Source organism: Monodelphis domestica, chromosome 3, assembly GCF_027887165.1.
Source record: "Monodelphis domestica isolate mMonDom1 chromosome 3, mMonDom1.pri, whole genome shotgun sequence".
Taxonomy (NCBI): Eukaryota; Metazoa; Chordata; class Mammalia; order Didelphimorphia; family Didelphidae; genus Monodelphis; species Monodelphis domestica.
In genome coordinates, this window is record NC_077229.1 from 38,686,776 (window position 1) to 38,758,864 (window position 72,089).

The 72,089-nt window shown below is 39.2% G+C and overlaps 1 protein-coding gene and 1 pseudogene across 1 annotated transcript; one reads left to right on the forward strand and one right to left on the reverse strand.

Moving 5' to 3' along the window:
- The first annotated feature begins 13,398 nt into the window (after nt 1–13,398).
- On the forward strand, nt 13,399–14,361 carry LOC100027547 (mas-related G-protein coupled receptor member X4-like). The gene has a single exon (XM_001377776.1). It carries the CDS (start codon nt 13,399–13,401, stop codon nt 14,359–14,361), a length of 963 nt encoding a protein of 320 aa, XP_001377813.1.
- A 36,033-nt stretch (nt 14,362–50,394) lies between these two features.
- On the reverse strand, nt 50,395–58,205 carry LOC100027623 (cell cycle checkpoint protein RAD17-like; annotated as a pseudogene).
- Nucleotides 58,206–72,089: the final 13,884 nt, after the last annotated feature.

Sequence of the window (72,089 nt, forward strand, 5' to 3'; positions counted from 1 at the left end):
TTTTGGCTTCACTCCTTTTCTGCCAACCAAGAGTTCTAAACCAGTAGCTGGAGACTGGGAAGAGAGGAAACCTAGAGATTTGATCAGGGACACAGATAACAGAGAGAACAAGACAAAGAGACAGACAGACAAAAAGACAAACAAAGAATCATTTTTGTGGAACCACACAAAATTTGTATGGGGCTTGGCACTTGATTGGGGCTCTAGCCCACCTTACCTGGTATCCTTCTAAAAAGACCCAGGGTCCCTTTTACTTGTCCTGTGCCTGAAGCACACAGTGCCCTTTTACTTAATTTATGCCCATAGTGCATCCACTACAGAGCTTCCTAGAATTTAATTCCACCAGGGACTCCAACCATGGGCTTCCCCTTATCTCCCAGGGGGACAGAAGGCCTCCAAACTTCTGAAGTTCCATAGAAGGCATTCAAACTTCTAAAGTTCCATATACCTGTCTCCAAGCTTTCATAGGACTCCCTTCCCACCCATCTAAATGGACTTCCTTCCTGACTTTCCCAACCTGGTCCCTCACGGGAAAAAGAAACTATAAAAGTTGCTGGTCCACACTCACACACAGGTGGAACTAGACTACTTAGCGGAATTGGGCTTAGTGTAGGTCCCCCCATACAAACCCCGAGGCAGAGGGGCTAGCCTGACTACTTATCTATATGCCCTAATTCCATGATCTGTTCCCCATTAGTTACAGTCACACAACCAATTACGCTGCAGAGACACACTGCTCACTTCTGGAGAGTTGCCACAAAAACTGGAAGAGAACTTCCCTTGTCCTGGTGGTCCTCAGGGGGTCAAAGACACATGAAAAACCCACACATTTCAGGCTAAGTTGCCTTCCCTAAATTTTGAATATGTTCTGATTAAGTCAGGAGCAAACATCTAATTGAACGACATTATCAAACAGCAGACAAAATGTAGGCAGACGTTCAAACTAAATTTCAATATGACCTGCAGGAAGCCTTATTTCTTCTTTCCCTCCTTACCTACCAGATATCTTGTTCCAGAGCTAGAGGGATGATGGTGAGTGGGGGGGGTCAGAAAAATAACTTAACCACTATATTCAGTTTACCCCAATGTGAAATGGAGAAGTTGATAGCAGCTACTTCATACATTTATTGAAAGGATATTTAATAGTAGTTAATATTAACTGACATTAATGTGGAGGTTGCTGTGTGCTAGGCATTGTGTTAAGTGCCTTTGCCAATCTTATATTCTTGATCTTCCATTAAAAGTAGATAACACAATTTGGTACTGGCTAAGAGACATAAAAGAGGATCAGTGGAATAGACATGGGGTAAATGACCTCAGCAAGACCGTCTATGATAAATCCAAAGAACCCAGTTTTAGGGACCAAAACCCACGTTTGGGAAAATTGGAAGACAGTATGGGAGCAATTAGGTTTGGATAAGCATTTCACATCCTGCACCAAGATAAACTCAGAATGGGTGAATGACCTGAATATAAAGAAGGAAACTATAAACAAATTAGGCAAACACAGAATAGTATACTTGTCAGATCTTTTGGAAAGGAAAGACTTTAAAACCAAGCAAGAGATAGAAAAATATCAAAATAGCAATAAATTCAATTACATCAAATTAAAAAGGTTTTGTACAAAAAAAAAACTAATGCATCCAAAATTAGAAGGGAAGTAACAAATTGGGAAACAATATTCATTACAAAAACCTCTGACAAAGGTCTAATTACTCATATTTATGAAGAGCTAAACTAGTTGTACAAAAAATCAAGCCATTCTCCAATTGAAAAAATGGGCAAGGAACAGGCAATTTTCAGTTAAAGAAATCAAAACTATTAAGAAGCACATGAAAAAAGTGTTCTAAATCTCTTATAATCAGATAAATGCAAATCAAAACAACTCTGTGGTATCACCTCACACCTAGCAGATTGGCTAACATGACAGCAAAGGAAAATAATGAATGTTGGAGAGGATATGGCAAAGTTGGGACAATTAATTCATTGCTGGTGGAGCTCTGAATTGATCCAACCATTCTGGAGGGCAATTTGGAACTATGCCCAATGGGCAATGAAATTCTGTCTGCCCTTTAATCAAGTCATAGTGTAAACCTTAAAATTTCTCAGACTTATGAATGTTGGAAGTTTCTCCCATTGGGGAATCTTCTACTTGAAAAAAATTCCCTAGCAGATAGTGAGAACTCTACTTGAATGTGAAAACTTCTTGCTATGGGAGTATCCCTACTCCACCCTACTTAGGACTGCTTTAGGGCAGAAAACTCCTTGCTAAACAATGAAAGTACTTTGATCCATGATTATGGAAAGGACAGTAAGTTCTTTGAGTCATGACTGTTTTTAGAATTGATACAATGGGATACTAAGTACCTATAAAGGTGGGGCAACTTGTAAACTACTTAAACCTAAAAGGATGATAACTTATTCAGAGGTTTTTTCTTAATGAAATTTGTCGACACAGCAGCATTTTTTTCTGACTTACTAAAGAGATTAAAACTACTCAGCTGTGAATTCAAAATGGGAGGTCCTTTAGAAACATCTACAGTGATTAGTAGATGTAAGGATTTAGGGGAGGTGACAGAGGAGATTTTGCCCTTAAAAATAAGAGCTTGGATCTCATTCAGGGATCTCGATTTCTGATTCTCATTCTGGAGCATCTCATTCTGAGAGACTCATTTCCTTGAGGACTGATGCTTGAGGGCTCTTTCGTTGGAGATAGATCTCTTTGAGGAGAAGTGCTCTTGGAGGAAATCTCATTCTGAAGGAGAGCTCTTTGAGGAGCTCCTCTGAGGGGGCTCTGTCCCCCTGGAGGCTCTCGAGAGAGGCCCTTGGAAACAATCTCTGGCTGGGAGGCTCTTTGAGGAAGACGCTGGCCTGGTGTTATTAGAATCCTTGCTTAGACAGATTTTGTGGTGAGTTATAAAAAACTGACTGATTTCTCTCTTAAGACTCAAGTCTAGGCCATATTGGCTTAAGGCCCTTCATACTCATTCCTTTTCTCACTCTCTCTCTCTCTTTCAATTGATTAATCATTGTATTATTAAATTTCTCTATAAAACTCAGTTGACTTGGACATATTCATAATTGTTCTATATTTCCCTTGCTCCAACCTATTTAATTCTTACCATAGCACAGCTGGGTTTGTTCCTCAAAGAGATAATAAGGAAAAAGGCATGTACAAAAATATTCATAGCTGTGATCTTTGTGGTGGCAAAAAAATTGGAAAATGTGGGGCTGCCCTTCAATTGGGCAATGGCTGAACAAATTGTGGTATATGTTGGTGATGGAATACTATTGTGCTCAAAGGAATAATAAAGTGGAGGAATTCCATGGGGACTGGAACAACCTCCAGGAAGTGATGCAGAGTGAGAGGAGCAGAACCAGGAGAACATTGTACACAGAGACTGATTCATTGTGGTACAATTGAAGGTAATGGACTTCTCCATTAGTGACAATGCAGTGATCCTGAACAACTTGGAGGAATCTATGAGAAAAACCACTATCCACATCCAGAGGAAACACTGTGGGAATAAAAACACCGAAGAAAAACAGCTACTTGAATATATGGGTCAAAGGGATGTGTTTGGGGATGTAGACTCTAAATGAACATCCTAATATAACCAACAACATGGATATAGGTTCTGATCAAGGACACAAGTAATACCCTGTGGTAGGGACTGGCCAGCAGCCCTCACACAAGAGGAAAGATAGAAGTTTATCTCTTTGGGGGAACAGGATCTGAAGCCGGACAGATGGTAAGAGAGAGAACCAGACACCGAATATATGAATTTCGAGCTCACAGACTTAGCTCCGGCCTTCCATTTCATAGATACATGAGACAGTGAGAAGACCATAACACAACATCATGGGCATCAGAAATAAGCTTAGAGATCAATAGAGACAAGCCACAGTCCTTAAACCCGTGCTTTTAGTACAGACTGTTACGGCTTGATGATAGGGGTTAGAAAAACAAAGGTACTGAGCATGGCCAGAGGCCAGCTCCAAGAGAGAGAAAGAGAGAGAAAGTAGCAAGGAAGAAAGACAAGTGGGTAAAAGCTGGGTTGGGCCTGTGAGCTCTTCTTTTATTGATTTTCACATGCAAAGGTACATAATGCATATTAATTAAGACATAGTGGATTATTGTTGGTAGAAAAGTAAATTATCACAAGATAATGGCATAGCCTTTTCACAGCCTGGTGAGAACAAAGAAACCTGATTTCGTGCCTAAACCTGTGGGAATCAGGGTCAGTGCCTTACTGGCCATGCGCAGGATAGAGAATGTGCTCTCCTAAGACCATCTTTATAGCTTAATTATCTCTCTTGAGTAAATGCAGCTGTGGACTGCTACATCCCCAATGAAATTGAGAGTAGGCTGTGGGAGTAGTTGGTGTAGGGGAGGGAGGGAAATAATGTGATTATTGTAACCAAGGAATAATGCTCTAAATTGACTAAATAAACTTATTCAAATGGAAAAAAATAGTAGACACATATTGCTTACACTAGCAAAAAGTGCATGGAAGAAATAAAGTTAAGTTGTAATTGTAAATAAAAAATTTACAATTTTTTGGAAAAAAAATATTAAAAAATAAAAAAATAATAAAAGTAGATAACATTTGAATAAGACTTGGCTCAGTGCCTGACACATAGTGAGAAGCATGTAAGTATTTATTCTCTTCTATTTCCCTTCCCAAGTACTGCAGGAGGGTGAAGAATCAGGATTTGATAGGTCATTGTTTAAGGAGAATGTATGCCATGGTAGATCACAGAAATGAAAGAATCTTCCATGAGGCCTAAAATGACCACAAAGATGGGCTTTTATACTTCATTCTTCTGAGACAAGCCATTTCATAATAAATTCCAGGCACTGACATGGGAGGAACTCATAGGCAACCTAAAATCTATGCTCTCATGTCATCAGACTGAGCCATGTTCATTACCTGTTGAGAGACATCAAACTCTTACTGGCTGTCAAAGTCACAGTTTGGGAAATTGGAGCTGCAAGGCAACCCCCAGAAATTGTGGCTTCTACTGATCCCCTTCTGGGACTTCTCTCTCTTCAACTTCCCTTACTAATGGACTTGTTATGATTATTGTTCCCTCCCAAATATCAGAGAAATAATATGAGAGCAAAGATTTATAGGGTTAACACACACATACCTCATCTTAATGCCCCCAGATTGTTTCCCTACATGATTACATTCACAGAATTAAAACCTAAAGATCATTACCCACCCTATGCCCTACTTTACCTCTCCACAGAATTATTCATTCCAATTACAAGACGGACAAGGCAAGAACATCAATCACCTTCAAGACACAATCCACTATAGCAAAAAACCAAGTGACATTGCCTGGTTTAAAGTAACACAAGAAAAATAGAACTTGTAAATTGAGGAAAATCCTAAATCTGATTTGTCATTTCATCTCCTAAGTCATTCTGAATGATTGTGAAAGCAGACCAAAAGTAACGATATTTCTCCTAGGTCAGGGGGAACTAACCGCTAGATCACACTGTGTAAGTCATCATGTCATTCATGTTTTGTTGACCATCTCTTTGGTTATTTGTCTGTTGTTAAGTTCCATGGAAACAAAAATGTAGAAAATTGACTGTTTACCAAAGAAGTATATAATAACCAACCTATTGTCCCTGCTACTACACTATATGATAAATAAGCCATCATGTGATTGCAGAATGATGCATGATGCCTATGCATGTAGGACTGAGCCACATAGCACTTTCCATCTCCATTACTTGACTGGATCTTCACACTTAGACGGAGTATGCCCTCACCCTGTGAGAGACTGCTGGACAGATCTCAAAGATTACCCAGAAGAGGATAGAGCCAACTCCCAAATTAGGATTTGGAAAATTGAAGTAAAAAGGAATCTGACTAGGGCCAGCCTCCTTTGTTTCCTTGTCAGAATATAGACCAAGAGGGAAGGAAATAAACAATATTATTAGAGCTGTACTCTAAGGAGTGTTGAACAGTTTAGAATCATGTACACACCAGTGAGACCTGTCTTCCCCATATCAGCTTTCAACGACTCCTCAGGGTTACAAAATCTTCCTTCCATGTCACACTATGTGAGAAACATCTATTATTATTATTATTGTGACATTATTATGGGGTAAAGGATTGCTTTCTGATAATGAGTCTCCTATGGCCCAAGGGGGAACAATGGTGTATCAGGTTCTTGATCTCATTTTATTTTGAATTAGTATAATTCATAAAATGCCAAACTTCCTCAATTCTCACATGAAAGAAAAAATACTTTTAAAGGTAACCTTGGGTGAAGGAGCCAGTGTGAGTGACAAGGATGCATCTGCTTGCCAGGGCCTCTACAATGCCAATAACCATCATCCTTTCTCTTGTTAATGTTATGGATATACTTAGGACACCTGGTGGAATGCCTGAAAGTCTATGAAAGTCCCTATGGAGGAGAGAAGGAAGGGTCATTGTCATCCAGAAATTTTAAAAACATAAATGGGTAAAGAAGAGTCTGGAGGACATCAGTGCTTTATAATCTGCCAATCCTAATGGGAAGGAAGAGAAGGAAAGATGAGCTGAAATCTGGGGTGTCAGGCCAGACATAGAATGTGGTTACCTAGACAAGATGAAGGAACATTGACATTCCAGGAACTAAAACTTGAATGTGTACCTTTAAATTCTCCCCATTCATTTTATTCTCATCCAAGTGGTGGAGATTCCAACTAGCACCTACCATGGGCCACTCTCCCAGGTCAAGTGGGGCACAGGTGGGTGAGTTAATGGTCTTTAGTGCTAGGCAAGCCTGGGTACTTCCCAAATTTTTCTTCAATCCCAATTGGACAAATGAGAAAAAGGAGACTTTTACCAAGGAAGTAATTTGCTCACATTGCTAGAGATAAGAATTATCAGGATGGCATTATACCCTGAATGTAATCCTATGTGAAGACCCCAAAGAGATGAAGATACTTTCCCAGAGTTATTCTGTGACTAATGTCAGGAGATTTGGACAGCTGGGAATTTTCTTCAAATATATACACATGAAACCAATCATATATATATATATATATATATATATATATATATATATATATATATATATATATATATATATATATATATATATATATATGCTAATCCTTCCTCAGTGAAGTCTTACCATGATTCAATAGTGCAGGCTTTCTTTCCTCATTCAGAATAACAGAACCTCAGACCCCACTATGTTGTCCAGGACAGCCTGAAAATGCTTACTTTTATTTCCAGAAATATTGTGTGAGGATCAGGAATCTGGACTTACAGAGAATGGGGCCCACAGACAATGCTCTTGTCTCCTGTCTCAACAGAAGGACTAAGCACTTTCAGAGGAAGACAAGGATTCTGGGAAAGGTAAGTAGAATGAGGATAATGCACCAGTGTGATACTAAGGCTCCCTTCTGATGTCTCTGAACTGAAGCAGGAGTTTCAAGAGAATTAAGTGCAATGCCCACACCCTTTCATTTCCTGGCATCACTTATCTCAAAGTTGAAGTATGTGAAATTAACACTCTTGGGGTATAAAGACAGAAAGTTTCTTCTTTGTTAGCTGTGAGCAAAAGTTAAGCAGTGATGAGCAAGAGCTCTGTTCCTGCCTCTGTGATGGAATGAACAGGTGTTGTAGGAGGGAGGATGGATTGTCATCTGGAGGCATTTTCTGTGACTCATACAGTCATCAGTGGTTTTCACTGAAATCTCTAAGTTTTTTAAGTTTCTTTTATATCCTCTATAAAAATCTGTCCTATATAGTAGGAAGGGGGTTCCTTGGGTCATTAAATGCCTTTTTCCCACTGGAGACTGTGACAAGGAAATCACTTTAAAAGACTGATATATATTAATTTAAGGTCACCAAGGAATCAGCTATGTAATTCCTAAATGAAAACTTAAGTCAGCAGTCAATCTTTTATGGAGATTAATTACAATAGGAGGAAGTAATTAGAGAGAGAGAGAGAGAGAGAGGAAGGGGAGAGAAGGAAATAGGGCTTAAATACCCCTTCTGTTTAGGCTGGGCCAAAAGGCCCAAGCCCTTAGATAGCTGGGGCAAAGAAAAGAGATCAGTCCCTATTACTCACGTGACCAAAATGGAGAAACAGTCTCAGAGGCCCCTACTTTCAGCTTCCTTCAGAGCAAGCTTCTCAGAGCACACACCAACCACACCGACCAACCTCTCAACCACCCCCCCCCACCCCCCGAGTCTTCAGACTCCCCTATCTTTAAGGAAACCATCCAAGTTGCCTTCCCTCAGTCCTCACATCTACCAATCACCTGTCCATCAATTTCCCTGTGCCAATGGAAGCTCTAGCTTAAACCCAGGACCGCCCAGAGGTCTCTGGCTTTTGCACATGTCTGTTGAAGGTCATATTTTCAAATAATTAAATCTTTGATCCTTTGCTACAGCCCTTTCTAAATCCTGTTAACCTGAGTAGGGTAGAGATTGGAATAATTAAATTTTGATCTAGGCTGCAGCCCTTACTCAATCCTGTTAGGACTGAATAGGGTGGAGATTGATTCCAAGTATCTCCATTGTATCAATTCTAAAATCAATCATGACTCAAAGAAATTCCTGTTCTATGCTTAAGCATAAGTCAAAGTCCTTTCCATTGTTCAGCCAAAGGTTTCTGTCCTAAAGTAATCTGAAGAAGGGAAGAGAAGGAACCTCCCATGCCAATGGGGTTCCCATTCCAATAGACTATCAGTAAGAAATTTTCCAAGTATGAAATATCCCAATGGTGAAATTTCCAACATTTATAAGTCTAAGGAATTTTAAGGTTTACAAGACCCTTCTGGGTCTCTCTTGAAAGCGGAATGAGGCTCAACTACACAATAACAAAAACAAAGTATTTGAGGGATCTAAAATGAGGGAGGGGCAAGTTACATAAAGAGTTTCTATGGAACAATTTCAGACACGTCTCACTGGCTCCCTATTGCTGCTCTTTCGCATTTTCTTCCTTTTCTTCTCATCTTGGTGGCAGCCTGCTTTGCCCACAACTTGTATCAAAATTGCAGCAGGAGACCATGTTGCAAGAACATCTCTTTCCCCATTCTCTGTCCCTGGGCAGCCATTCAATGGACTAAGAAGGAAGAGAGAAAAGGTGATGGATTCTTCTAAAGGGAAATAAGGGTAATGAGTAGAAGCAGAGATACTTTCAACTCAAGTGGAAGTTTGCTTTCTAACTGCCATAAGGAAATCTGCTTCCCTTTGGATGCTCCATGGCTGCATATGAATGGCTTTAGCTGCTCCCATTGACTGATGACTACTGAGGAGATAATCTCCTCTGGCATACCAGGATTGAGGCAATGGGTTAACAACTCCAGGATCCCAGTGACCAGCACAGAGATCAAGATATTAAACAGATTCACCAAATAAAATTCTTTCTGTATGATGAATAGTCATTCTATATTATTGACTTATAGAGGACTTTCAGTTCAGTACACATAAATACATGCAAACAGAGCCACATCAACAATATACTATGAAAAGGGATGAAATGATAATTAGGGATCACTATTTTCCAGAAACAGCTGTTGCGATGAAGGCCAGAGCAATCAGATAGGGGAAGGAACCCAAAATAATGAGTGTATGCCAGAATGAGGTTTAGGAAACAAAAGGGGTGTCAGGAATGAGACTCTTGCTACCTGCCATCATCTAGGTTCTTAGTAGCCTCTTCCCTCATCTGATCCAAATCTTCCTTCCAAGGCAGAATCTCACCTGAAGCCGGGGACTCTGAGAGAAATACTCTTCATTACATAGAGCTGGAATTATTTAAACTCTTGTCTGAGAACTTAAGATCTTAGCCTGTGTGGACATATGGATTAGAATTGGGCAGATCACAAAGCATCAGAGGAAGAGCAATATAAGTAGAATCATGAGTTGATGCTGAGATAATTCCCCTAAGAGAATATTTTAATACTTCTGTGCTCTGATTGAGCAGTTCTACAAAACCACAAAGTACAAGGACTTATTTAAGATCTTGATCTCACTTGCTGTACCCTAAATTTCCATTCAGAGCTTCTCACAACCCAGATCCATGCAAAAAACTTCTCCAGGTAAGTCTCCTCAAGGCCCCGTCTTTGCTTGAGAATTAACCTATTCCTTCTGTCCTTGATAAAATGGGGAAGAAGGAAGTAGAAGGAAATTCTTGTCATCTTTGGGGATTGTGGTATGTGACAGAGTTTGGAATCCCAGGTGGACAATTTTGAGGGAATAGTTGAGGAATGAATACTTCTGTTATGTTCTCATTCCCTTATCCCAGCATCCTTTCCTTTTCTATTGCCTTCTTTGTGTCCTCTTCCAGTTGTCCCTTCCTTCTCTTTGTGTGTAATATGACAAGACATATTCATTTTGAATGGAGTGGTGGCAAAAAAAAAAATTACTTTCAAGGGCAGCTGGGTGACTTAGTGGATTGAGAGCCAGGCCCAGAAATGGGAGGTCATAGATTCAAATCTTGTCTCCGACACTTCCTAGCTGTTTGCCTCTGGGCAAGTCACTTCAGCCCATTGCCTAGCACTTACCATTCTTCTGCCTTGGAACCAATACATGGTATTGATTCCAAGATTCTAAGATTGAAGGAAAGGGTTAACAAAAATAATTACTCTCAGCACATACTTAAAGCTGAATAATTTGGTAACCAGGCAGATTTTATTATGTGTAGAAAAAATATGAATCTGATTGCTGTCTCTTTTGCTCATTTCATGAATCAGGTTAACACTAACCACTCCGCCTTCTGAGAATTAAAAAGGCTTTCAGTTAGCAAAGAGTTCAGTAACATTTTCACACAATCAAGAAATCTCTTTTATATCTTACAGATCCTACCAGGATCTCTTTGGCCTCCCTAATTTCATGGTGGGGAAGGGATTAGTCACACATGAGAAGCTAACAATCTCAGGATCATAGAATAGAAATTGGAATGGACCTCAGAGGAGATGAATGATGATCAATACACTTAGACTCCTTCTGTAACAATAATTGTGTATCTTTCAAAGTTGTAAATAGGAATTATATTGTCATAAAGTATTACTTTTGTATTGTAAGACAGTTCTATCCTGCAATATTCAAAAGGCTGTCAATTAGAAGAGGGATTTGTTTTGATCTTCTTGACCCCAGTAGGTAGCTCAAGAGGAATGGCTATAATTTACTAAAGTAAAATTGTGGTTGTCTATCAGGACATACTACTTAATGGAAAGAGAAGACTGACATTTAAATTAAGAGACAGATCGGCAAGCATATGAAGCAGGAAAATCTATTAGTCTAAAGTACCTCACAACTTCCTGAACTAATTGGTCTTCTCTGTAGAGCCCAGGAATCGCCAGTCTGATGAGGTTTACCAAACCGACTTTCAAGAATAGTGGTCACATGAAGAGGCAAAATATCTCAAGCTCTCCTTTAGGAATCAATATAAATTGAATGAGTTTGCAAATGCTGTGTGAATATACAGAGAATTGTATCATTGACAAGAGTGAGCATTGGAAGTCATGCGGGGAGCAGAGAAGCACCTTCACATGATTCAGGGCTTTCTGAATAGATGGAGGACATCAGAGCCTTCAGCCCCCAATTGGGAAATGTTCTTCCTCACAGGTTTTCCAGCCAAGATCCTCTAAATGTCTGCCTCGACTTCCCTCAGATATTGAATGCATTAAGCAGTGAGGCTCACCCAGTTAGAACAGCTAAGTTGAGGGCAAGTAAGAAGGGGCAAGTCAAAAGGGAGAAAAGTAGACAGTAACACATGTATGGGAAGATGTGTGATCCTTGAAGGGGTGGGTGTGAGCACAAGAGGGTTCATTTCTACTATAGCAAATCATTTTAAACTTTCTTTTTAAGATGAAGATTCATATGACTGATAGCCCTGTTACATTATTTCAAACCTTAGATCTCAGACATAAAAAATATCATTATTTATCTTTTGACATCAGCTTTGTAGGAAGTATCCATTGAAGAGCACTTGTGGTGTCTCTTGCCTAGGAACTTTGTTATTTATTTTTAGAGTTTAAAATAAGGCACATTGAGCATGAACAATTCAGGTGAAACAGTGATGGGAAAGGAGGCAACATTCTACTTTTTTTTAAACCCTTACCTTCTGTCTTGGAGTCAATACTGTATATTGACCCTAAGGCAGAAGAGTGGTAAGGGCTAGGCAATGGGGGTCAAGTGACTTGCCCAGGGTCACACAGAGGGGAAGTGTCTGAGGCCAGATTTGAACATAGGACCTCTAGTCTCTTGGTCTGATTCTCAATCCACTGAGCTACCCAGCTGCCCTCAAGAGGCAACATTCTAAAGAGAACAACAGAAACTGGAACCATCTTTGAAGTCTAAAAACTGAAACAAAAGTTGGGAAGATCCAGGCTTCTGTACACTGAACCCTGCAAGAGATTGGCTCAGCTCCTTCTCCTGCTCTCGATAGTAGATGTGGGGGATGAGGTAGGATATTTTCTGTTGTTTTCTACATCATGCACTGATTGTGTTCTAACACATGATCTTCAGATTGGGAAATCAGTAAAAAATGAGCAGGCAGGCAGAAGAATGAGAAGATTCACAAAAAGAGATAACATTTAAGGAGACATTAAAGGGCCTCAGCTTCTGTCCAGGAGAGAATCAAATCTCTCAGTTAACCCTTAACAGTGTTCAAAAAGTAACTCCTTGGGGGCAGTTGAGATGTTCACTTCATTGAGAGCCAGGCCTAGAGATAGGAGGTCCTGGGTTCAAATATGGCCTCAGACACTTCCCAGCTGGGTGACCCTGGGCAAGTCACTTGACCCCCATTGCCTAGCCCTTACCACTCTTCTGCCTTGGAGCCAATACACAGTATTGACTCCAAGACGGAAGGTAAGGGTTTAAAAAAAAAAAGAATCCCTTGGGGAGCTAGGAAGCACAGTGGACAGAGTGCCAGGTCAGGAGGCAGGAATAAAAGCATTCAAATCTGGCCTCAGACAGTTCTAAGCTGTGTGACCCTGGACAAGTCACAACCCCAATGGCTTAGCCATGACTGATTTTCTGCCTTCACAATAATACTTAATATCAATTCTAAGAAAGAAGATGTTTTTCTTTTTTTTAACCTTCACCTTTTGCCTTAGTATCAATACTGTGTATCAATTCCAACATAGAATAGTGGTGAGGGCTAGGCCATAGGGGTTAAGTGACTTGCCTAGGATCACCCAGCTAGAAAGTATCAGAGGCCACATTTGAACCCAGGACCTCCCATCTCTCGGCCTGGCTCTCCATCCACTGAGCCACCCAGCTGCTTCCTCTCTTCCTTTTTAAAAATAGAGAACTATATCTTCCATCTTAGCATTGATAACTCTGGAACAGTCTCTCACCCACTTCCCTGTCTTGGTGTCTCCAGGGCAACTGAGAGGAGCTGAGCTTTCTGAGGCTGGAACCACCTACCATGGCTGAGTCTCCCCCAGCTGAGCAGCTGGAATCTTTTCTGGACACCACAGTGCAGACGAGTACAGCTGAGGCAGCTGGAGAATTTATCTTACGCTACTGGGCAGAGATTCTCTCTCTGGTCATTGCCCTGGTCGGGCTGGTGGGGAACAGCATCGTCCTGTGGCTGCTGGGCTTCCGCACCCGGAGGAGCCCCTTCTCTGTCTACATCCTCAACCTGGCCGCGGCCGACGCCCTCTTCCTTGGTAGCTACTTTGTGTTGTGCATGTGGAGAATTGTTGGAGATTTTGACTTTGTCATCCTGATGCTGCTGTGGCTCTGCCTCCTAGGTCTGTCCTACCGTGTGGGTCTGAGCCTGCTGGCTGCAATCAGCACCGAGCGCTGTCTCTCTGTGCTCTTCCCCCTCTGGTACAGATGTCACCGGCCCAAGCACACGTCTGTGGCTGTGTGCTCCATCCTATGGGCTCTGCAGGGCCTGTTCTGGGGAGTACTTGTGGCTCTTTATTTCCTTAACAAGGACCAATTCTACAATTATTTCTACTCCTTCCTGCCTTTTGTCCAGTTTGTTTGGTTCCTCCTCCTCACCTGTGTGCTGGGCGTGTCCAGCCTGACGCTGGTGCTGAGGGTCCAGTGCAGCTCCCAGCGCAGGCGCCCACCCAGGCTCTACCTCCTGGTGCTGCTCACAGTCCTCGTGTTCCTGCTCTGCGGCCTGCCCTGGGGCATTGTTGATGCAGTTCGGTTTTTATATGGCTTCTATGTAATTCCTTTTGGGCTCACCAGGCTCCTGGCCTGTGTGAACAGCAGCGCAAACCCTTTCATTTACTTCTTCCTGGGCAGCCAATGGTGTAGAAGAGGGAGGGAGCCGCTCAGGGTGGTCCTGCAGAGGGCCCTGGGGGAGGAGCAGGTGGGAGGGGATGGGGGGAGGGGCACGTCCCACCCCAACACTGTGGATAAATTATCCTGAGGATGAGAACAAGATTCTCAGTCAAGGGAGCCCATGCAATGACCTCCCCCTTCCCCCGCCCCTGCAGAGGGCAGGAGCCCCCTCTCACCTTTCTAGGAGAGGAGACAAGATCCCTCCCCATCCCTTATGGTGGTTCTTGGGGTTTGAACTGTAAGGAACAAGCATTTATTAACTGCCTACTATATGCCAGGTGCTTTGCTAAGGGCTGCACAAATATCTCACTGAATCCTCACCATATCCCTGGTAGTGAGATAATCTCATGAACCCCACTTTATGGTTCAGGAAACTGAGTCAGACTGGGGGTTCAGGGATGTGCTCATGGTCCCAAAGCTGATGTCTGAAACTGGATTTGAACTCAGGTCTCCCTGATTCCAGGACCAATGCTGCCTGCATTCAGGCACCCCTATTGGCTGGAGGATCCCGGATTTGCTGGGAGGAGATCCAGGAATCTGGTGTCACAAATCTGCAGGAAAGTTATTCCAACAAATGCCACTGACTCTGTCTGAGAAAGTAGAGGAAGAGGAAATCACCCTCTAAGACCCCATGTCTCCCTGCCCTGCCCTTGTTAATCATTGTGAAAGAGGGCATAGAGTTGGCATCAGATTCCTCCAGGTTCCATGGCTCATGCTCCCCCACTTTGTCTTCCTTCAGGCTTGATCCACAACATTGCCTGGGAGGCCTCCTTCTCTCCTCTTGCCCAAACCAGAGGAGGATTTTCCTCAGCTCTGTCTCCTCTCCTTCCCCTACTCTTGCTCCCTTCTCACCCCCATCACAGAAGCTGAGCTCAATATTTCCCTGTGTCTCCAGGTCAAGGTTGGGGCTCAGGACTCTCCCTGGTTCTCTATCTGCTCCTCTGAGTCTCAGTTTCTCTCCCTGTTTCTGTGTTTCTTTGACTTTGACTGCCTCTATTCCAGTCTTGCCCTCTTCATGACTCAGTTCCTGATGAGGTGCCTAAATGGGGGGGGGTATTGTTGGGGTGTCACATGACAGATTCAATTATAAAACTTATTGAGGCCAAAACAAGGGAAAGGGTGACCCATCTCACACACACATTCTCAACAGCCATATATGAAGAAAGCACAGAAAAACACACATGAACATATCGTACAAGACAACACAAATGATTGCACACACACATATACACCAAATCATAATCTCTTGTGGAACACCCAGAGTGTACAATCCAGTTCACACTGGGATCCTCCAGGGACAGTGACCTCACACTCTTCTCTGGGGTTTCAGGCCCATATTCACCTCATGGAGGCAGGGCAGCCTCAGCTTCCCTAATTGTTGCTTATGTCCAGGCATGTCATGAGCCTTACATGAAGGAAATCTAAGTAAGCAGCCCCTGATTTGTATTAGCTGAAGAATCTCCTTCATGTGATACCTTCAAATGTGTGAATTATAGTCAGAACATGGACCCAGGCAGGAGTCTGTGCATGCAGTGAGATCAAGAGTGAAGTCCCAGACTGGGAGCTGATTAAGAATCATGTGAGTGCCTGTATTATTCCAAAGTGTGTGACTGTGCATTATAATATTCTTTATGTTAAACTGATTCATAGAAGAAGGTCTCTGAGACCGAGAAGTTCTGAAAAGGTCTCAGAGCCCAGAAAAGTCTAGAAAGGTATTGAGGACATCGAGAATGTCTCAGAAATGAGGTTTGGGGCTGTCCTATTAGGACATGTTTGTCTATGGCATATATTAGTACTATGGAAATAGGTTTTGGTCAGTGACACATGTAAAAGCCTGTGGAATTGCTCATCAGCTTCACTTGAAGGGGAGGGAAAGAACATGAATCATGTCACCATGGAAAATATTCTAAATTAACTAAATAAATATTTAAATAGAACAGATATGAAACTATGAAAGAGTGTGAATTTTACAACATGGGATCTGTAGACTTCTGACTTGTTTGCCTCATCCACCAATTAAGTCAGACTTAGCTCAAGGAGGGCTTTCCTCCATTTTTTTCCTTTCAGCATCAAGCGTCATTGAGGAAGGGAGTGGGATGGAGAAATCCTGGCCCCCAACTTTCCTCAGTAATGACACTGTAAAGCTCTACTATTGATTGTCTGTTTCCTTGCCTCCTCCCACAGTAGGTGATGTGATCAACACTTTGACAGATGTAACCAAGCCCTCAAAAAGAGAAACCTACTGGGATGGGGTGAGGGACACTTCCCACCCCAAGGCTCTGGATAAATTATCCTGAGGATAAGAACAAGATGCTCAGACAAGGGAGCCCATGAAATGACCCCCCCCTTCCACCACTGCAGCAGAGGGCAGGAGTCCCCCTCTCACCTTTCTAGGAGAGGAGACAAGATCCTTCCCCATCCCTTATGGTGATTCTTTGGCTTTGAACTATAATGAACAAACATTTATTAACTGCCTACTATATGCCAGGTGCTTTGCTAAGGCTTTTCATATATATCATTGAATCCTCAACATATCCCTGGGAAGTAGGTACTCTCATGGTTCCTAATTTATACTTCAGGAGATGGAGTCAGATTGGGGATTCAGGGATTTCCTCATGGTCCCAAATCTGGTGTCTGAAACTGGATTTGAACTCAGGTCTTCTTGACTCCAGAAACAGTGCTGCCTGCATTCAGGAACCCCTAGTGGCTGGAGGCTGCAGGATTTGCTGGGAGGAGGTCCAGAAATCTGGTGTCACAAATCTACAGGAGACCTATTCCAAAGAATGCCACTGACCCTGTCTGGGAAAGTAGAGGCAGAAGAAAATCATCCTCTGAGGCCCTATGTGTCCCTGCCCTGCCCTTGTTAATCATTGTGAAAGAGATGATAGATTTGGAGATCAGACTCCTCCAGGTTCCATGGGTCCTGCTCCCCCATTTTCTCATCCCTCAGTCTTGATCCACAATTTTGGCTGGGAGGCCTCCTTCTCTACTCTTGCCCAAACCAGAGGAGAATCTTCCTCAGCTATGTCTCCTCTCCTTTCCCTACTCTTAATCCCTTCTCACTCCCATGACAGAAGCTGAGCTCAATATTTCCCTGCCTCTCCAGGTCAATTCAGGACTCTCTCTGGTTCTGTCTGTTTCTCTAGGGCATGTTTCTGTGTTTCTTTGTCTCTGACTGCCTCTATTCCAATCTTTCACTCTTCAAGACTCAATTCCTGATGAGGTCCCTATATGAGGGGTGGCGGATTGTAGGGGTGTCACATGATAGATTGAGTTATATGACTTATTGAGGCCAAAACAAAGGAAAGGGTGACCCATCTCACACACTCATTCTCAACACACATATATGAACACAGCACAGAAAAACACGCGAACATATCAAACAAAATAATACGTATAATAAGCACACACCCACACATGTGCACCAAATCATAATCTCTCCTGGAACATCCAGAGTGTACAAACCATTTCACACTGCAATCCTCCAGGGACAATGACCTCACTCTCTTCTCTGGCGTTTCAGGCCCATATTCACCACATGGAGGCAGGGCAGCCTCAGTTTCTCTCATCATAGCTTATGTCCTGGCATGTCATGAGCATTACATGAAGGGAATCTAATTAAGTCAGCACCTCATTTGTATTAAGAATCCCGTTCATTTGAGACCTCCAAATGGGTGAATTATAGTCAGAACATGGACCCAGGCAGGAGTCTGTGCATGCAGTGAGATTAAGAGTGAAGTACCAGACTAGGAGCTGATTAAGAATCATGTCTGTGATTATATTATTCTGAAATATGTCACTTTGCATTATAATATTTTTATGTTAAAATTATTCATAGAAGGTCTCAGACACCAAGAAGATCAGAAAAGTTTTTAGAGCCCAGAAAGGTCTCGAAAGGTATTGAGAGCATCAAGAATGTCTCAGACATGAGGTTTGGAGCTGTCCTATTAGGACAAATATATCTATGGTAAATAATAGTAATATGGAAATAGGTTTTGATCAATGATGGAGGTAAAACCCAGTGGAACTGCTTGTTGACTTCACAAGGAGGGAAGGGAAAGAACATGAATCATGTCACCATGGGAAAGTATTCTAAATTAATTAAATTTAAAAAGAACAGATATGAAACTATAAAAGAGTGTGTTTTTACAACATGGGATCTGTAGACCTCTGACTTGATTGCCTTGCCCACCAAATAATGTGAAAATTAGCTCAATGAGTGTTTTCCTCCATCTTTCCCTCTCAGCATCAAGAGTCATTGAGGAAGGGAGTGTGATGGAGTAATCCCGGCATACAACTTTCCTCAGTCATGACATTGTAAAGCTCTACTATTGAATTTCTGTTTCTTGGCTCCTCCCATAGTAGGTGACGTGATCAACACTTTGATAAATATAAGAAAATCCTCCACAAGAACAAGCTACATGATAGGAGATCCTTCCCCAAATTGAGGAAGCAAGACATTTATGTAATTCCAACTATTCTGTCTGTATTCAGATGCCATCAAATCTTTTTCTGGAGCCTGAGGGTATTTTTCATCAGGAGACTCTTAAATCACTGTATTGGTAAGAATAGATATTACAGTAATTATCACAGTTGTTCATCATAGGATATAGTGGTTATTGTATATAACATTCTCTTGATTCTGCTCACACCACTTTCTTCCCTCTTATCTTTTATTTCTTCTTCCTTTTGTCAGAAAAGACCATGATGGGTGAAGAAATATTAATTTTTTTTTCATTTGGACCAAAATACATTTAAATAAGAAAGATTGAAAGCAAAAATCCAATTCTCAGATAAGGCTGTAACCAGGAAGTTCCTAGAAGAAGCAAAGATCTCACAAAAGCATCCCAAGGAAATGTTAAAAGGGTACTAAATGGAAACAACCAAAATCAAAGAATCAAATATTGGAGAATCAGTGGTGACATGGATTGCCTACATCCTGATAGGGAGGTAATGAATTCAAAGAGGATCTTTTTTTTTTTGTTTTGCGAGAGTAAATCTGTTACAAGATTTGTTTTTATGTTTTTCTTCTTTCACAGTGGTATCCAGTGGGGACATAGAAGAAGTGGAGAGGGACATTTCCTTAATTGATTTTTTTAATTTAAATATAGATCTATTATGTGTTCCCTAGGGTGACCTGGAATCTAGAAACCCCAAAACATATAGCCTAGTAAAATCTTTGACTCAGCATTTTAGGATTAACTTGTATTCTTCCACCTTATTATTCCTTTTAGCACAATAGTATTCCATTACCAACATATACCACAATTTGTTCAGACATTCTCCAATTGAAGGGCATCCCCTCATTTTCCCATTTTTTTGGCCACCACAAAGAGTGCAGCTATGAATATTCTTGAACAAAGTCTTTTTACTTAGAGTCTCTTTGGGGTACAGACCCAGCAGTGCTTTGGCTGGATCAAAGGGTAGACATTCTTTTGTAGCCCTTTGGGCATAGTTCCAAATTGCCCTCCAGAATGGTTGGATCAGTTCACAACTCCACCAGCAATGAATTAATGTCCCAACTTTGCCACATCCACTCCAATGCTCATTACTTTACTTTGCTGTCATGTTAGCCTACTGCTAGGTGTGAGGTTATACCTCAGAGTTGTTTTGATTTGCATCTCTCTGATTATGAGAGATTTAGAACACTTTTTCATGTGCTTATTAACAGTTTTGATTTCTTTATCTGAAAACTGCCTATTCATGTCCCTTGCCCATTTATCAATTGAAGAATGGCTTGACTTTTTGTACAATTGATTTAGCTCTTTGTAAATTTGAGTAATTAAACTTTGTCAGAGGTTTTTATGAAGATTGTTTCCCAATTTGTTGTTTCCCTTCTGATTTTAGTTACATTGGTTTTGTTTGTACAAAACCTTTTTAATTTGATGTAGCCGAAATTATTTATTTTTCATTTTGTGACTCTTTCTAAGTTTTGTTTGGATTTAAAATCTTTCCCTTTTTACAAGGGAATCACTTTAAAAGACTGATATATATTAATTTAAGGTCGCCAAGGAATCAGCTATGTAATTCCTAAATGAAAAACTCAAGTCAGCCGTCAGCCTTTTTTGGAGTTTAATTACAATAGGAGCAAGAAAGGAATTAGAGATATATATAGAGAGAGAAAGGGGAGAGAAGGGAATAGGGCTTAAATACCCCTTCTGTTTAGGCTGGGCCAAAAGGCCCAAGCCCTTAGATAGCTGGGGCAAAGAAAAGAGATCAGTCCCTATTACTCACGTGTCCAAAATGGAGAAACAGTCTCAGAGGCCCCCACCTTCAGCTTCCTTCAGAGCAAGCTTCCCCAGAGCCCAGGAACCACACCGCTCAAAAACTCCACCCCCTTCTCTTCAGACCCTCCTATCTTTAAGGACACCATCCAAGTTGCCTCCCCTCAGTCCTCACATCTACCAATCACTCTTCATCAATTTCCCTGTCAATGGAGGCTCTCGCAATTCTTCAAGGTCCATATCTGACCATCTTGGGCATTGTGTTTTAAAATAATTTTTAATTACTTTGCAAGAATTGTTTACAAAGATTCTTCTAACTTGTCTTAAACTATTCTCTTTATTTAAGTCCCAATCTAAGTATCTGTCCCCAAACTCGATAATTCTGTCCATAAATCTGGAGGGTGTTTCGTTTTCCTTTTGCTTAATTTTTTCCAGTTCCATCCACTTATCTGTACTGTCCGCACATTCCTTCATGGCCGTGAGGATGGCCTCTCTACAACGGTATAGTTGTAGATAGTCCTCAGGATTATTATAGTCCCATTCGGGATCCTGAGATGGCCAATGTGCTGCATTACGCCCCCGGGTTTTGTTGACATGAGCAATTATTTTATTTTTTTCACGTTCACTTAAAAAAGCCTGTAGTAAGCTCTCAACGTCCTTGTAAGACGGATTATACTGAAAAAATATGTCTCCCATCTTTTTTGTTACTAGAAAAGGATCTTGTTCATATGTGGGGATATTTCGTGTAAATTCATTTATTTCTTGGGGAGTAAAAGGTATCCTATGTCTTAAAGTCACCACATCCCCATTTCGTCCTATTTCAGGTACTTCTCTTAGAGGAAACAGGCCTCTAGTTGAATTTTGCACCTGTGGGTCAGTTTGACAAGGACAGGTTTCTCTAGGAGGACAAGATCTCCCTTGCATTGGAATTTGGTTTTCTGTAGGAGAAGGAACATGAGAAGCTGGGATTGCAGGGGAAGGGTTTTGGGGATTAAATTCAGACAAGATTTGCACTACACGAGAGAAGCAGTCTGTTAACTGGGCTATAGGGAAGGTGTTTTCCATCTCTATTTCAGGGAAGGAAATTTCCTCATTCAAAGGTTCAGAAACAGGTCTGTTTCTGGTAGAGTGGTTTTTTGCCAATTGATCCTGTAAGAAACTTTTTAGATCTTCTAATTGGGCTTGCATTTTATCCTCAATTTTTCCTATTTTATCTTCCATATTTCCCATTTTATCCTCAATATTTCCTATTTTATTCTCAATATTTCCTATTTTATCCTCAAGTTTTTCTATTTTATTCTCAATATTTCCTATTTTATCCTCAATTTTTTCTATTGTATCCTCAATTTTTTCTATTTTATCCTCAATATTTTTTATTTTTTCATCTCTAAATATAGTATTGAGGAGTACAAAAATGACAGTACCTATTAATATAAAAATTTGGAGGTATCCTTCATTCCTCAATGCCCCTACTTCTTCAGCTGCCATATAATTGTCAAAGAATGTAGTACTCATTTTTATATGTATATTTTGTAATTTCACAAAACACGTGGGGAGCAGGGCAAAGCAACACACTTTCCACAGGGGTTTTTTTTTTCTAATCCAGGAAGTTGTTCCTTAAGGGAAAGGATATTTAGAAACAGTTCTTCCAGCCAGGACTTTAGAGTCCTGTTGCTGAGATTTAAAAACAGCTGTTTTCTGTCTATCAGAGTCACACAGCTGGGAAGTATCTGAGGTCCGATTTGAACCCAGGACTTTCTGCCTCTAGGGCTGGCTCTCAATCCGCTGAGCTACCCAGCTGTCCCTTAAGATTAAAAGGAAGAAAAAGAAAAAAACTGCTGATTCCAATTTAACTTAAGGAGAAAAGAGAAAAAGTTTTTTATACTCACGTGTTCTAGCAGCTGTGTCTTTAAGCCAAGTTTTTTGTTAAAAAAAAAAGGACTAAGTGGTGAAACAGTATAGTAAAAAGGCAAGGAAAAAGTTTTATTGAGAGGATTCTTTAGACTCCCGTGTGGTCAGCCACAATGTTACAAGGGAATCACTTTAAAAGACTGATATATATTAATTTAAGGTCGCCAAGGAATCAGCTATGTAATTCCTAAATGAAAAACTCAAGTCAGCCGTCAGCCTTTTTTGGAGTTTAATTACAATAGGAGCAAGAAAGGAATTAGAGATATATATAGAGAGAGAAAGGGGAGAGAAGGGAATAGGGCTTAAATACCCCTTCTGTTTAGGCTGGGCCAAAAGGCCCAAGCCCTTAGATAGCTGGGGCAAAGAAAAGAGATCAGTCCCTATTACTCACGTGTCCAAAATGGAGAAACAGTCTCAGAGGCCCCCACCTTCAGCTTCCTTCAGAGCAAGCTTCCCCAGAGCCCAGGAACCACACCGCTCAAAAACTCCACCCCCTTCTCTTCAGACCCTCCTATCTTTAAGGACACCATCCAAGTTGCCTCCCCTCAGTCCTCACATCTACCAATCACTCTTCATCAATTTCCCTGTCAATGGAGGCTCTCGCAATTCTTCAAGGTCCATATCTGACCATCTTGGGCATTGTGTTTTAAAATAATTTTTAATTACTTTGCAAGAATTGTTTACAAAGATTCTTCTAACTTGTCTTAAACTATTCTCTTTATTTAAGTCCCAATCTAAGTATCTGTCCCCAAACTCGATAATTCTGTCCATAAATCTGGAGGGTGTTTCGTTTTCCTTTTGCTTAATTTTTTCCAGTTCCATGTCTGTTGAAGGTCATGTTTTCAAATGATTAAATCTATACTCCTTTGCTACAGCCCTTTCTAAATCCTGTTCACTTGAGTATGGTAGAGATTGGAATAATTAAATTTTGATCTAGGCTGCAGCCCTTACTCAATCCTATTAGGACTGAATAGGGTGGAGTATCTCCATTGTATCAATTCTAAAATCAATCAAGACTCAAAGAAATTTTCAACAATTATAAGTCTAAGGAAATTTGAGGTTTACAATCCCCCCTGATGATCATTGGGAGACTAGTCTCCCCATTGATCATTTAACATAATCATTTTGTAGTTCTAAATTCACTTCTAACTAAAGATATACACAATATTCAATTTTCTAGGAGAAATTAGAATAGTGAGAGAGGAAATAGAAAAGAAAAGAAAGCAAAACCAATGTTTGCTAGGCGTATTGACAGAAAGCCAAATTAGGGGCAGTCCCTTTTGGCATAAATGTTACAATAAATGTTCAATCAAAAGTTCAGTCCAATCAATCACATCCAAAGTTCATTCTTGATCTTCTTGATGAAGTGTAGGTTTTTGGCATCTTTCTGCAACAGTTCATTCTCTGGATATAAAAGTTTCAAGCTTCTTTCTTGAAGATCTTTTCTCGAACAAAATCAAAATCTTTGAAATTTTTATAAAAGTAAAATCTTAAACAAAAGTATTGGATTTTTATAAAAATAAAATCTCAAACAAAAAAAATTCAAAAATTCTTAGATTTTAAATTAAAATACAATCCCCCCTGAAGTAAGTATTAAAAAAAAATATCAAGTTTAGCTCAGAATGCAATGTTCAGTTATGGGGTTGTATGTGTCAATTATCAAAAGAATAGAAAAAATAATCAAAAACATAAGAAAAACTCAAAATAGACCTTGTATAGGTCCAGTTTAAAGTAATTTCTATCCCACAAGTATGTAGGATAGAATGCAGTAATATTTCACTTAGCCATTTGTAGCCAAGACTACAGGAAGTTGCCATAATATAAGAAGAAAAGATTTAGAATTCTATTTTGATGGGGAAATGTCATTCCCTTGTCTGATTTTTTTTTCTTCAGAGATATAGGGAGCCAGCATGATAGTCAAGCTTTGTACTTGTTTGAGTACTTCGAAAGGAGTGTAGATACAAGGAAGTCCTACGACTTAAACATAAGTTAAGCGTCGCAACCTTGAGTCTCACTTTAATATTTCATGTGTGCTCTATTGGCACTATTCAGGTTTAGTCTGTGCTCCTTGTTTTTATCCCTTTTCCTGGAATCAGACACAAACATTAATCACAGTCCTATAATATTTTATCAATAAATGGCAGGTTCCCATAGTTCAAAGCTTTTAGGCATATATTGATATTATAGCAAGAGTATATATATTAACTTGTATTACTGCAGGGAAAAAATATTAATATTAATTATGTGTACCTTCAGTACAAAAAATGAGAAAAAAAATCAAATATTCTGATAAAAAATAAAAGAAAAGAAATAAGAAAAAATAAGAAAAAAAATCAGTAATTCAATATATTCTTGAGAGAAAAAAAACCAGCATCCATTTGTCTATGGATTATTATCTCCAATTCTTATGATAAGATAGAGTCACAATTCATATGATAGGATAGAGTCAATCAGTCTCAGCAGAAGATGCTTTCTTCACATGTGAGCAGTGAATCCAAGAGTCTCTTTCTCCAATCTTTATAGATGTTGGAGTAGTTAATAATATTTGGAATGGTCCTTCCCATGAAGGTTCAGTTGCTCCAGTTCGCTTGAAATTCTTGATATAAACTTTATCTCCTGGGTTCAGGTCATGCAGAGAAAAGTCTAATGGTCCAGCTTGTACTGCAGCTCCGGATTCATGAAGTTCACGTAGTTTGTGCTGTAACTCCTGTATATAGGAAGCAATAGTAATATCTCCCCCTAATAGCGATGTATAAGCCGGGGAGAAAGGCTTAGCCTGTATAGGCGGATGTCCAAAAAGCATCTCAAATGGTGAAATATGTAAGTCTCCTCTAGGCCTGCTTCTAAGATAAAATAGGGCCAGAGGGAGAATTTCAGGCCATTTTAAATGGGTCTCAGTGCATAATTTGCCAATCATAGTCTTAAGTTCTTTATTCATCTTTCCTACTATTTGGAGAGGAGAGAAAAAAAAAACTGAAAAAGGTTAATTCATATCAACAAAATCAATACAATCTAAGAAGAATCATCTTTATTATACTGGGAAGTTCCCTGGGCACCCTCTTGAAGGGCACCTCTCTGAGGATCATTAGCACCTCGAGTAATTTTTGGACGAGCGCCATTTCTCATATATTGTTGAGTATTATCATTAAAATTTTCTTCAATTTGAGCATTGTCATTAAATTCCCAATTCCTATTTCTATAATTCTGGTTTCTAAAGTTCTTATTTCTATATTCATTATAGTTATTTCCATAGTCATTATTATAATTTCTAGAATTTTGGTTTCTATAACCATTATCATAATTTCTATAGTTATTATTTCTAAAACCATTATTAAACTGTGTATTCCTTCCAAACATCTTAAGAAAGGTTCTACATTCCATCATTTTGTGGCCCTTCTTCTCACAGAAGTGGCAAGTAATGGATTGATAATTGGATTTCTGGAGAGGGGCAATTGTCGTTGGTTCATTATCATGCCCACTTTCTAATTTAGTTATCCTATCTATTACACATCTCATTTTTTTCTTCATTTCCTCCATGTCATCATTATTCTCTTTCTCCTTTTCTTCGTTTCCCTTAAAAACATATATAGCTGTTTTTCGCAATTCTTCAAGGTCCATATCTGACCATCTTGGGCATTGTGTTTTAAAATAATTTTTAATTACTTTGCAAGAATTGTTTACAAAGATTCTTCTAACTTGTCTTAAATTATTCTCTTTATTTAAGTCCCAATCTAAGTATCTGTCCCCAAACTCGATAATTCTGTCCATAAATCTGGAGGGTGTTTCGTTTTCCTTTTGCTTAATTTTTTCCAGTTCCATGTCTGTTGAAGGTCATGTTTTCAAATGATTAAATCTATACTCCTTTGCTACAGCCCTTTCTAAATCCTGTTCACTTGAGTATGGTAGAGATTGGAATAATTAAATTTTGATCTAGGCTGCAGCCCTTACTCAATCCTATTAGGACTGAATAGGGTGGAGTATCTCCATTGTATCAATTCTAAAATCAATCAAGACTCAAAGAAATTTTCAACAATTATAAGTCTAAGGAAATTTGAGGTTTACACCCTTCCCAAAGGTCTGATATGTATACTATTCTGTGTTCACCTAATTTACTTATAGTTTCCTTCTTTATGTTTAAGTCATTCACCCATTTTGAATTTATCTTGGTGTAGGGTGTGAGGTATTGATCCAAACCAAATCTCTCCCACACTGTCTTCCAATTTTCCCAGCAGAATTTATCAAATAGTGAATTTTTTCCCAATAGCTGGGATCTTTGGGTTTATCATATACTGTCTTGCTGAGGACACTTGACCCCAGTCTATTCCACTGATCCTCCTTTCTGTCTCTTATCCAGTACGAAATTGTTTTGATGACCTCTGCTTAATAATATAGTTTGAAATCTGGGACTGCAAGGTCCCCTACCTTTGTATTGTTTTCATTATTTCCCTGGATATCCTTGATCCTTAATTCTTCCAAATGAACTTTGTTATGTATTTTTTCTAAATCATTAATTTTTTTTTTCTGAAGTTCAATGGGTATGGCACTAAATAGATGAATAAATTTGGGTAGGATAGTTATTTCTATTGTATTAGCTCGTCCTACCCATGAGCAGTTAATGTATTTCCAATTGCTCAAGTCTAGTTTTAGTTGTGTGGAGAGTGTTTTGTAGTTGTGTTCCTATAGTTCCTGTGTTTGTCTCAGGAGATAGATTCCTAATCATTTTATTTTGTCTAAGGTGATTTTGAATGGGATTTCTCTTTCTAGTTTTTGCTGGTGAGCTGTGTTGCAGATATAGAGAAATGCTGATGACTTATGAGGGTTTATTTTTTATCCTGAATTTTTGCTAAAGTTGTTGATTATTTCAATTAGCTTTTTGGTTGGATCTCTAGGATTCTTTAAGGAGACCATCATGTCATCTGCAAAGAGTGATAACTTGGTCTCCTCCTTGCCTATTTTGATGCCTTCAATTTCTTTTTCTTCTCTAATTGCTACTGCTAGTGTTTCTAGTACAATGTCAAATAGTAGAAGTGATAATGGGCATCCTTGTTTCACTCCTGATCTTATTGGGAATGCATCTAGTTTATCCCCATTGCAGATGATATTAGCTGATGGTTTTAGATATATACTGTTTATTATTCTAGTAACGACCCTTCTATTCCTATGCTTTCTAACGTTTTTAATTATGGGCTTTTCTCTGCTAGAGCAGAGGATCTGAGGGTTGTGGAGGTAGATGAGGAGGGGGACCCCTCATTCCCGTCCACTCACTCCACCTTCCCTCAGGTGGAGGGATTGTCAGTGGTTGTCTAACCCAGATGTGAGTGTTAAAAGATTTTAAGTCAAGGCTAACTTTTTCTTTTATATCAAAATCTACCATCCTTATATTGCGGAACCGCAGACTGCAATTTTTACTAAACTCCAAGAGCTTAGTCAGCTGTGACTTGCTTACATTTCTCTTTTACTCACGTTTTCTGAAAACTGTGTTTGATTATTTCAGTGAATATCTTTCTTCCTTTTGTTTCACTGTATCCCATGATGGCCCTTTTCTTCTCCTAACTTCTCCTGTTTTGAACAGCTCCACTTATATTAGGAGCCCTGGATTCCTGCTCCATCCATAGGGGGTCCCAGTAACTCTTCCAGGTGGACAACCCTATCTGTTGAAAACTCATGGGGCTTTGGGGAAAGGGGCTTACCTAGCTGGGAAAGGTCATGTTCTGGTTCCAGAAATATCATGGGCAAGGTCCAGCCTCACTTGCAACTTCAGGGCTTCCCAACAGGTAGTGAACAAACAATCAAGAAAATAAAAAATATAAGCCAGCTGTATCTTCATGGCCATGGGAATGCTTTGCATCTGATGGCTGTTCCGCCATCCCCAACCTTGGTGTTTATATTTATATCCATTTTATTGGCACACAGATACATTACCTAACACATATGTCTAAATAGAAATAATTAGAAAATTGATACATTAACTTTTAACAAATAACTTGATTAACATTCTATATTTTTGTATTGTGATTACAGACAACATAAAGGTTTCACACAAGATAAATGATTTTGTCACAGGTGGCTTAGTTTTCTCATTACCCTGTGAGGAGTTTTGAGCTTACAAACAATTAATGAAATTTATTTACTACTTTAATAAAAAGAAATAATCAAATAAAAGTTCTTAAAAGAAAATTCAGTAAACATATTATTGAGGTTGCGGGGTACTGGGAACACAATTCAGATTTAATATTAGACTGGTGATTTTTCAGGGTTTACTGGGGATTTTCTGAGTTACTGGTTTGTGAAATTGAGTCACTGAGGCATGTTGAAGCTTAGTGTACCTGTAGTGTGTTCTTACTGATAGTCTATTGGAATGGGAACCCCATTGGCATGGGAGGTTCCTTCTCTTCCCTTCTTAAGATTACTTTAGGACAGAAACCCTTTGCTGAACAATGGAAAGGACTTTGACCTATGCTTAAGCATAGAACAGGAATTTCTTTGAGTCATGATTGATTTTAGAATTCATACAATGGAGATCCTTGGAATAAATCTCCACCCTATTCAGTCCTAACAGGATTGAGTAAGGGCTGCAGCCTAGATCAAAATTTAATTATTCCAATCTCTACCCTACTCAGGTTAACAGGATTTAGAAAGGGCTGTAGCAAAAGAACAAAGATTTAATCATTTGAAAATATGGCTTCAACAGACATGTGCAAAAGCCAGAAACCTCTGGGCGGTCCTGGATTAAGCTAGAGCCTCCATTGGCACAGGGAAATTGATGAACAGTGATTGGTAGATGGGAGAACTGAGGGGAGGAACTTGGATGGTTTCCTTAAACATAGGGGATCTGAAGACTCTGGGGGGGGGGGTTGAGGAGTTGGTCGGTGTGGATTGTGTGGACTCTGAGAAGCTTGCTCTGAAGGAAGCTGAAGGTGGGGGCCTCTGAGACTGTTTCTCCATTTTGGTCATGTGAGTAATAGGGACTGATCTCCTTTCTTTGCCCCAGCTATCTAAGGGCTTGGGCCTTTTGGCCCAGCCTAAACAGAAGGGGTATTTAAGCCCTACTCCTTTCTCTCCCTTTTTTTCTCTCTCTATCTCTAATTCCTTTCTTCATCCTATTGTAATTAAACTCCATAAAAGATTGACTGCAAACTTGAGTTTTCATTTAGGAATTACATAGCTGAATTCCTTGGCGACCTTAAATTAATATATATCAGTCTTTTAAAGTGATTCCCTTGTAACAAGTGTACCTGTATGTCTTGTATGGGCCTTTATGATGGATTAGTGTGCTGGCTTCATGAGATTAAGCTTCTATGAGTGGGACAGTTCTGGGCTTGGCCTGTAGCTGCAGTTTTACTGGGGATTATGTTACTAAGGAAAAGTTAAGCCATGATAGTCTTTTGGGGTTGGGATTCAGGATCTGATCTTTTGGAGATGTTTTGGGGAATTAGGTATTTTGCTCTTGAATTATTCCTTCTGAGACTAGGGGGAATAATAATCATGTCAATTAGAAAGGAAAGGGATGTTAATGAGAGAGGTCATGAAAGGGGGATTGAGTGGGCAATCACACCTTGCCAAGTTCCACTCTGTGGTCTCCTTAGTGACTATGTGTGACTCTGTCAAGGCATCATGACCTGATAACAGCCAGCAATAGATATAGTGAGGATCAAATGTGAATATATTTTTAAAATGCTTAGCACAATGCCAGGCATATATAATAAACATGGCTCTTCCCTTTCTGTCCCTAGAGAAGCAACTTTATATGGAGATAGCATTTGTTCAATCATTGTTCAGAGACAATGCATACCATAATGGATTCTAGGCATTGACTTGAGAAGGTCTTCCATTGAGTTCTATGTTGTCTCTGTGATTAGAATGGGTCTCCTTCATATGTCAGAGAAGCATAAAACCAACCCCAGAATGAACATTAAGCCAATTGATGGATAAAGAAATAATGAAAGGAGTTGCCTCTCTATTAACTTTCCAGAACTTGAACTGAGAAGACGGGAAATAAGGAATTTTCTTGAGTCCCCTCTCTAATACATGTAAGGATTGAAGTAGGCTAGTCTCAAGTGGTCCAGTTCATCATATTAACTTTTAACTACTACATACTATTAAAAATCAGAGTGGGAGACCCTTCTGGATGAAGATCTGGCTCTTTTGTGAGAAAGAAATCAAAGGGCCAAAGGTCTGCTAGATTCCTTAACTTGTAAAATATACAGACATATAATTTCACGTCTGTCCGAAACCCCCACAAGAGGTCTCTGAGAGATCTCTAAGATCATATTCAAATCTTCTGGTCCCCAAGACTATTTCCAGACCTTTTCCATACCTCTTGACCCTTGGATGACATTCCAGTGCTTTTAACTTCTTGAAAGAATGTATTTGATACAAATTACATTATAAAGTGGATCCACCCACTTAGGATTAACATAGTAACTTGTTTGTGATTAATACATACACATAGCAATACATATAATTGAAAATATAACTCAGATATTACTCTGGGACTACATTCTATAAGATTAAGTATTAATATCCAGATACTCCATATATAATATTTTAAAATGTTTATTACTAATAACTTAAATCAAATGGAAAGTAAAAAGCTAAAGTAAAGAGGGAGCAAAACTTGACTGTCACTATGGAAGAGAAGAAAAGCAAGTGAAGTCACACACAACTATATACAAATATAGTAAGGACGCTTTATGGACAAATGAAAAAGGATGCTGGGAGATGTACTCTCTAAGTATTCAAGATTTTCTAATTTCACATTCTGTAAAAATTAAATTATATCTTTAATAATAAAAATATTACATTTTATAAGGTTTATTAAGGATGATTGGAAATCAAGGATACAAAATAAAAACCACATGCCCATGGCTGATTAGCCCATTCAATATTCCCACCCTTAGTTTACTTGCTACATCATTGCAATGGAAGAGAAGAGAATTTGGGACGCATTACTGCCAGTTAAATACCAATTGTGATCTTGCCAACCTGGAGACTCAGGTGAGATTATAGGGAATTCTGGGAAATACCAAGGATTTCTGGGGATTGAAGTCTAGGGTTCAAAATCTCTCTGTTTACCTACTCCCCTGAGACCAGAGGAAGACTAGTCTCTCTGATGGGCCTTGTAAACATACAAACAATGAAATTACAATAATTTGAGGATAAGAGGAAAAGAGAACAGTACCAATAGTTGATAGGCACACTGACAAAAAGCCAGTTATGGGGAAGTCCCCTTTGGCATAAGAGTACACATACAAAACAAATGCATTTAATCATCAAACAGTTCAAATCACCAAATCCCAAAGTTCACTCTGGATCTTCTGGTGCAGCTTGTGGTCTGTGGAGGCATCTTCCTGGTGTCTTCTCCAAAAAGTTCACTTTCTGGATTCGGAGAGGTAGAATGTTTCTTAACCTAAAATTACTCTCAAAAGGATTTTAAACTTTGCAAATTTAAATTAATAATAATTATATATTCCCCCCTGAAGAGAGTGATTGAAAAACACAAGGATCACTCTGAGGTGCATGAATCAATCAGAAGAGAAATCAAAAACATCAAAAAAATCCAAATAAAAGAAGATAATTTCTGGATGAAATATAGTCTATCAAAAACTTATGTGTAAAAATTCTAAGTAAAGGAAAAATAAATATATAATAGGTCCTTGAATCAGGGCCCCATTAAAATGATATAAGCATTAAGAATTTACCCAATCAGTAGGCAGGACTACAGAAAGTTTGCCATACTATGAAAGACAGAAAAGGGACTAGATTATAGGATCCAGGTATGAGCCAAATTTGAGATACTTGGTAGAATATGGAACAAGGAAGACCTGCCTTTACCAAATGTTAAAAAGCTGCAACCTCAAACCCCAAACGAGTCAAAGTACTCCTGTCATGGCCCAAAATTTTCATCAACCCCTTTGGGATTGGTTGGCCTCTGACCTTGTGCTTGATTGACACTCTGCAATTTAGCTCTTTTTTTTGTATCTCTTGTGCCTTAATCAGAGAGAATTATTATGTAAAGTCCCATAATTTTTTTTAAATCAGTGGCATAATTTTTATAGTCTCAAGCATTGGGTATTCATTGACATTATAGCAAATGTATTTTAAACATATATTACTGCAAAATCAAAAAAAGTTAAAGAAAGTCTTACTAGTGGTGACATGTGTTTCAAATATAAAAAGGAGAGAAAAATAAAAAAAAAACTGATAATAGTATATTACACATGCAAGAAGAATATAATAATAGAAGTTTTAAAATTCAAAATTATAGCTTATAATCATTGACACATGTTACATTTAAAAGAGTGGAAGCCATAAACTGTAAGAGTTAAAATAGTTTAGGCCATAAATTATAGTGATTAAAATAGTGGATAATATAAATTGTAGTAGATATAAGAATGGGTGAGTAAATTTTGACCTCAGAAAATATGTTTTCACTACAGTGTCTTGTTTTAAATCAAATATAAGGTGGTCGCCAAGGAAATATTCCCAATTATGAATATACCCAAGTCAACTGGGTTTTATAGAGAATTTAATTAATAATATAATGAGGAATCAAAGAAAGAGAGAAAGAGTAAGAAAAAAGGAATAATGAGAAAAGGATAGACCAGCCCAGGGCAGCCCTGGCCAACCCATGCCTAAGTCCTAAAAGAAAAGATCAGTCAGTCGTTAATCACTCACCACAAGATCTGTCCAAGCAAGGATATAGACACCAGTTCAGCCAGCCATCCTTCTTCAGAGAGGGATTCTTCTGACTATCCTCAAGAGCCTCTCCCAAGAGACTCCTTAGACACTCTTCTTTCAGAGCCTCCTCCTTAGAGCACTCTCCTTATAACAGCCTCCTTAGAGACTGTTTAGAGACTGTTTTTTTCAACAGGCTATCCTTCTTATATAGGGGGTTTTCTCCTATGTCACCTCCCCTAACTTCTTCCATCTACCAATCACAGTAGACGTTTTCCAAAGGACAACCCATTCTGAATTCACACCTGAGTAGACTAATCCTTTTAGTAATCCACACCTGAGTAGGCTAGAATCTCTGGGTAAGTTTTTTTTTTTCTCTTTGCTCCTTGTAAGATCACAAGTTGCCTAACCTTTATAGGTACTTAGCACCCCTTTGTATTCATTCTAAAAATAGGCATGGCTTAAGTATGGGTTTAAGTACTTTTCATTGTTCAGCAAGGAGTTTTTTTTTCCCCTAAGGCAGTCTTAAGTACGGTTGGAGTAGAGGTCTTCACATTTCTGATCTAAGTAGAGTTCTCCTGTACAAATGGGGAATGGTCCCAATAGGGAATTGTCCTAATGGAGAGAATTGCCCAATGGGGAATTTTTTAACATTCACAAGTCTGAGAAGTTTCAAGATTCACACACACTATGTTAGCTAAAGAAATGTAAAATACAAAGGTTTCTCACCAAAAATGAGATCCATTTCCTCTTCATGCCTAGCCATGATCCCCTCTGAGTGCAAAGAAAATGATTTTCACAACTACACATTCAAAAAAGTATCAAAATCCCCAAATTTCACAATAGATAAGTTAATTACAATACCAAACTAACCCACTATAATATTTAACATTAGTCTGCTGTATGACATTTAAAGAAAATGGATACTTGTCAAAAGTTTTAGAGGCATAACAATAGTTCAACCTTGGCAAATACATTTTTAAACAAAGTCAAACTTATTTGGGTCTAGAACATCATCAAGAAATCTAGATTGTTCTGGTGGAAGTAAAGTGAGGTGAAGAGTTATAAATGAGAGATGCTTCCTTTTTGGGAGTCATCCAGGGGTACCATGCCCTGGGATTAACTCCCTAACTTCTTTGATATGAGACTGTGATGTCCCATCCATTCACATTTTTATAAATGTGGAAGGTGGGAATTATAATTGCATTTCACTTCAGCTACAGATCAGTTGTTGAAAAAATATAAAAATCATGTCTAAAGACCCCTTAAAATCAATTTGAGATATTTAGCTCATTAAATTTTCCAAAGGTTGTTTTACAATTGTAACCAGTTTTGATGAAGTCCATCCATCCTCTATGTGACAATTTACAAAGTCAAGATAGAAAAAAGGCTATTTTAATATATGGACTTATTCAATAATTTTTGTTCAGTATAGTTATAGGGGAAAGCAACAGAATATAGCAGTAGTTAAAACCCAGTACATTAAAATGATTCAGTGTAACAGAATAGTATTGAATACATTAATATATGAACTTAAAACCAACAGAATTAAAACTTAAAACAATCAGTAAAATGCAATAAAATACAGAGATTTTTATAAAACCTTGGGCTCTGAAAAGCTTTAAAATATAACCTCCAGTCACTTTAAAGTTCTTTTTTGTTTTATTTTCATCCATTGAGATTCCTTTTGTCAGTACTGTGGAATTCCTGATATGGAGGAAGAAAATAAGTTTTAGGAATCTCAAATTGGGCGGGCCCAATTGGCAAAGAGTTGCAGGGAGATGAATTCCTCCCCTGAATTGCAGGTAAAATAAGTAAAAGGAACTGGGCACTCAAAAATTATCTCTTTAAATATGCCATGCATTGATCTCTCATAGAATACACCATATTAGTAATCAACTTCCTGTTTGGGAAAGTTTCTTCCTTCTCTTTATTCCATCCCCCTACATCCTCCAGGTCCCCTGCCTTATGGAGGCTAAATGTAGCCTAAGGAATGAACACTCTAGATTTACCAGTTGGTTTGTGATTCCGAAGACACGGGGGCAGGTAGCAGCAGTCTGGGTCCTGGGGCTGGGACTGGGGAGATCGGACTCGGACACCAGAGTAGAGTAGTTGGCACTGGGCCTGAGAGCAAGGCCAGGCTGGGCTGGAGCCAGGTGAGCAATCTGGGTCAAGAAGGTTGAGTGGATCGATGGAGGCAGGAGCAGCAGGAGAGAGCTTCCAAGCTGAATCAAGAGAAGCTTGCAAAGGGGGCCAAAAAGCCTTGGCAGGAGAAACATGGCTTAAAACATTTTCTCTAGGCTATCTTAAAAAATTTTTAAATTTCTCTTCTAAGTGGTTGCCATTACCTGTAAAAATTAAATTATATCTCTGATAATAAAAATATTATATTTTTGAGTTTTTATTAAGGATTATTAGAAATCAGGATACAAAATAATAACCACATGCCCATGGCTGATTAGCCCATTCAAAATCCCCATGTTTAGCATACTTGCTACATCATTGCAATTGAAGAGCAGAGAGCTTATTAAATACCAATTGTGATCTTGCCAATATGGAGACTCAGGTGAGGTTATAGGGAATTCTGGGAAATACTAAGGACTTCTGGGGATTGAAGTCTAGAGTTTAAAATCTCCCTTTTTACACATTTCTCCCTGTGATCCTTGTACAGAGAAAACAAAACAAAACAAAACCATTTAGTAATATGCTTGGTTAAAGTAGTCAGTGTGATTGACAAGGATTGATCTGCATGCCATGGCCTGTGCAGTGCCAATTCCCATCATCCTGCCCCTTGTCTACATCATGGGAATAGGGAAGATATCCACAGTCTTTCCTGAAATGTGTGCCAGCGTCACCATGGAGGAGAAGGAAAACATGGGCAGGTTCTGCCCAGAAAATTTAAAGTGTAAATGGGTAAAGAATGCTCATGTGGAAGTTGAATGAGTTTTAGAATCTTCCATTCATGATGGCAATAAAGTGAGGAAATCATAAGCCTAGATCTGGGGTGTCAGGCCAGACATCGAACCTGGGGATCCAGACAAGATGAAGGAAACTTGACATTCCAAGAACTGAAACTTGAATGTGTACCTTTGTAATCTCCCCATTCGTTTTGGTGGAGATTCAGGACCAGTAACTCCAATAACTACCAAGGGACCCTCTAGATGTAGGGGGAATGTAGATGGGTGTGTTAATGGTCTTTAGTGCTAGGCAAGCCTTGGAACTTCACAAATTCTTCTTCAATCCCTCATTCCCCATTGGACAGATGAGAAAAAGGAGACTTTTATCAAGCAAATAATTTGCTCACATTGCCAGAAATAAGAAGTATATGGATAGGATTATACCTTGAATGGTAGCCTATGTTAGGATCCCAAAGAGATGAAGACACTTTCCCAGAGTTATTCTGTGACTAATGTCAGGGGAATGGGACAACTAGGAATTTTATTCAAATATTGTGTTTGTGTATACTTATAAACACTAATATTAGTTTATTTGTAATTAATTTGAAGAATTAAAGTATACAATATAGTATATCTCTGGTGTATATTAAATAGAGTGTTTACAGTGATTCCCAAATACCTTTGTTTCCTTTTGTCTACAAACAGTGTATACATATGCACATGCATCCAATCATATGTATATGCTAATCCTTCCTCAGTGAAGTCTTAGCATGATTCAGTAGTGCAGGCCTTCTTTCCTCATCTGAATTCAGGATAACGGAGCCTCGAACCCCACTATCTTCTGCAGGAGAGCTTGAAAATGCTTAGTTTCATTTCCAGAAATATTGTGTGCAGATCAAGAATCTGAGTTAACAGAGAATGGGGCCCATGAACAATTTTCTTGTCTCCTGTCTCAACGGAAGAACAGAGCACTTTCAGAGGTAGCCAATGATTCTGGGAAAGACAAGTAGAATAAGGATAATGGAATAGTGTGGTACTGAGGCTCCCTTCTGATATCTCTGATCTGAAGCAGGTGTTTCAAGAGAATTAAGTGCAATGCACATACCCTTTATTAGTTATTTCCTGGCATAAGTTAAATCCAGGTTAAGGTCAGGGCAATTACTTGGGGTAAAGAGATAGAAAGTTTCTCCTTTGTTCACTGTGAGCAGAAGCTAAGCAGTTATGAGGAAGTGCTCTGTTCCTACCTTTGAGCTGTTATGAACAGGTGCTGTAGTAGAGAGGATGGATTGTCATCTGGTGTCATTTTCTGTGACTGATACTGTCACCACTTGTTTTGCTGAAATCTCCTCTAAGGTTTGTACATTTCTTTTAGATCCTCCCTGGAAATCTGTCCTATAGAGTAGGAATGGGGCATCAGGGGTCACTAAATGATCTCTTTCCCACTGAAGACACTACTGGGTCTCTCCTGAAAGAGGAATGAGATTGAACTACAATGACAAAATCTAAGGACTTGAGAGATCTAAAATGATAGAGGGGACAAGTTACATCAACAGTTTCAATGAAATAATTTTGCCAAACAACACAAGAGGTCTCTGAGAGGTCTCCAAGACCATATCCAGATCTTTTGGTCCCCAAGACGATTTCCGGACCATTTCTGGACCTCCTGGTCTCTGAGACCATTTCCAGACCTCTTGACCAGACATTCTAGTCCCTTCAACCTCTTGAAAGAATTTATTTGATATAAATTAGATTATAAAGTGGATCTACCTACTTAGGATTAGCACAATAATTAACACAATTCACACAATTAGGAATAACACAATTAACACTATTAACACAATTAACACAAGGATATAACAACACAATTGATTCTGATTAATACATACAATTAGCAATACACAAAATTGACATTAGAGCTCAGATATTACTCTGGGACTACATTCTATAAGATTAAAAGTTAATATCCATTTACTCCAAATATTTTATTTTAAAATTATATTAATAATGACTTGAAGCAAAAAGAAAGTTAAAAGCTAAAGCAAAGAGAGAGGCAAAGAAGCCATGGTCACAAAGGAGGAGAGTGAAAGAGGGTAGATTCTTACACAACTATATACAAATATAATAAGGATGCTATGTGGACAAAAGGAAAAGGATGCTTGGAGATATAGTTTAAGTATTCAAGTTTTTCTAATTACACATTCCCCCTGTGATTCTTGTACACAGTAAACAAAAGAAAACAAAACCCTTTAGTGAGGTCCTTGGTTAAAGGAACCAGTGTGATTGACAAGGATTCATCTGCATGTCATGGTCTGTGCATTGCCAATAACTGTCATCCTTCCACTTGCCTACATCATGGATATAGTAAGGATATCCAGAGTCTTTCTTCAAATGTGTGCGAATCACCACGGAGGAGAAGGGAAAGAAGGGCAGATCCTGCCCAGAAATTTTAATGAGTAAATGGGTATAGAAAGCTCTTGTGGACATTGAGTGAGTTTTAGAATCTTTCATGCCATTCTTTCGTTGCCATTCTTTCATTCATACAATCTTTCATTGCCATTCATGATGATAATAAAGTGAGTGAAATTTGAATTTTTACCTCTGATTTCCCACCAATAATTTTGCCTTTGTTTCACCCTGTTCCTCTCCTCTAGTATCAACAATAGGTTCTTTTGGTTGAGTGTAATTTTGGATGTGTGTATCCAGAATGTTTTTTTGTCTTTTAAAAAGGAAAAATTCGTCTTGGTATCAACCTGTCTATTAATTACCTTCAACCAGTTCTGAAGTTATTGTAATCACTATTTCTTATTGGTCCTAGTGTTGCTCTAAATCCCTCCTGATTAAAGAAATGAAAATTAAAAACTCTGAGGTACCACCTCACTAGCTAACTGGTCAATATGGCAGTAATGGAAAGTGATAAATGTTGGAGGGGATATGGCAAAATTGGGATACTATTACTGCTGATTGAGTAGTGGATTGATCCAACCATTCTGAAGGGTAATTTGGAACTATGCCCAAAGGCTCCTAAAAGACTACCTACTTTTTGATTGAGTCATAGCACTGCTGGGTTTGTACCCCAAAGAGATAATAAGGAAAAAGATTTGTACAATAATATTTGTGGAGGCAAATTTGGAAAATCAAGGGTTTCAATTGATTGATGAATGGCTGAACAACTGTGGTATCTGATGGTGATGGAACATTATTGTGCTGAAAGGAACAATGAACTGGAGGAATTCCATGTCAACAGGAACAACCTGCACAAATTAATGCAGAGTGAAAGGACTCTTACCAGGAGAACATTATACACAGAGACTGATACACTATGGTTCAATTCAATGGAATGGACTTCTCTAGTAGGAGCAATGCAATAATCCAGGATAATCCAGAGGAATGTAGGAGAGAGAACACTAGAGATAGAACTATGAAAACAGAAATATAGAAGAAAAATATCTGATATATCCCATAGTTTGATAGGTATATGATTAGGTTTTTGAGGTTAAAAGATCACTCTACTGCAAATATGAATAGCATTGAAATAGATTTGAATAATGATTCATGTATAACCAAGCTTGTCAGCTTTGGGCTGGGGGAAGAAAGAATGTAGGGAGGAGGAGAAATCATGAATCATGTAACCTTGGGGAAATATTCTAAATTTTTAAAAAGGCAATTTGTTAAAGGCATAGACAGATTTTTATTTTGTTTCCATAGGACTTGATTTTGGTGCTATCTGTGAACTGTAGATTATTCCACCCTATTTAGTCTAAGAAAAACAGGAAAGTCTTCACCCATACTTAATGATTAAGAATTTAGCAGGATGGCCTATAATAGCCATGTGCTGGCAAATGACAAATCAGAAACTACTGACAGACCTCTGGGCTGTCCTGAGTCAAGCTTAAGTTACCACTGGTACAGGTGAGACATAGGAAAGTAATGGAAAAACTGTCTATATATTTTTGTGTCACTTCCTCTCTCTGGCCTTTTGGGTGGAGGAGAGGTTGCTGACGGAGCATGCTGAGCATTTTGGCATCTTGGGTGGTGGCTGCTATTGTCTGGAATTAGCAGTGAGTTTTCTTTGATACCATACTTGAGGAAGCTGAGTAGCCTAGTTCAGGTGAGGCACCTTACTGATCCCTCTTGGAGTTTAGGCTGATTCTGCCTCCTTTACATTCCAAACACTATCCTCTTAAAAAGCCACTAATCTTCTTCAGGGACCTCGTGGTGGAGGACTTTGAACTCCCCCTGGCACAGGCCAGGTGGGAGAAATCCTATGCCTTTTCCCCCTCCCTTCTCCTTAATTCCTTCCCTCTATATTAATTGAACCACCATAAATTTTAAAAAAAAAACTGACTTGGGTATTTTATTTGGGATATTCCCTGGCTACAAAAAATAATTTAGATTAGGTAACAACCCTAAAATTATCTTTATATAGCAAGTAGGATCACTGGACTGTGGTAGAGGGGATTTCTACTAAAGATTTACTTTGCTAACTGAATTCCACAGTGCCTCCCAGTACTATAATTCTATGATTAGCAATTGTCTTTTGGTCATGTCTGTGCCACGAACTTTACTGTGTGGACTCAGCCTATTTATCTCAGCTGAAGATTGGACCAGAGGCAGAACCAAAATGTGAATACCACCTTAGACACTTGCTAGCTGCATGACATGGGGCAAGTTACCTAACCTTGGTATTTCAGTTTTGTCTTCTGTAAAATGATGGTAGGACCTATTAGGATCTGCCTCATAGGGATGTGGAAGCTCCAGGATGAATGAACTCTATGAACTATAAGCAGCTATGTATCTTATTAGATGGGCAGATAGATGGTACAGTGGATAGAGTATTGGGCTTAGAATCAGGAAGACTCTTCATGAGTTCATGTCTGACCCCAGGAACTTACTAGCTGTGTGACCTTGTACAAGTCAGTTAACTATGTTTGTCTCTGCTCCATGTCTGTAAGATGAACTGGAGAAATAGCAAAGCACATGGGTATCTTCGTTGAGAAATCCCCAAATAGGGTCATAGAGAATGAGAAATAATTGGAAATGACTCAATAATCCTGTGTGGGGGTGTATATTAAAGAGTGGTAGAACTCCAGGATGAAGAGGAACAATTATCCCTGGAACTGTTGAGAAACTGAAATTGTCATAATTGTCTTGAGAAAGAAGATGGACTGCAGTGATGGATAACATTAATACGAGGGGTCTATGTCAAGTGATTAAGAACCCAGATTATATTACCCAGCCTTATTGAATTCTTTTATTCTTCCACACATTATGTTCCAATCCAGAACTTATCATCTCTCATCTCTACACCTTTGTATAGGCCAACTTTAATGTACTCTATCTTCCATTCCACTTCTGAAAACTGTGGGCTTCATGACTCAAGCAGCTTCTCCTACAGGGAGACTTTACCAAGACAAAAACAATAATACTGTCTAAAATCATTTATTCAGGAGTATAACTAAACTTCTAAAGTATATTATAGAAGTAGAAAATCTAATAAATTTATATGGAATATAAAAAGTCACGAATTTCAACAGAAATAATGCAAAGGGAAAATTTCAGCCAGATCTACTTTCCTTTGTTCTCTCCTCCTTCACTCCTTCCTTCCTTCTTTCCCTCTTTCTTTCCTCTCACCTTTCTTTCCTTCCTTCTTCCCTCTTATCTTTTATTTCTTCTTCCTTTTGTGGGAAGAAAGCATGTTGGGTGAAGAAAAATTAAATGTTTGTCATTTAGACCAAAATATAATTAATTAAGAGAGATTTCAAAGCAAAAGTCTAATTCTCAGATAAGGCAGTAAAAGAAAGGTCATATAAGAGCAGAGATCTCCCAAAGATATCCCAAGAAAATGTTAAAAGGGTACTAAATGGAAGCAACCAAAATAAAGGAATTATAATATGAAGATGAAAATGAATACATTCAATTTCTTCCATACAATTCAGGACCACACAAATATAATCCCAGAAGTCTGCATGTATGTGGAGTAAAGTCATGTAATAGGAGAAAGAAGACAGCCAGAAAAAAACTTGAAAGGCCTGATCCCACTAACCCAGTCTTGGTGATCACCTATCAGAAGCAGCTAGTAACACAAAAGAGAGAGAACTAGGCCTGGAGTTAGGAAAAACTGAGTTAAAAAAACTGTTTCAGGCATTGTCTGGTTGTGTGACCCTAGCAAAGTCAATTAACCTCTGTTTGCCTCAGTTTAACTGTCAAAGGGAATAATAATTGAATTTGTCCCACCAGATTCTTGTGAGAATTAAATGAAATTTCTTAGAGTTCTTAGATCAGTGTCTGGCACATAGTGGGCACTAAGGTTTATTTTCTTCCTTTACCCTTCCCCTTCTCTAGAGTAGCAGCAGGATCCAGAGCCATCACTTGATAGATTATTTTCAGAAATAGTAGATGCCATAAGATGTTCCAGGGATTGATTTGAGAAGACCTTCAAGAAATCAGAAATCTAGACTCACTTTGGGATCAGATTGGGCCATGTTCATAACCCAGAAGTGGTCTGAGCCAACACCAAGACAGGGATGGGATAAATTAGGGACTGAAAAACGATGACTGAGTGCGACCTCCCTATTTGCTGATGAAAACATGAAATGGGAAAGCAGAAAATTTAAAATGAGATTAGGTGTGCACTCTAAGGGGCATCTAACAGTGGAGAATAATGTGCACCCAATTAGAGTTATCTTCCTCATATCAGCTGTTAATTACTACTTTGGGTTACAAAATCTGCTTTCAAATGCCAACTGCTGAAATATCAATCTCTGAGAAGCATCTATTATACAATATTTTTGTTGTGAAATTGCTCCTGGGTAAAAGATGGCTTCCTCCTAATGAGTCTACTCTCACCTAAGGGAGAACCAAAGCTTCTCACTTTCTTGGTCTTGTTTCCTATTGCATTAGTACTTTTTAAAAGATCAAACCATCTCCCTTCCTTCTCCCATGGGGGAAAATAAAAACAAAACCAACAACCTTAAATGAGGTTCTTGGGTGAAGAAGCCGGTGTGACTGACATAGATACATCTGCTTGCCATGACCTGTGCAATGTGTAATAAGAAAAGGAAGATTGCAAAAGGATTTTGTAATATGAACTTCCAAATGATTGACAGGGACATATGACAGACGGTCACATGGGAGCCTGAGTCAAGATCCTGTGTGAAGATTCCAAGGTCCCAACAGTAAAACCGTCTCCTCGAGAAAGCTTTTGGAGATTGGAGATTTTCCATCTCATCTATGTACCAGGTTTGAAGGTACCCGCTTGAGTGAGAGAAAACCTGGCTGCTGGCAGCTACGCAGAAGACCACAGAAGAATCATTTCTCTGCTAGACCTACTTTGGACATCATCTTCTGGGATCTTGGCTCATATACTGGATTCTATTTTGTGAGATTGTGTTTGGGGAAACTTTATTTAGCACAGATAAGTTAGCTATTGAGATAGGTTTATGGGAACTAGGTTTTGGGGTTAAGAACAATAACCTTCCCTCACCATCTTACCCTCCTTCCTCTCAACCTTCCCAACAATGAATTTAAAATAATTAGATGTTTCCCTCTTGTTACTTCCCCTAAAACTCTCACAATAACAGTTTGGCAGAGCCAGCTAGGTTTATATTGTTAATTGTATGTTTAAAGTAGAAATTAGATATAATAAAGTAACCAAGGAACATTCGCTTGAGACAACATTACAAAGCCTCTCTGAATCGCCAGGAGCTAAAGGGGAAGGCCCAAAACAATTTTGAGGGTTTGGCTTGCCTAGTGCAGCCATTCTGATTGCACCACATGCTCTTGGCAGCCATCTTGGAGTGACCATTTTGGAAAAACTGTTTTTTTGAATTTTTGAAAATTGTAACAATCTGTTTAGTACATGTATGTTGGACACTGTAATAATGCTCATACTCTCATTATTCAATAATAGTGGATATAAACATGTAATCAGACATATTAAGCACAATATTATTGTTATTATGGGAATATATAATATACATACCTTATGATATATTTGTTGCTTTCCTTACCTCTTGTCACCTTGTATAGAATTGGATTGTATGAAACCTGTGATGGATATTAAGATAATTGGTGTATTTGCCTATGTTCCCCTAACGGTAATCTGTGGATTTGTACAAGTCTCATGCCTCTGTGTTTATTTTTGGAAATTGGCTAAAGGTACTGATTGCATGGTTCAAGAAGGATTCTGAATTGAAGATTATGGTAACACATAGGAAAAATGAACTTGACACTATAGAACAGTTTATGAACAACTTATCTATAAACGCGGGGTATGGAAACAATGCTGATAATAATAATAGCAATACTATCAATAATGTTAGAGACTAAACAGGTTCAAGCAGGAAGAGGAAACTGGAAAATTGAATCTATTCAATTAGAGATTTGCCATGCTAACAAAGAATGAGGTACACAAAGTGGGAACTCATTAAAGATTTTCCCCAGAGGACCTTGAATCTATTAAGAGGAGAACCTCAAATGATAGTGACGAACCCAATAAAGTTATCAAGGATATGCAAAGGGAAATTCAATTTTATGACCCAGATTTTAATGATTTTGAACTCCTAATGAAAGAGGTACTTACAAAGAGAGAGAGAAATAAGTTCATAGAGGAGACTAGATCAGACTCTCTTTTAAAATCATGGCCAGAGAATTTAAAACTTGACACAGCAGATGATGGGGTATATGAAGCACTTATAGAAGCAAGGAATGCAATACTAGGAGTCATGGGTGCTGGGGGCCATCAGTCCAGGACACCTTGACAGAGTCACGCGTGGTAGCTGGGGAGACCACAGAAGGGTCCTTGGTGAGATGTGACTGCCCACTCTATCCCCCTTGCGTGACTTCTTTCATCAAATCCCCTTACCTACGAAATGACACAATTATTATTCCCCCTAGCCTCTAAAGAAATAATGCAAGAGCAAAACACCTGTACCCCAATTCCCCAAAACAGCACCAAAAGATCAAAACCTCAAACCCAATCCCAAAAGACTCTCATGGGTTAACTTTTACTTAGGTACATAATTCCCAGCAAAACTGCAGCTACAGGCCAAGCCCAAAACTTTATCATGAAGTCAGCACACAAATCAATCATAGAGGCCCAAGAGATAAGTAGAAGTACATCAAGCTTCAGTATGCCTCAGTGACTAAGAAACTCCCTAGAAGCCACCAGTCTAAATTTGAATTGTGTTCCCAGACCCCTCAGTCGCTATGGTATGATTGTTGAATTGTCTTCTAAGAACTGCTGATTAATTATTCCATTTTATTAAAAGCAATACGTAATTTTCCTTGATTGTTTGTAAGCTCCAAACTCCTCACAGCGTAATGAGAAAATTAAGCCACCTGTGACGAAATCATTTATCTTGTGTGCAACCTTTATTCTGTCTGTTATTACAATGCAAGAATATAGAATGTTAATCAAGTGATTTGTTAAAAGTTGATGTGTCACTTTTCCAATGATCTCTCTTTGATTTTGTGTATCTGCATGCCAAGAGAATGGGTATAAAAATAAAGATCAGACATTGGGAAAGTGGAGCAGCTGTCAGAAGTGAAGCAATCCAGTCTCTGTAAAGATTAAGCTATCTTCCATTTGTTATTTTTGTTGACTAATCGTTCGCCACCAGTCAGGATATCGTGGAATCGTGGGCAAGGGTGGACTTTGCCTGTGACATTATCTGGCACCAGAACAGGACCATTCCTGGCTAGTCCCCTCCCCCTAGCCCTAAAAGTTTCCAACAGATCAGGTTCTCCCCCTGGAAGAGGTCCCGGGCCCCCCCTATGGATAGAACAGGGTTTGGGGGGGGAGTAATCCAGGGCCCCCAATATAAGAGAAGCGGGCTCCCAGAGAGGAGCAGTTTCAGAACAGGGTAAGTTAGGAGAAGAAAAGGGCTGACATGGGACACAGTGAATCCAAAGAAAGAAAGCTATTCACTCGAATTATTAAGTATATTTTACAGAAAAGAGGAGTCAAAGTCAGCAAGACTCAGCTAAACAAATTTTTGGATTTTATCCAAATTTGCTGTCCTTGGTTCCCTGAGGAAGGGACAATAGATTTAAACACTTGAGGAAAGATTGTCCTTGATCTAAAATCTTATTATACTGAACATGGCCCAGAGCATGTCCCCACAGAAGCGTTCTCATTCTGGTCCTTCTTTAGGGTCGCACTAGATCCAACTCATGAGGCCACTCGCCTTGTGCTGACCTTCTCAAACTTGTCTGCAACTGTAAAAACACCCTTATTATCTAGGCAAAATTCCAGGGATGAAATCTTCAGGGTCTCAGTCTCTGACCAGGAGTCTGAAGAGGAGGACGACAATGAAGAGAAACTCCCCACCAGAGAGGCAGCAAAATATAACACTGATTGGGACTTTCTGGTTGGCCTCAGGCCACCCCCATCCCCTATACATACCAAGGGGAAAAGGAAGGAAAAAGGAGAGCAGAGTGGACCTCCGCCTCCCCCCCTGCACTGTAGGTTTTCAGGGGGCAATACAGAATGCACAAAGGGATGAAGATTTCTCTCTCTTCCCCATCATTTACACTGGGGGGGGGGGGGAGATTCAGATGATGAAGAGGAGCCCAGGTGAGAAACTCTCCCCTACAAATAGATTAAAGAAATCAAAACACCTTGTGCCTCATAGCCCCCACTTCCGTGTTCACTTTAACCTTAGTAGAGCCCCCTCGGGGAACTGGATGACCCCTTATGATTGGCATCAGACTGCTAAAGCATGCCTGACAGGAGATTTCCTCCTTTGGAAAGCAGAATAAGAAGAATCCGCTAAGAGAGAAGCAGCTTACAACAAAAGAAAGGAAAATAGGATCAGTAAAGACATGTTGCTGGGTGAGGATGATTGGACACACTGTACAGAGCAAATTAAACTGCCCAAGAAAGCTCTGTACCAATGTACCACCGGTGCTTTAGAAGTCTGGGAAAAATCCCAGTATCAAAAGGGCTAACATCAGGGCTGGCTAATATCAAGCAAGGAACTGAGGAAAAGTATGCAGACTTTTTGGATAGATTGATTCAGCAAATCAAGAGAACCACCCCCATGAAGATACGGCTGACATTGTAATCCATCAGCTTGCATAGGAAAATGCCAATAAGACCTGCCAGGGGATGCTCCAAAATGTAAAAAGAACAGGGAACATCAGTGACTTTGTAAAGGCTTGTGAGGATTTCACTCCCTCTTTTGTCCAAGGAGTGGCCATAGCAGCAGCCCTCCAGGGAAAGACATATCCTCAGGTGATTAGAAATCCGGGAGCTAGAAAAGAGTGTTTCAAGTGTGGGGAAATAGGACACTATCAGAGAGAATGCCCACAGGGTGACATTAGACCCCCAGAACCCCACTACTCACATTCAACTATGGACCAGGTCCCTGCAACAGATTTGGAAAATGTTACCATTTGCCCAAATACTGTCAATCAAGATACCACCATAATGGTTACTTATTACCTGCTAGGCCTCCTCAAAACATGCAACAAGGAAATTTCAAACGGGACCTGGCCCCGGGCCCCTCAAAACAATGGGGCAACAACTGTGGGGCTCAGTCAGAGAAACCCATTCCTCCCCCCAAAATTTTCTCCTTTCATCAAGCAACCCCAGGAAGCACAGGATTGGACCTCTGCGCAGCCTCTGGTCTCATATTGACCCCTGATTCTCCCCCTGCACTCATCCCTACAGGGGTGAAGGGTCCTGTGCCCGAGGGGACAATGGACCTCATTATAGGAAGGAGCTCTGTCTCCCTCCGGGTAATAGTTGTAACCCCGGGAGTAATAGACTCAGATTTCACAGGGAATTACAAATAATAGTACAACCTCCAGCTAAAACTGTGACAATTATAAAGGGACAGAGAATTGCTCAACTGCTCATTCTCCCTTATGTACAAATAGGGAATCCAATCCTCAAAACATATAGAGGTCAGGGAGGATTCAGATCCTCTAATTGGGCATTCTGGGTCCAGGAAATAAAAAATTCAAGACCCATGAAAACTCTTAATATAAGTGGAAAGAATATAGAAGGATTACTGGATAAGGGTGCAGACACTAGTTGTATAGCAGGGAAACACTGGCCACCAACTGGCCCACCAAAATCATCCCCTCTAACCTCACAGGTAATGGAAATGTCACTAACGCAGCACACAAAGCTCTCAGATTTTAACATGGTCAGACGGGAACCTGTCAGGACAGTTCTGTCCACACGTGGTCCCTTCTCTCCCTGTCACTATATGGGGATGAGACATATTATCACAAAGGAAGGTTTCTTTATTCACACCAGAGGAAGATACCCAAATGCCCCCCAATGATGAACCGCTGGATTTTCCGGAGGGGCCATTGCTGAGACAACAGCTGATTCAATAACGTGGAAGTCTAATAAACCAATCTGGATCGAGCAATGGCCCCTAACAGATGATAAATTGCATGCTTTACGGGAACTATTACAGAAGCAATTACATTTGGGACACATAGTGCCAAGTAACAGCCCATGGAACATGCCTGTATTTGTCATAAAGAAAAAAATCAGGCAAGTGGGGGCTCTTACAAGATTTAAGAGCCATAAACAATATCATGGAAGCTATGGGGAGCTTGCAACCTGGACTTCCCTCCCCCATAGCCATTCCCTAGTGGTATGAGATCACAGCAATGGATCTACAAGATTTTCTTTACCATCCCTTTATCCCCCCAAGACAGAGCCAGGTTCACCTTTAGAGTGCCCTCAGTAAATTTGAAAAGACCCTATCAATGCTTCCACTGGAAAAATCTGCCCCAGGGCAGCAAGACAAGCCCCACCCTTTGTCAGAAATTTGTTGATCTTTCCCTAAATCCTATAAGAGTACAAATCCCAGGTGCCTATGTAATACCCAATATGGATGATATCCTGCTGGCCCACCCTGACCCGGCCAAATTGCATTATGATTATGTCCAGCACTGTTCAGGCTCTGGTAGAAAACGGGTTAAAAATTGCACCCAATAAAATCCATACTGAACTCCCCATCCGGTACTTAGGACGTACCATTGGGACTGAGAATCTGATCTCCCATCAGAACTTACAATTGAGATTTGGTCATCTTAATACTCTAAATGATTTTCAAAAACTGTTAGGGTATATCAATTGGATCCGCCCTTTCTTAAAAATCACTACTGCAGATTGGAAGTCTGTATTTGAAATCCTAAGAGGAGGCCCTTCCCCCACCTCACCCCATACTCTTACAGAGGGAGGAAACAAAGCTTTGACTTTAGTAAATCGAGCAATTAACAATCAGAAATTGTCCCGCTTAGACTATAGTCATCCTTGGGCTCTTATAATACTCCCCATTGAGTACAATCCAACTGGGAGCCTGTGGCAAGATCTGCAGCTTGAATGGCTACACCTGCCTAACTCTACTCGGAAAGTTATCTCCTCATATGTCATATTAATCACAGAATTGATCGTCAAAGGTTGTAGAAGTAGGAAACTTTTTGGCGAGGACCCCCCTTTCATTATCACCCCTCTAAATGCAATGCAAGTTGACAATCTCTATTGTGAATGGACTGATTGGCAAATTAATTTGGCAAACTACTCTAAGACTACTCCTTTAAGACCTTCCTCAAAGTCCTTTGCTGCAGTTCTTAAAGACACAGGCAGTCATTTTTCCCTCCCAGTTTTCCCCAAACCCGCTCCCCCTGCCCGCCGCCATGGTTTTTACAGATGGGTCATTGAATGGAAAAGCAGTGACAGTGATCAATAATGAGCCATTTATACAAGAAACACGAGAATGTTCCGCACAGCATGCAGAAATTCTTGCAGTCATTTACGCCTTTAAAAGATTGGTTAATGTGCCCTTCAATCTCTTCTCCAATTCCCAATTTGTAGTCAAACTTTTTCCTCACATTGAAACTGCCAGTGTGCCCTCCTCTAAACGTTCCATTCTCTCCCTCCTACTAGAACTCCCAAAACTCATTCAGGCCGGTGACACTCTGTTCCACATCGGATATGTCAGGGCCCTTTATCATTGCCAGGCCCAATCCATGAAGGGAATCAGCTTGCAGTTAATTAACTTAAAAGATCTCACTATTTACTAATTGCTCTGTTTCAAAAACTTCATAATGTTCCCATAAATATTCTTGCTATGTCTTTTGATTGTTTTATCAATACTCCTTTAACTCAAAAGGGTTCAGATTTAAGCTAACTGTTTAAAGCCTGATTGAATTTTTTCTCCATTAAAGGTATAGTCAGTCCCATAAAATGGATTTGTATAGCAATATGAGTGTTCAGACTATATACATATTACAAGTATAGACTATACACCATGCAGGTGGACTTTCACAATACAATAATTTCACTGGAAACATATTAACTTTATCCAAGTAACTGCATTTACCAGTGAATAAGATTAAAATGAATTTGTCAAAGAGCACCTGACCATCAGGTAGATTGTTTAGCTACATTTCATCACTGTCATATTCCTCTACTGTGATCTCTTCTTCCTCCATGAATCCTTGAGCTGTAGCAGGCTGGGGATGGCTGGCAGGTAGATCTGTTCCACTAGTCTGACTCAAAGGAAGAAATAGTGATGTTTCTGCATCAGGCTCTGAAGTTTTGATTTTGTCCATGTGCATAAGTATCTTTGTAGGTGGTGATCCATCAAGTTTAGCCTCATCATCCCTCTTAGAGTCTATCATTCCAGAATCCTTATCAGTTAGAGCTTCCATTTTTCAATCTTCCAAAAACCCTCCTCAGGGGAAGCCTTCCAACATCCTGGATGAAAGCAATCTGAGCTTGATTTCTCATTGGATTAGTTAGCATAGCCAGGTATGGCAATAGCTGTGTTTGAAGACACAAAGGGGGTAAGCAGAAACTGGAAAAAAGTGACTTTGCTGCCAGGCAATTGATACTTTCTATTTATCAGGAACCACTGAGGTATGTGCAAGGGTTGAAAACTTGCTCCTCCTCGTTGACAATAAGCAAAACCTCTGGATTTGTTGGAATGCATCACACCTGCTGTAGCTACAGATGCACTGACCTCCCCAAGAGTGGTCCTTGAATTCCAGTCACTACAGAGGATGTCAGCACTCCTCATGTATTCATTGGCTCTCACGAGATCTATTTCAGTGAAGAAATCTACATAGTATTGGTGAAGGTATAAATTAAACAGCTCTCCAGGCATGCGTGACTTTTTTACCACCTCCTTGGGTTCAACAAGTAACATGTCCCATTCATACTCTTACAGATGAGAAGGTAATCGAGGAAATTCCAATTCTGTTAGAGGTGTTCTTTTACAATATAATATCTTTCCCAAAGCCCTGAAAAGAAAAAGACAGGCATCTTTGCCACCAATTGCCTGAACTTCTTGATTTTCCAAAGTACTATCAGGTCTCTTTCTCTGCCTTGCTTTTGACAACAATGCATCTGATTTTCATGAAGACATTCCTTTTTTCCTTGACTAAAAATTGGTCTCCTCCGAATTACCTTTGAAAGAAGAAAACTGAAGACTGTTTATTGCACTTCTTCTATCACCAGAACATCATTTCCAAAGCAACTCTGAGGCTGGCTTCTCAGGGACAGCAAGTAAAAGTGTAATTCTCAGATAAGGCTATAACAAGGAAGAACCTAGAAGAGCACAGATCTCCCAAAAGCATCCCAAAGAAAAGTTAAAATGCTACAAAATGAAAGCAACCAAAATAAAAAAATCAAACTTGGGAGGATCAGTGGTGACATGGATTGCCTATAGTTTGATAGGCAGTTAATGAATTCAAAGAGGATTGTTTTTTTTTTTTTTTGCAAGAGCAAATCTGTTACAAGATTTGTTTTTATGTTTTTCTTCTTTCACCGTGGTATCTAGAGGGGACATCGAAGGGTTGGAGAAACAATTTGTTTATTGATTTTTTAAATTAAAAAATAGAACTATTATGTGTTCCCTAGGTTTACCTGGAATCTAGAAACCACCAAATGTATGCCATAGTAAAATCATTGACTCAAAGTTTTAGGATTAACTTGTAAGTTGGTTCTTCCAATCTTACTAGGCTATATATTTGGGGGTTTCTAGATTCCATGTCAACATCTTCTATTTCTCCCTTTAGTAGAACCTCTATTAGCTATCACTTATATTGGTGGGAGTGGAAGAGTATGTAGAAAAGAAGTATAAGAACAAAAGAAGACAAGAACATGTAATAAAATAAAAGAAATTATGAGCAAATGCCCAACAGCATAAAAGAGAACCCCTCTGATTTTCCAAAATGAACTTTGGCTCATTCTGATAAAAGAAGGAAAAGTTAATTGCTGCACACTTCACTCATATCCCAAGTGGATCTCATCTATGAGAACTGTGTCCGTCCAGATAGTACCCCAGAACCTCAGAGAGCTGTGACTATAGTGCTTCATGTCCCTTTCAAAGCTTCAGATGTGAACAGAATAGCCTCAAGTCTTCATCTTTTTTTTTTTAATTTCTTTCATGCCTTTAGTTATAGAGGTGGAAAGTTCCCCAATGTATTCCTTTTGTCATTTATTGGGAAATGTGAATTTACTGATTGAAATACATTGCTTCTACCTGATGGCAACAAATCATGATCTCATGATGCCATGAATATGAACACATCAACACACACACACACACACACACACACATGCACACACATGCACACACAAACACCCAGCAACAACAATATACTATGCAACGAGAAAATAACTAGGAGTCACAATTTTCTATGAGCACATTATAGGATGAGGGTGAGAAGCAACGGATGTGAGAAATAATAAAAAAGAAATAGTATCTGTCACAATGAGATATAGGAAACTAAGGGAACATCAGAAATGTGAGAATCGTGCTTCCGGCCATCAGCAATGTGGTCAGTCGCATACCGCTTTATCCAATCCAAGATTCCCTTCCCAGTTAGGATCTCAAATACAGGAGGGGTTTCAGGGATGAAGCCTAATCATTAATTAGATTGACCTGGAGTTGTACAAAACTGGTCTGGAGCCTCTGGATGTCATCCAGTGTGGCCAAATTGGGAGGAAATTGGCAGATCACAAAGTATTAAAGGAATGGGAACATGAGTAATGTCATGGAAAGATGATGAAATAATTCCCCTGAGAGGACACTTTTCAGTAATTCTGGGCTCCAGCTAGATAGTTTTACTACATCAGAAACCACAAGGACATTTTTAAGTTCTTGCTACCACTTCCTCTAGCCAAAATTTGCAGTCAGAAGTTCTTGCTGACTGAATGAATTAAAGCTATGAGACTGGCCTTGGATAGAGAGAAGATGTGAAATACTTAGAAATATAAGAATAAAATAGTCTAATCTAGCTCTCACGTGAGCCTTACCTGCAACAGCAGCTTTCTTGGTCCCTCACTAAAGACAGAGACAGAGACAGAGAGAACACTTACTCATTCTGCCTTTTTTTCTCTCACTTCCAGGTCAAATTCAGAGTCATGTTCACATCAAGTTCAGAGGTCACACTCCTATGACCTATGCTAGGTGATTTACATGACACACAAACTCATGAAAACTTATGTACACTCAAGGGACCTAATTTACCAAATTATTTCCCTCACACAGTCGTGACTTCTTGGTTAAATTGTTGGCAGGAGATGAGGTAAGATGTATGATCCCAGAAGAGAAAATTTCCTTCACACAACATAGACCCAGATCCAGAAAAAAAGAGCAACATCTTCAGGCCAGGCTCCAGGGTTATGCCTTCTCTTCAGGATCGACCTCCTCATTTTGCCCTAAAGGAAAGGGAATAGAGGGAAGAGGCTGGCTTTCCCTGTTAACTTTCTGAATTATGGTAAGTGACACAGATTCTGGACTCCCAAGATTTGAGGGATAATTCTTTTTTTTTTTAATTTTAAATAATATTTTATTTGATCATTTCCAAGCATTATTCATTAAAGACAAATATAATTTTCTTTTTCTCCTCTCCCATCCCCCATAATCGACGCGTGATTCCACTGGGTATCACATATGTTCTTGATTCAAACCCATTGCCATGTTGTTAGTATTTTCATTAGAGTGTTCATTTAGAGTCTCTCCTCTGTCATGTCCCCTCAACTGCTGTAGTTAGACAGTTGTTTTTCCTCGGTGTTTCTACTCCCACAGTTTGTCCTCTGCTTATGAATAGTGTTTTTTCTCCTAGATCCCTGCAGATTGTTCAGGGACATTACACCGCCACTAATGGAGAAGTCCATTAAGTTCGATTATACCACAGTGTATTAGTCTCTGTGTACAATGTTCTCCTGGTTCTGCTCCTTTCGCTCTGCATCACTTCCTGGAGGTCATTCCAGTCTCCATCGAATTCCTCCACTTTATTATTCCTTTTAGCTCAATAGTATTCCATCACCATCATATACCACAATTTGTTCAGCCATTCCCCAATTGAAGGGCATCCCCTCACTTTCCAATTTTTGGCCACCACAAAGAGCGCAGCTATGAATATTCTTGGACAATTTCCCCATTATCTCTTTGGGGTACAAACCCAGCAGTGCTATGATTGGATCAAAGGGTAGACTTCCTTTTATCTCTCTTTGGGCATAGTTCCAAATTGCCCTACAGAATGTTTGGATCAGTTTACAACTCCACCAGCAATGAATTAAAGTTCCTACTTTGCCACATCCCCTCCAGCATTCATAACTTTCCTTTGCTATCATGTTAGCCAATCTGCTGGGTGTAAGGTGATACCTCAGAGTTGTTTTGATTTGCCTCTCTCTGATTATAAGAGATTTAGAACACTTCTTCATGTGCTTATTAATACTTTTGATTTCTTTATCTGAAAACTGCCTATCCATGTCCCTTGCCCGTTTTTCAAGGGAGAATAGCTTGATTTTTTGTACCATTGATTTAGCTCTTTATAAATTTGAGTAATTAAACCTTTGTCAGAGGTTTCTATGAAGATTTTTTCCCAATTTGTTGTTTACCTTCTGATTTTAGTTACATTGATTTTGTTTGTACAAAAGCTTTACAATTTAATGTAGTCAAAATTATTTAGTTTACATTTTTTGATTCTTTCTATGTCTTGCTTCATTTTAAAGTCTTTCCCCTCCCAAAGGTCTGACATGTATACTATTCTGTGTTTACCCAATTTACTTATGGTTTCTTTATGTTTAAGTCATTCACCTGTTTTGAATTTATCTTGGTGTAGGGTGTGAGGTGTTGATCAATTCCTAATCTCTCCCACACTTTCTTCCAATTTTCCCAGCAGTTTTTATTGAATAGCGGGTTTTTGTCCCAAAAGCTGGGATCTTTGGGTTTGTCATAAACTGTCTTGCTGAGATCATTTACACCAAGTCTTTTCCACTGATCCTCCTTTCTGTCTCTTAGCCAGTACCAAATTGTTTTGATAACTGCTGCTTTGTAATATAATTTGATATCTTGGACTGCAAGGCCCCCATCATTTGTGGTTTTTTTTTTCATGATTTCCCTGGATATCCTTGATGCTTTGTTATTCCAAATGAACTTTGTTATATTTTTTCTAAATCAGTAAAGAAATTTTTTGGGAGTTCAATGAGTATGGCACTAAATAGATAAATAAGTTTGGGTAGGATGGTCATTTTTACTATATTGGCTCTTCATATCCATGAGCAATTAATGTTTTTCCAATTGTTCAAGTCTAGTTTTAGTTGTGTGGAGAGTATTTTGTAGTTGTGTTCATATAGTTCCTGTGTTTGTCTCGGGAGGCAGATTCCTAGGTATTTTATTTTGTCTAAGGTGATTTTGAATGGGATTTCTCTTTCTAGTTTTTGCTGCTGGGCTGTGTTGGAGATATATAGAAAAGCTGATGACTTAAGTGGGTTTATTTTGTATCCTGCAACTTTGCTAAAGTTATTGATTATTTCAATTAGATTTTTGGTTAAATCTCTAGGATTCTTTAAGTAGACCATCATGTCAATCTGCAAAGAGTGATAACTTGGTCTCCTCCTTGCCTATTATGATGCCTTCAATTTTTTTCTTCTCTAATTGCTACTGCTAGTGTTTCTAGTACAATGTCAAATAGTAGAGGTGATAATGGGCATCCTTGTTTCACTCCTGAACTTATTGGGAATGCATCTAGTTTATCCCCATTGCAGAGGATATTTGCTGATGGTTTTAGATATATACTGTTTATTAGTTTAGGAAAGGCCCTTCAATTCCTATGCTTTCTAGTGTTTTTCATAGGAATGGATGTTGTATTTTATCAAAAGCTTTTTCTGCGTCTTTTGAAATAATCATGTGGAACTTGTTGGTTTGCTTGTTGATGTGGTCTATTATGTGGATGGTTTTCCTAATATTGAAACAGCCCTGCATCCCTGGTATAAATCCTACTTGATCATGGTGAATGATCCTTCTGATCACTTGCTGGAGTCTTTTTGCTAGTATCCTATTTAAGATTTTTGCATCTATATTCATTAGGGAGATTGGTCTATAATTTTCTTTCTCTGTTTTTGACCTGCCTGGTTTTGGAATCAGTACCATGTTTGTGTCACAAAAAGAGTTTGATAAAACTCCCTCTTTGCTTATTATGTCAAATAGTTTGTATAGTATTGGGAGTAACTGTTCTCTGAATGTTTGATAGAATTCACTTGTGAATCCATCCGGCCCTGGGGATTTTTTTCTTAGGAAGTTCTTTGATGTCCTGTTGGATTTCATTTTCTGATATGGGATTATTTAAGAATTCTATTTCTTATTCTGTTAGTCTAGGCAATTTATATTTTTGTAAATATTTATCCATATCACCTAGGTCGGTATATTTATTGCCATATAATTGGGCAAAGTAGTTTTTAATGATTGCCTTAATTTCCTCTTCATCAGAGGTGATGTCTCCCTTTTCATCTTTGATGTTGTTAATTTGCTTTTCTTCTTTCCTTTTTTAAATTAGATTGACCAATACTTTGTCTATTTTGTTTGTTTTTTCAAAGTACCAGCTTCTTGTCTTATTTATTAAATCAATAGTTCTATCACTTTCAATTTTATTAATTTCTCCCTTAATTTTTAGGATTTCTAGTTTGGTTTTCTGCTGGGGTTTTTTAATTTGATCGCTTTTGAGTGTTTTTTTTTTATTTGCATTTCCAATTGATTGATTTCTGCTCTCCCTAGTTTGTTAATATATGCACTCAGGGATATGAATTTACCTCTGATTACTGCTTTGGCTGCATCCCAAAAGTTTTGAAGGGATATCTTGCCATTGTCATTTTACTCAATGAAATTATTAATTGTTTCTATGATTTCTTTTCTAACTAAACAATTTTGGAGTAACATATTGTTTAATTTCCAATTAGTTTTTGATTTGGTTTTCCACGTACAATTATTGATTATTATTTTTATTGCCTTGTGATCTGAAAAGGCTGCATTTAATATTTCTGTTTTTCTGCATTTGTATGCCATGTTTCTGTGACCTAATTTATGGTCATTCTTTGTGAATGTGCCATGTGGTTTTGGTGATCTACAGAAGTGTACTATTGGTGAGCAAGTGAGGTGAAGAAGGACAGAATTCTTGGTACATTTACTCCTACTGTGCTCACTTGCACCCTCTTACTAGGCCATGATACAAGGGGTGGAACTTAAGAATATGGGTTTCCTCAATGGTGAGTAAATAAAGGGGAGTTGAAAGGAAGTCTCCCCTATCAGTTAATAGAAAGGGTTCCCCCAAATTCCTCTGCACAAACCAGTCAGGGAGATAAGACTCCCCCAACTTTAAGGACTCAGCAGGAGAGGGGTCTACAGCAAAACCCAGCTGTGACTGATCAGTAGTCTCAGTGAGTAGCTATCTCCAAGTTCCTTTGAATAATTCCTCTTTGCTGATATCTGACTGTGGTTAAATTATTTTAATAGATATTGAATATTGAGATAGAGGGGAGTTTGATAGAGGTTACAGGGGTCCCTATTTTCTATGTCCCTATAGGTCCTTCACTCCATCAGCTTCAAAGCCAGAAAGAGTTTCACCTACTCTTCCCACTATTTCTCTCACTAAATCAAATATTAGAAGGGTCAAGGAACAGTATAGCAGATGCAGTAGACGGGGAGAGAGAGTTTGGCTCTCTGGCTTAGAGTTCAAGATACTCACAGGTCCAAAGAAACCAAAAATCTCTTTATAGATGTTGTAGAGATATTAAGATGTTGAATCACTTTTCTGATGAAGTCCCATGGCATGTCCCTTGGAAATCCTTTCTTGGCTCTTGAGTATATCTCCAGCAAGGAATCTGCTTCTGTCACCTTGAGATCTCCACTCAGAAAGCCCAGAGTTTCTTTCAGAGCTCCTCCAGGATCAGTCTTCTCTCCCATTATCCTCTGCTACACACATTCATTGTCCATCAATCATCTCTTCTTCCAATGTTCCATCTTTCCCTTTACATCCTGTTCTTACAACTCTGATTGAAAGCCTATGGTAAGATCCCCATAGAGAAGGATATTTTCCCAAGTTTATTCTGTGACTAATGTCATGGTAATAGGATATCTTGGAATTCACTGTTTGCATGTATATATATACAGAGGTATTAGTTTATAATTCACATTATTAACGAATGCATATATCTATGTAATCCATTAATGTTATCAGTGATTCCTAACTATGCATATTTCTTTATGTATATTGTAATATTTATAGGGAAATATGGGGGATTTAAAAAACAGGGTTTAAGGAAGGTTTGTAGCAGGGAATGGAGGAGTTGAAGGGAGAGAGGGAATATGGCTGTTGATGAAGCAAAGGAGGGAGATGCCCCCTGCCGAGAGGCTATTTTTATGCCAAAATGGGGTGTTCAAGAAATGAGTCACTTATGATAGCTTGGGGGGATGTCTTCTCTATGGATTGATGCTGAAGATGCCCTAGAGGAGGTAAACAGGGACCCTCCTGAAGAACAAGCCTTTCCCTAGGCTTTGGTCGCTCAGCAGGTGTCTGATATGGACCATTTGTAGTTTAATGACTGAACTGGGGTTCAGCTCCCTCTATGTCCCCTGAAAAGATAGTCCACTTATCTGACTGTGATATTCAAATAAGATGAATTTTAATAACCAGTTTGCATTGGAGAGGTATCAGGAAAGGGGGTAGAGGGATTTCTCTAAGTAAGGTTTCAGTCTTTTTCAGCTTTGGAGCTGAGGCCAGGCCTCACAGACTAGTGGAGTGTTTCTCTTATTCCTGTCTGTGCTATATTTGTGCCAGATTTCATAATTTCAAAATCTTAGCAGTAGACAGCAAGCAACATGAAAAGCTCTGATTTTTAGAGATGGTTGGACCTGTCTCTTTGGACTGAAGAAAATAAAGGCACTTCTATCCAGAGATTGGGAAGAAAAGCTCCTCATACTTCCCACACCAGAAAGGAAATACTAGTCACAAGACCAACCACCACTCCCAGTTGCCCCTTCCCCCACTAACTGTCAGTCCTTTCAATTTCTTCTCTCTCTAATATTCCCACTGTTGATTGTTCCATCACAGTGGCAGGAAGTCCAGAACTTGTTTCAGTTTCCTTTCCACAATACAAACTGCATATATGTAAACAAATGCACTCACATACATATGTATTCATCTTTTATCTGCAAAGCTTTATCTTTGTACACTGGAGCAGGCCTCCTTTCTTCATCTGTATTCAGAATAACAGAATCTCAGGCTTTAATATATTTTCTAGCTGAATCTAAACTTGGGGCAGAATGTTTGGTCTCATTTCCAGAATTATGCTGGGAAAGCCAGAAATCTGAGATAACAGATGATGGGGACTGAAGGCAACTTTCTTGTTTCTTGTCTAAACCATAGGACACAGGACTTTCTAAAGTCCCCAAGGTATCTGGGTAAGACAAGTATAATGGAGATAATGGGCCACTGTGATGCTGGAGATGTCTCTGAACCCAGTTGGGATTTAGAGAGAATGAACTGCCATGAAGATACTTTTTACCTGTTCTTTCCTGGTATCAGTCTCTTGATGTTGAGGTCTGGGAAATTTCTACTCATGGTATAAAAAATAGAAAGTTTCTACTTTATTAGGGTAATATAATGAGAGAAAACGGAGTATCAATCTACTGAGACAGGATCGGAGTGAGGTAAAGATGGAGTGGAGTCAAGTAGAGAGATAGGGGGGATGGATTGTTTTCACTCTCAGCTCTCTCTGGCAAACCCCACTCTGGCTGCCTTCAAGATCACAAACTTCTCTTCCCTCAGAGACTTGGCTGAACAGGCCTGACATATATAGCTTCTCCCTCTCTGAGGAGAGGAATATATCTTTCCTCGTCCCAAACTTCAAATCTCTCCTTCTGGAGATTATGGAGTAAATCACTTGCTCTTATGAAAAGTTGTTTATTCTAAAGAGAACAAAAATGAAGAAAGGGGAAGATGAATTCAGGAATGAGGTATTGGGAAGGAGGGAGTGGGAAGTCCCTAAAATATCTGACCCCTTTTCCCAAATCTATCAGGACATGCTTTGCTCTCCTGACCCCCTGGAGTCAGTTGTGATGATGTGCTGACTTGCTAGCTGCCTTTGCTACTGGAATGAGTTGAGGACTTCAGGGGTTTAGAGGACTATTTCTAATAGTGAATGGCTTTTGGTAAACACTTCTTCACTTGGCTGTCTTCTTTGGGGACTGGGTCAGGAGTCACAGGAAGATGATAAAGTATCAGAGATCTGCTTGGATCCACCTTCTTGGTGGGCTTTCAACAAAGAAGTGTGAATTTTTGTTTTACTCCACCCTGCTTAGTCTTTAGAAAATCTAACAACCAGGAATGTATATACCCCCACTTAAGGATTAAGTGTTGAGGAGGATGGCCTGTGACTGACATGTACTAGCAAGTGATAAATCAAAAACAACTGACAGACACCAGGGGCTGTCCTAAAGTAAGCTTAAGCTACCATTAATACATGAGAGATGCAGGAAGTGATGTAAGGAACAGTCTATATATTTCATGTCACTTCCTCTTGCCATGGCGTTCTCACTCTTGCTCACTGTCTCTCAGAGGTGTTGGTCTTTTACCTGGTTGGGACCTCATGGTGGCATGCTTGGCATCTTGGAGGTTTGGCACTTACAGCTTGCCGGTGAGGTGACTGGGAGAAGCTCTGTATTGTGGGTTATGTGAGGCGTCTTCCCTGTGTGACATTGGTGAAGTGATTGATTCCTCATTTCCTCCTTTCCTTGACCTCCAATTCCTATTTTGCTTGCCGGAGCAGTCCAAATTACCTTTCCTCTCTCTCTCTCTCTTCTTCTTAATTTCTTCCCTATATTGTAATGAAACCACCATAAAAATCCCAAACTGACTTGAGTATTTTATTGGGATTGAATTTTAATCCCTGGTGACCACTAGTATAATATATTCAGTGAACAACCCTAAATTTACCCTTAACAGAAGTCCTCTCCAAATGCCAAGATCCAGCTTACTTCCTCTCTCCTTCCTTTCAGAATTCTCTCTCCTTCCTGTCCTTCCCCCCTTCCAGCAGATCCTCCAGGCTGTCAAATTTTCTCTCTTCTTCTGGTAGATTAAGTTAGTTCCTCTTTTACAAATCCCCTTTTTGACTTTCTCAAAGTTGTCAACTTGACACTTTGCAGTGACTTAAATCTTACTTACCTTTTGTCTACCTACATGCTATTCCCTTTATCTACATGCTCTCCCCTTCATACACCCTCCCAAAATAATAAAATAAACAGCTTAACCTTACCTATGTCCTTGGTCTTAAACCTATCTTATTTTGGGTAATTCCTACACTAAGATATGGGTTAAGGAAAATGATTTAGGTTTAGTGTGTTGGTATAAAGGTTTGATACAAATAAACAATTTTGGTTTGGGGATTAACACTATCTCTAACAGAATGCAATGCAGTTTGTAACTATCTAATCACAGTATCTTATGGAAATTTTGACCAACATGAAATTTTTCTCAACTTCTTACATATCTAATGCTTATTAAGGTTTACTGGGAGCTAACTGAACAGATTCAAAGAAGAAGGCTAAAACACATGCTTATAGAGAGGGACAGCCTCTTTGTGGATGGTAAATAGCTTGATTTGGGAAATGTACTTCTATTTCTCTGGGTGGTGCCTTTCCGGAAAATAACCCATCTTTCCCAAATTCTTCTCTCCTTTTGAGCCTCCTTTGTTTACTTGGTTTCTCTATGTCACTTCTGGGAGCACCGGCCCACAAAGTGGTGCCAAACTAGGAAGACAAGGGGAGTTCACTTCTAAAGATCAGAAGAGGCTGGATTGTTCTTATGCTCCTTCAACCAGGAAGTATGCCATAAATCCCTTCCTCTTTAATGTTGAAGCACCATTTTCTCATCCGTATGGTCCCTGAAACATCTCCTCTCCATTCCACCATTAACCTTTTCCCACAGAGAGATACCGTACTCAAAGATTGATGTGTTCTCTCTCTGTCTCTGTCTCTCTCTGTCTCTCTCTGTCCCTCTCTTTCTCTCTCTGTCTCTCTGTCTCTCTGCCTCTCTCTCTGTCTCTCTCTCACGCACGCCCGTGTGCGCGTGAGCGCGCGTGTTCTCTCTCTCTCTCTCTCCCTTTTCCCACTCTGTGTCTCTCCTCACCTATCACTTTCTAAATTTCTTCTTTGTTCTCTCCCACTATTTTCTCTATACTCTATCTTTCCCAAACTCTTATCTTTATAACTCTTCTGACCTATTCTCTTTTTTTCTATCCTGTTCTCCTTTCCTCTTCTCTCCTTTCAACTATTGTTCCTTGCCCTTTTCTTCCCTGCCCTTACCTTCTATGGTCTGAGCCTCATTTCCTACCAGAATGCATTCCAGTTCTTTTAGCGGTGTTTACCAAATGAGGAATTTCCCCCCAAATAGTTTGTTTCCCACTTTCTCAGACATTGAGTTTTTGCTGACTCTCCTTTCTTTAATCTGCCCCATTGTTTTATTTCCTTATTATCTTACCAGTCCCCCAGGTTTAGGATGACTGCTGACTTGTAATCTGGTCTGAGTTCCGGCAGTGCTGTTCTCCAGTTATCCTGGCTTATTTTCATCATTTTCCTTGATATTGTTGACTTTTTGTTCTTCCAAATAAATTTTTGGATTTGATTCAGCCCTTTCAGCTATCCTCTTCCTCATGTGGGGTGTTCAGGGACGCGTAGCATCTCTGGTATGGAGGGCTTGTAGTGCTCTCCTAGGGCAGCTCTCCAGCCTTTGACCTCCAGCTGACACCCAGCTCTTACTTGTGACTGCTAGCATAAGGCAGTGGCCACACCCCAGGCCACAGCTTCGACAGGCCGGCTAAACCTTGTGAGGGTAGCCATCAGGTGAACCAGGACTTTGCTCACCTAGCATGTGAAAACTGTTTTGGCGGAACAGGCAGAAGAAACCAACAAGAAGGTTCAAAGGCTGAGAGGGCGACGCAGCAAAGCACTGTGGAGTGCTTAGGGCATGTTGGAGCACAAAAGACAACATGGCCATCCAATGCAGCTGAATGAAGTCTCCAGGTATAATGAGTTTTCATGCCACTGGACCCAGGCTTCCAATGCCGAGAAAGTAGGACTGTCTCTGTCCATCAACTTTTCCACTTAAATTCCCTTCACGCACAAGTGTCTTTGTGCACACTCATCTACACACCATAGATAAAAATGCACAGAGACAATCGTCATCCTCAGTTACAGAGAGACTATTAGTACTACTAATGCTTATTTAAGGTTTTAACTATCACAATTGTATAACTATGTAAGATTTTGTATGCTTTAAGTGTAATTCATCCTTTCCCTATAGCTAACTCTCTGGGTTATATAACTTCCCTTTTTCCACCATAACTATCTCTGTCCTCATATGTTAAGGGTTAGATCTGTCAGTTCATCCCCATGCTAAGTTAATCTATTAGTCTGTTAGTATTTTGCATTATATACATGTATTTTTGCTGGATAATTATAACATATGATACATACATATAAAATATATACATGAGTTCTGCAAAGGAGTCAAACAGACAGAAAAGTTATTGTCTTTTCTGCTTGTTTAAGTCCTGCTAGAACCTAATTTACAGAAATGTACATTGTTCTCCTGGACTGTTCTTATCTAATACCATCCCTAAATAAGTTGGTCATCATGTTTGTGTTCTAGATATGTTGGATACTCTGGGTTTTAAAATGAATAATTAATAGATGAAGACACTTTTACGGTGGGTGGAGTATGGTGAGTGGAGGGTCAGGTAAATCATTTATCCACTATATTGTTTCCCCAATTCTAAAATGGGACAGATAATAGCATCTACTTCATACATTTATTGAAAGGATATTTAATATTAGCTAATATTAATGGACATTCATGTGGGGGTTGCTTTGTGCCAGGCATTGTGCCAAATTTCTTTGACAATCTTATATTCTTGGTCTTCCAATCAAAGTAGATAACATTTGAAGAACGCTAAGCTCTGTGCCTGGCACAAAGTGAGAAGCACATGAGTATTCTCTTCTCTTTCCCTTCCCCAGAACAGCAGCAGAGTGAAGAATCAGCATTTGACAGGTCCTTGTTTAAGAAGAATGTATGCCATGGTAGATTCAGTCTCAGAAATGAAAGAACTTTCCACGAGGCCTAGGATGACCAAAATTCTTCTTCAGTCCCTCAATCCCCATTGGACAGATGAGAAAAAGGAGACTTTTATCAAGGAAGTAATTTGCTCACATTGTTAGAGATAAGAAGTATCTGGATGAGATTTTACCCTGAAAGGAAGCCTTTGTAAGAAACAAAAATAGAGGATGACACTTTTCCAGAGTTATTCTGTGACAAATGTCAGGGGAATGGGACACCTAGGAATGTTCTCCAAATATTGTGTTTTTGTGAGTACATATAAATACATATATTAATTCATGTGTCATTAATTTGTACAGCTGAAGTCTACAATGTGATATATTTCTGGTGAATATTAAATAGAGTAATAACAGTGATACCCAAATATCTTTGTTTCTTTTTGTCTATAAACTGTATGTAAATATGCACAAGTACCCAATCATGTGTATATGCTAATTCTTCCACAGCAAAGTCTTAACCTGATTAAGTAGGGCAGTCCTTCTTTCCTCCTCTGCATCCAGAGTAACAGAACTTCAGACCCCACTATGTTCTCCAGGAGAGCCTGAACATGCTTAGTTTCATTTTCAGAAATATTGTGTGAGGATCAGGAATCTGAGCTAACAGAGAATGGGGCCCACGTGCAATTCTCTTGTCTCCTGTATGAACTGAAGAATAGAGCACTTTCAGAGGTAGCCAAGGATTCTGGGAAAGACAAGTTGAATGAGAATAATGGACCAGTGTAACATTAAGGCACCCTTCTAATATCTCTGAACTGAAGCAGGAGTTTCAAGGGAAATAAGTGCAATACCCACAACCTTTAGTAGCTATTTCCTGGCATCAGTTACTCGAAGTTGAGGTCTGGGAAATTAATACTCTTGGGGTAAAAAGATAGAAAGTTTCTCCTTTGTTAGGTGTGAGCAAAAGCTAAGCAGCATTGAGCAAGTTCCTGCCTCTGAGCTGGAATGAACAGGTGCTGTAGGAGAGAGGATGGATTGTCATCTGGTGGCATTTTCTGTGACTGACACTGTCACCACTGGTTTTGCTGAATTTTCACCAATATACATTATGTTTTCTACATAAGCTTCTCTATTCCCCTCCATCAGAACTTATTTTTAGGTCAAATTTAAGATCTTATATTTATCCTATTAATTTTCATTTAGACTACCCTAATATGTAAGTGCAATGATATGATTTGGGGTCATGAATATGTGATCCAGGATGTTAGTGATCCCTCCATGTTTCATGTCATAATAGAATCTGATTAACCTGCAATGTTCTTTTCCCAAATGATTTACCAAAATTTCATATCACACATAAGTTGGTCGTGCTCCCTGGAGAAGACCTTTAGAGAGCTCCTTCCAACTTGTCACTGAATCATTAGCAAACCATTCTCTTTGGTGCTGCTACTCAATTGCTGGTGAATTGACATCTTAGACAAGTCTTTTAGCTAACATCTCTCCATGGCTTTGTTACCCTTTTGTGCTTTGTTTCTTTGTGTTTCCATTTTTTTAGAGCAAGAGAAATGTTTTGAGTTATTTTGAGGAAAGCTTCTTTGTCTTTTGTATATCGTGCCCCCCAGCTTATGTTTCATTAATGAAAACTAAAAGGGAAATGTATGTTTGCTATGAATTGCTCTTGATGAAGACACTCTAGGTTTTTGTGATTATTTTATTTTTGTTGTTGTGATTATTTTCAACCTACTGAAATACCTTCCAATTGCAAAGTATCACAAGAACAAGAATGTGGATGAAACTATCAGACTTCATTTTAAATGACTCCCTTTATATATAAAAGATTCACTATTTGCCATGCTTTTTAATAAATTTTTAATTACCTATAAAATATCTTTAACTTTATTTTAGTTTTTTTTTTTTAATTTTGGACTCCAAGTTATGTGTCTCTTCCCTGAGGACTCAAACAAATTGATAAAGATTATACATTTGCAAGCTCAGAAAAATTTTTTCACATAAAGGAATAAAGGACTGGGCAAAGTAGTGTCTGAGCAAATTGGTGGGAAAGACAAGTGAGTCAGAGATCTTCAGATTCCCCAGTTGAATTTCAAACTCTGAATTGCAGAATATATACATTTTTTTAGTTTCCGCTCTACACCCAGCCCCTTCCCATACAAGAGGTGTCCAAGGGAATTTCCATTCCTCCTGGACTCTAGGCCCATTTTCCGGACCATTTCTGGATCTCCTGGTCTCAATGACTTTTTTATCCTGGTAACTTCTTATGTGAATTGTTTTGCTATAAAATCCATCATAAAATGGATTGACACACACTTAGGAATAATTTATGTAAATTTTAGATTTACTCCACCCTGTTCAGTCATTACAATTTTATCAACCAAGGAATGTATACATTCCCACTTAAGGATTAAGTGTGGGGGAGGATGGTCTGCAACCTGTATGCTAGCAAGTGACAAATCTTAAACAACTGACTAACCCCCTGGGCTGTCCTAAGCTAAGTTTAAGCCACCATTGGTACATGTGAGACACAGGAAAAGATGTAAAGTGTGGCCATTATATTTATATGTATATACATATATTTAGATAGATAGATAGATAGATAGATAAATAGATAGATAGATAGATAGATAGATAGATAGATAGATAGATAGATAGATAGATTTACATCCTGGGTGAGCAAAGCCCTGGTTCACCAGGGGTCGACGACCCAATGGCTACCCTCACAAGATTTAGCCAGCCTGTCAAAGCCGTTGCCCGGTGTGTGGCTGCTGCCGCATGCTAGCAGCTACTGGGAGCCACAAGTGAGAGCTGGTTGTCAGGTTAGGGTCAGAATCCTAGACTTTGCTCACCCAGCATGTGAAGACTGCTTCGCTGAACAGACAGAAGAAACCAACAAGAAGGTTCAACGGCTGAGAGGGCGACGCAGCAAGGCACTGTGGAGTGCTTAGGGCATGTTAGAGAACAAAAGACAACATGGCCATCCAATGCAGCTGAGGAAGTCTCCAGGTGTAACGATTTTTCGTGCCACTGGACCCAGGCTTCCAAAGCTGAGATAGTGAGACTATCTCTGTGCATCGACTTTTCCACTTAAATCTTTCCACTTAAAACCCGATGGCTACCCTCACAAGGTTTAGCCGGCTTGTCAAAGCCTTTTCTCGGGGTGTGGCCGCTGCCGCATGCTAGCAGCTACTGGGAGCCACAAGTGAGAGCTGGGTGTCAGGTGAGGGTCAGAGGCTGGAGAGCTGCCCTAGGAGGGCATGACAAGCCCTCCATACCAGAGACACTACCCCTCCCTGAGCACCCCATACACCACACTGTTTAAATCATCATGTCATTCATATTTTGTTGACTATCTCTTTGGTTATGTGTCTGTTGTTAAGTTCCATGGAAATATATATATGTTTATATATATATGTATAAATATAAATAATTGATTGTGTGCCAAAGAAATATGCAATAACCAACCTATTTTCCCTGCCATGACAGTATATGAGAATTGAGCCACTGTGCGATAGCAGAATGATACATGATGCCTATGCATGTGGGTCTGAGCACATAGCACTTTCCATCTCTATTACTTTACTGGATCTTCACACTTAGTAGGAGTACACCGTCAACCTCTAATAAAGTGCTGGACAGATCTCAAAGATTACCCAGAAGAGGATAGAGCCAACTCCCAAATTAAGAATGGGAAAATTGAAATAAAAAGGAATCTGATTAGGGCCAGCCTCCCTCTTTCCTTGCCACAATATAGACCAAGAGGGCAGGAAATTCAGAATGATATTAGATATGTACTCTAAGGAATGTTGAACAGTTTAGAATCATGTACACAGCAGTGAGACCTGTCTCCCCATATCAGCTTTTAACGACTACTCTGGCTTACAGAATCTTCCTTCCATGTCATACTATGTGAATAACATCTCTTAAAGGATTGCTTTCTCATAATGAGTCTCCTATGGCCTAAGGGGGAACAATGGTGTATCAGTTTTTTATCTCATTTTACTTTGATTTAGTATAATTTATAAAATGCCAAACTTCTTCCCTTCTCACATGAAAGAAAAAAGAACTTGAAGGATAACCTTGGGTGAAGGAGCCAGTATGAGTGACAAGGATGCATTTGCTTGCCAGGGCCTCTGCAATAACAATAACCATCATCCTTTCCCTAGTTTATGTTATGGATATACTTAAGACACCTGGTGCGATGCCTGAAAGTCTATAAAAGTCACTGTGGAGGAACACAAGGAAGGGTCATTGACATCCAGAAAATTTTTTTTTATTTTTTTTTTAAATATATTTTATTTGATCATTTCCAAGCATTATTCGTTAAAGACATAGATCATTTTCTTTTCCTCCCCCCCACCCCCCATACCCGACGCGTAAGTCCACTGGGCATTAGATGTTTTCTTGATTTGAACCCATTGCTTTGTTGATAGTATTTGCATTAGAGTGTTCATTTAAAGTCTATCCTCTGTCATGTCCCCTCAACCTCTGTATTCAGGCAGTTGCTTTTTCTCGGTGTTTCCAGTCCCATAGTTTATCCTTTGCTTATGAATGGTGTTTTTTTTCTCCTGGATCCCTGAAAGTTGTTCAGGGACATTACACCGCCCCTAATGTAGAAGTCCATTACGTTCGATTATACCACAGTGTATTAGTCTCTGTGTACAATGTTCTCCTGGTTCTGCTCCTCTCGCTCTGCATCACTTCCTGGAGGTTGTTCCAGTCTCCATGGAACTTCTCCACTTTATTATTCCTTTGAGCACAATAGTATTCCATCACCAACATATACCACAGTTTGTTCAGCCATTCCCCAATTGATGGGCATCCCCTCGTTTTCCAGTTTTGGGCCACCACAAAGAGCGCAGCTATGAATATTTTTGTACAAGTCTTTGTGTCCATTATCTCTTTGGGGTACAGACCCAGCAGTGCTATGGCTGGGTCAAAGGGTAGATATTCTTTTGTCGCCCTTTGGGCATAGTTCCAAATTGCCCTCCAGAATGGTTGGATCAGTTCACAACTCCACCAGCAATGAATTAATGTCCCTACTTTGCCACATCCCCTCCAGCATTCATTACTTTCCTTTGCTGTAATGTTAGCCAATCTGCTAGGTGTGAGGTGATACCTCAGAGTTGTTTTAATTTGCATCTCTCTGATTATAAGAGATGTAGAACACTTCTTCATGTGCTTGTTAATAGTTTTGATTTCTTTATCTGAGAACTGCCTATCCATTTCCCTTGCCCATTTATCAATTGGAGAATGGCTTGATTTTTTGTACAATTGATTTAGCTCATTATAAATATGAGTAATTAAACCTTTGTCAGAGGTTTCTATGAAGATTTTTTCCCAATTTGTTGTTTCCCTTCTGATTTTAGTTATATTGGTTTTGTTTGTACAAAAGCTTTTTAGTTTGATGTAGTCAAAATTATTTATTTTACATTTTGTGATTCTTTCTATATCTTGCTTGGTTTTAAAGCCTTTCCCCTCCCAAAGGTCTGACATGTATACTATTCTGTGTTTACCCAATTTACTTATGGTTTCCTTCTTTATGTTTAAGTCACTCACCCATTTTGAATTTATCTTGGTGTAGGGTGTGAGGTGTTGATCTATTCCTAGTCTCTCCCATACTGTCTTCCAATTTTCCCAGCAGTTTTTATCGAATAGTGGATTTTTGTCCCAAAAGCTGGGATCTTTGGGTTTATCGTATACTGTCTTGCTGAGGTCGATTTCCCCCAGTCTATTCCACTGATCTTCCTTTCTGTTTCTTAGCCAGTACCAAATTGTTTTGATGACTGCTGCTTTGTAATATAGTTTGAGGTCTGGGACTGCAAGGCCCCCATCATATGTGTTTTTTTTCATTATTTCCCTGGATATCCTTGATCTTTTGTTCTTCCAAATGAACTTTGTTATGGTTTTTTCTAAATCAGTGAAGAAGTATTTTGGTAGTTCAATGGGTATGGCACTAAATAGATAAATGAGTTTGGGTAGGATGGTCATTTTTATTATATTGGCTCGTCCTATCCATGAGCAGTTAATGTTTTTCCAATTGTTCAAGTCTAGTTTTAGTTGTGTGGCGAGTGTTTTGTAGTTGTGTTCATATAGTTCCTGTGTTTGTCTTGGGAGATAGATTCCTAGGTATTTTATTTTGTCTAAGGTGATTTTGAATGGGATTTCTCTTTCTAGTTCTTGCTGCTGAGCTGTGTTGGAGATATATAGAAAAGCTGATGATTTATGTGGGTTTATTTTGTATCCTGCAACTTTGCTAAAGTTGTTGATTATTTCAATTAGCTTTTTGGTTGAATCTCTAGGATTCTTTAAGTAGACCATCATGTCATCCGCAAAGAGTGATAACTTGGTCTCCTCCTTGCCTATTTTGATGCCTTCAATTTCTTTATCTTCTCTAATTGCTACTGCTAGTGTTTCTAGTACAATGTCAAATAGTAGAGGTGATAATGGGCATCCTTGTTTCACTCCTGATCTTATTGGGAATGCATCTAGTTTATCCCCATTGCAGATGATATTAGCTGATGGTTTTAGATATATACTGTTTAGTATTTTTAGGAATGACCCTTCTATTCCTATGCTTTCTAGTGTTTTTAATAGGAATGGGTGTTGTATTTTATCAAAGGCTTTTTCTGCATCTATTGAAATAATCATGTGGTTCTTGCTAGTTTGCTTGTTGATGTGGTCAATTATGTGGATGGTTTTCCTAATGTTGAACCAGCCCTGCATCCCTGGTATGAATCCTACTTGATCATGGTGAATGATCCTTCTGATCACTTGCTGGAGTCTTTTTGCTAGTATCCTATTTAAAATTTTTGCATCTATATTCATTACGGAGATTGGTCTATAGTTTTCTTTCTCTGTTTTTGACCTGCCTGGTTTTGGAATCAGTACCATGTTTGTGTCGTAAAAGGAGTTTGGTAGAACTCCCTCTTTGCTTATTATGTCAAATAGTTTGTATAGTATTGGGGTTAACTGTTCTCTGAATGTTTGATAGAATTCACAGGTGAATCCATCAGGCCCTGGGGATTTTTTCTTAGGAAGTTCTTTGATGGCTTGATGGATTTCAATTTCTGATATGGGATTATTTAAGAATTCTATTTCCTCTTCTGTTAGTCTAGGCAGTTTGTATTTTTGTATATATTCATCCATTTCTATTAAATTGGTGTATTTATTGCCATATAATTGGGCAAAGAAATTTCTAATGATTGCCTTAATTTCCTCCTCATTGGAGGTGCTGTCCCCCTTTTCATTTTTAATGCTGTGAATTTGCTTTTCTTCCTTCCTTTTTTTAATTAGATTGACCAGTACTTTGTCTATTTTGTTTGTTTTTTCAAAGTACCAGCTTCTTGTCTTATTTATTAAATCAATAGTTCTATCACTTTCGATTTTATTAATTTCTCCCTTAATTTTTAGGATTTCTAATTTGGTTTTCTGCTGGGGGTTTTTAATTTGATCGCTTTCGAGTTTTTTCAATTGCATTTCCAATTGATTGATCTCTGCTCTCCCTTGTTTGTTAATATGAGCTTTCAGGGATATGAATTTGCCTCTGATTACCGCTTTGGCTGCATCCCAAAAGGTTTGAAAGGGTGTTTCGCCATTGTCATTTTCCTTGATGAAATTATTAATTGTTTCTATGATTTCTTCTTTAGCTAAACGGTTTTGGAGTATCATATTGTTTAATTTCCAATTGGTTTTAGATTTGGTTTTCCATGTACCATTACTAATCAT

Coding starts and splice junctions, on each gene's coding strand:
- LOC100027547 (XM_001377776.1), top strand. CDS start 13,399: ATGGCTGAGTCTCCCCCAGCTGAGCAGCTGGAATCTTTTCTGGACACC.